Source organism: Hyperoodon ampullatus, assembly GCF_949752795.1.
Source record: "Hyperoodon ampullatus genome assembly, chromosome: 15".
NCBI classification, from domain to species: Eukaryota; Metazoa; Chordata; class Mammalia; order Artiodactyla; family Ziphiidae; genus Hyperoodon; species Hyperoodon ampullatus.
The window spans coordinates 14,686,669-14,746,597 of NC_136928.1; the positions used below are offsets into that span (position 1 = coordinate 14,686,669).

The 59,929-nt window shown below is 46.5% G+C and overlaps 1 protein-coding gene across 1 annotated transcript; it reads left to right on the forward strand.

The window, feature by feature from the left end:
• The first annotated feature begins 4,221 nt into the window (after positions 1-4,221).
• On the forward strand, positions 4,222-32,900 carry NCAPH (non-SMC condensin I complex subunit H). The gene is made up of 15 exons (XM_079720421.1): positions 4,222-4,284; positions 4,597-4,732; positions 5,211-5,335; positions 15,499-15,688; positions 16,786-16,877; positions 17,625-17,848; positions 21,402-21,550; positions 22,168-22,274; positions 22,628-22,750; positions 25,194-25,304; positions 26,516-26,683; positions 27,644-27,757; positions 29,223-29,311; positions 29,961-30,036; positions 32,492-32,900. Exons 1-15 carry the CDS (start codon positions 4,237-4,239, stop codon positions 32,549-32,551), a joined length of 1,812 nt encoding a protein of 603 aa, XP_079576547.1. The 5' UTR covers positions 4,222-4,236; the 3' UTR covers positions 32,552-32,900.
• Positions 32,901-59,929: the final 27,029 nt, after the last annotated feature.

Consider the following 59,929-nt stretch of genomic DNA (forward strand, 5'->3'; position numbering starts at 1 on the left):
TGTAGGTGGCCTCTAGAACCTGAAAAAGGCAAAGAAACAGATTCTTCCGTAAAGCCTCTAGAGAGAGTGCAGTCCTGCTGACACCTTGATTTTAGACTTCTGACTCATGAACTGCAAGAGAATACATTTATGTTCTATGCACCGTTAAGTTCGTGGTAATTTGTTATAGCAGCAGTAGGAGGCTAATACAGTCTGTTTGCTTCATTTTTTTCTACCAAGCTGGGTTTTTTTTTTTCATTTTAAAATTAGTTTCTTGACCTCACCTCCCTTTCAACTGCCTTCCTCCCATTTCTCTTCTTCCTTTACAGCATGAGTCCTTGAAAACCATGTCTCCATTTTCTCTCTCCAATTTCTCTTCTCCCATCTTCTCTCTTTTTTTGTCCCTCCTATCTTCTCTTGAATCTGTTCCTGTTTGACTTTCTCTTTGTCACCCTGCACTCAAGGAAAACTGCTCTTGTCAATAGCCTCTAGGTTGCTAAATCTAATGATCAGTTCTCCGTCCTCATCTCATTTGACCTGTCAGCTGCATTTGACATAGTTCATTACTCCTTCCTCCCCTGAAATATTTTCTTCACCTACTTGTGGACTGCCACACTCTCCTTCACTAGTTACACATTCCCCATCTCTTCACTGATTCCTCGTTTCCTTCTCTTTAAACTTTTGACGTATTCTAGGACTCAGCCTTCTGCTTTTTTCTATCTGTCCTCATTTTTTGGTCTTCTCATCTAGTCTTACGGCTTTGAATACCCTCCCTATGCTTACAACATCCACGTTTATATATCCAGCCCAGAACTTTCCCCTCAACTCTAGACTTAAATATCTGGCTCTCTACCCCAGTTGGATGACTAGTAAGTCTCTCAAATCCAGCAGGCCCCAAACTGAGCCCTGACCTTGCCTCCTTTCCCCACAAATATGCGTCTCCTGTAGTCTTCCTCTCTCAGGTCCTGGCGACTCCATTTCCTCAGTTGTTCAGGGTAGTGCAGTAGTTACCCTTCATTCTTCTGTTTTTTCTCATGCCCCATATTTAATCCATCAGGAAATCACGTTGGCTCTACCTTGAGACTATATCCGGTGTCTGACCACTGCTTACCACCTCCACTGCCCCCTCTCTGGTGTGAGCCACCAGCATCTCTTATCCTGGTTGTTGGTAGTTGCCTTCTAATTGGTCTTCCTGCTTGTCCTTTCAGTTTTCAACATAACAGCCATAGGGGTCTTCGTGAAGCATAAGTTAGATCACTTTATTCCTCTTCTCACCACCTTCCAATCACTTCCCTTCTCACTGCTCATGAAAGCCCAAGTCTTTACAGTGGCCCATAACTAAGGCTCATACACCCCTACCGGTTGTCCCTCCCTTATTCTGACTGATTGGTGCTCCTGCCCTACCAGGCCCCGCAAGTCTGACACCCTGTGACCTCTCTCACTTCCGTGCTTCCCTCTCACTGCTTCCGCCACACTGGCCCCTCAGACGTGCCAGGCATGTTCCTGCCTCTGTACTTGCTGTTTCCCCTGCTTCCATGTAGCTTCCTGCAAATATCTGCACGGTCTTGATTCTGATGTTACCTTCTTGCTGAAACGTTTCCTTGACCACTATATTAAAAATGACCTCCCACCTCCATTCCCCAGTCCTCTTTATTCCCCTTCCATGCTTTACTTTTCCCCATGGCTTTTACCTCCATCTAACATGCCATCCATTTTCTAACTTCTTATTATGAAAGTGTTCAAACATACAGGGACATTGAAAGACTTAGACAGTAAATAGCCTCACACTCACAACTTAAACCCAATTGTTAACATTTTGCCATATTTTTCCTCTCTATCACACACACACACACACACACACACACACACACAATGTTTTGACTGATTCATGTGAAAGTTGCACACACCATGTCATATCACCCCTAAGTTGTTTCCTATGCATCTTCCAAAAGTAAGGATATTCTTCTACATACCATTATATCATTATCACACCTAAGAAAATAAAAATCAATTCCCTAATGTTCCCTGATATCCAGACTATATTCCAGATTTCGCTGTTTATCCCCAAAATGTTGTTTATAGTTAATTTTTTTGTTTGACCAAGGATTGGCTGAAAGTTCAGACATTGTTTTTGGTTTGTATGACTCTTTGGTTTCTTTTGCTCAAGAAGAATCCCCTACATTTTTTTTCTTTTTTTCTGACATTGACTTTTTTAAGAGCTAACTGTCCCATATTCTGGATTTGTCTAAATATTTTCTTTTGATATCATTTAACTTGTTCCTCTAGCCCTTATATTTCTTATAAACTGGAAGTTAGATTTAAAGTCTTGGTTAAGTTTAGGTTAAGCATATCTGGCAAAAGTATTTTACAGATGATGCTCTGAATTTCATATTTTGTCCCGTAAGGAGATGAGTAAGCTTCAAGTTGTCTCATTTTTAGAGAGGCTACGTCTGATTGTTTGGTTAACGTGGTGACTGCTAGATCTTTCGTTGTAAAAGACATTTTTCCCTTTGCAGTTAGCGAGTAATCTGTGGGCAGTTCTTTGGAATATTCTATTTAGTTTACATATTTGTGTTGCTTATTCTGTCTCCCTGCTGGGATTAGAACCTAGTCTGTCTGACATGATAGCCCATCCCTCACCCTTATGTCAGCATCTTATCTTTTCTCTCTTGCCTGTCATCATGGTTATATATATCTGTTGTTCTGCTGGTTTGTGAGCTTATCAGAGGAAGCGACTTTTTCTTACCCAGTGTTATATCCCATACAGTGCTTTAGGTTTACAGTAGCTGCATAGTGGATATTTGTCCAGATTGGCAGGAAGCATCAGAAACCCATCACCTCCCAAGAAACCCGAACTACAGAGGTTCTAGCCATAGAATATTAGAGTTGGAAAAGATCTTGGTGGGAAATGTGCTGTGAACTTCCACCCTGGGACAGGACCCAGCCCCTGTTTAGACGTAGGAAATGTCCTGCTGAAGGTTTACTGAGCAAGTGTTTTGTTCCACTGCTGTCAGCCACAATGAAGAACTCTCCTTCAGGGACTCGTGGATGCCACCACAGCACCTCCTCACCCTCAGAGCAGGTGTTCTCCATGGCCCTGCCCAGGAAGGCCCCTCTCAATACTCCTGGCACCCCAGTCCTTGAAGACTTTCCTCAGAATGACGACGAGAAGGAGCGGCTGCAGCGGAGGCGCTCCAGGGTCTTTGACCTGCAGTTCAGCACAGACTCGCCTCATTTGCTGGCCTCCCCCTCCAGTAGGTGAGTGGGCGCTGGGCTGCCTTGTTGTGGTGGCCACCTTGACGTGGGTTACGTGAGTTTGCATCACCACAATACCTTGTGGATTCTGGGTCTGGATTTTGAAAAGATCCAGTGTCGTTGATCCTTGCCAGAGTTGTTTTTTGTTTTTGTTTTTCTTTCCTTTAGGAATGTTGATGTTTCAGCTACGATTCCTAAGTTTACAAACACACAGATTACTGAGCATTACTCCACCTGTATCAAGCTGTCTGCTGAAAATGTGAGTATCTGCCAGTTTAATCAGTGAAGATTTTGCAGCTTGATCAGAGAAGAAATCTAGTCTTCTTGATTCTGTAGAGAATGCATGATGAGTGATTGTGCACTTTTATTCTCTAGTGGCTCTTCTCCATGCTGGTGTTTTCATTGTGGTTTTACTGTTTCTTATAGACCTTTGGTGCCCCTCTGACAAGTTGCCTGCCCCCTGCGGTGTGTCACGAGGCAGCACACTAGGGGTTAATAGTGTAGTTCTGGAGCTAGATAGTGATAGGTAGTAGGGTTGTGGGCTAACTGTGAGCCCTAGATCTAGCCTGAGTTGGAATCCTGTCACTTACAAAGCTGTGTGGCCTTGGCAAGTCACTCAGCCACTGTGCTGCAGGGTGGTCCTCCTCTGTAAATGGGAATGAGAATAGTCCCTGCCTGAGAGTTGTTCTGAGGGTCACTGAGCCCCTCTGTGTCAGTGCTTAGAACAGGACCTGCACACAGGAACACTCAGGAATTGTGTGCTGTCACTCCAGACCTTGAGAATGAGGAAGTACACACATGGATTTAGCTGTATCACCAGATGTTTGTGGGAATGGATATCTGTGCTGAGATGTGGGATATTCCTGTTTAAAAGCTTAGCTTCCCATGACAGGGTAGCATTATTTATGTGAGCATAGGCTATAAATAACAAACCTTTCTAAAACTTTCTGTTTTCAGAAAATCACCACCAAGAATGCTTTTGGCTTGCACTTGATCGATTTTATGTCAGAGATTCTTAAACAGAAAGATGCCGAACCGACCAACTTTAAAGTAAGAAGGATGTTCACCTTCTCTTGCATCTGAATTAATGCTAGTGATTGCTAACCCTTAGCATAGCACAATAATTGAATTCTACAGATACATGAGAGCCTTCCTTGTTTAAGACATTTTATTAGCTACTTTACTTTCTTTCCTTAACTGATGAAATGTAGAGAAAATATCTTTCTGTTATGTTTTTTTTTATTCCCTGTGTCATTTTTTTCTTAAGGGCATGTACGTGTTTTATGCAGATTGCTTTGTTTTGCCTGTTCCGCTGCTCCTCTTTTATGATCACCATGAGTACAGCTCTGCTTGTTTGACTAGGTGGCTGCCGGCACTCTGGATGCCAGCACCAAGATCTATGCTGTGCGCGTAGATGCCGTCCATATTGATGTATACAAAGTCCTTGGTGGGCTGGGCAAGGATGCACCATCTCTGGAAGAAGAGGGCCATGGTGCAGGTACATGGGTTGGGATCTGGAGGTAAGGGGCTTTTTTAAAGGGTGTAGCAGGTAGTTATTTGAGTAACATACTGAAATGAAGTCACAAGAAATCACTTCTCTCATTCTGTTGTAGACATGGATGTTTTCAGAATTATATTTGAGAAGATACTCAAACACTAGATTTGTTTTTCTTTGGAAAAGAGAAGGACCTTATAAAAGCTTTTAGATTTTATTTAGACAAGATTGAGTAAACATCACCAACTAGGGAGCTTCTGATTTGGGGGGGTCTTTGGAAATTGACTTGTATCAGAAACCAAATACTTAATCTAGTAGTTTGGTTTCTCCCTAAGCTGCAGATTAGACGTGCCTGCTGCTTTGAGGGGATGGCATGTGTTTTAATTACGATCACTCTCTAGAGTTTTGAAGAACTTGAATTGATAAGTTCAGTTACATGCTCCAAAGCAGCCCCTGCAGTGCACCGTCTTACTCCTTGTAGACGGAAGTGCAACCGAAACAGGAACAACCAAGAAGGCTCCAAAGCCAAGGAAGAAGCACTTGTACAAAACCATCGAGCCGAATATAAACAACCTCAACGTCTCCGAAGCAGATCGAAAGTGTGAGGTGAGAAACTGTGTGCCCAGTGTAGTCTCTGACTAATTCAGAGGCTCAGTGGCAGAAACTTGATGCTGTGTGCTTGTTCAGGCCTCCAGGGAGTAAAATATTCAACTGGTGTCTCTGCATTTTCATCCTTTAGCTTTACAGCGAAGACTGGCAGGGGTGGGTCCCTGCTTTTCCCTCAGTATTTCAGAATGATTGAGTAGAACGAGATGGCAAATTACTGAGAAAACCAGTTGATGAAAATATTAATGTTCTTCTGTAGTACACGCAGCAGTGGTGATGACAGCTGACATTTATTGTGTGTCTACCAGGCACACCGTGCTGCCCAGGGCCTGTGCCCTGTGTTAACCCATTCTGTCCCTACAACATCCTTGCTGCATTTTATGAAGAGGTAATTGAGGTTCAGGGCTGTGGAGTAACTTGTCCAAGATGACGTAATTAGTAAGTAAACTGGGATTTGAAACTAAGTGGTCTGGCTCCAGAGTCCATGCTCCAAACAACCTTACATGATTTAGCAAATCCTGAGGAATCTGCTTAAAGGAATGGTACCGGAGGCCTCTTTGTAAATTAGCAGTTAATTTAAAGCAAACAGATATTGCTACAATTAAAAAAAAAATTTGCTATTAAAAACAATTTCAGTGAACATTCTTATACCTGTTTGCATTCTTCTGGGAGTATATTTGTAAGAAAATTCTGAGACATGAAATTTCCATTGCCCTCACAAAAAGGTTATACCAACTTACTCTCCCACCAGCCATGGACTAGATTATTTCTTTCTCTTACCTTTCTCTTTCTTTCTCTTACCTTAGTAATTAAGGTCACAAGACTGGAATTGATCACCAAGGGAATAAGTGTATGTGGAAAAAGGACTGGGCCCGGATACCCCTGTCTTAACAGTTCAGAGAGCTGAATAAGAAACGTCCAGTAGGTGGGGGGAGACCAGGAGAGTGTGGTATTGAAATGAGTGTTTTAGGGAGGATGGAGTGGTCAACCGTGTCAAATACGGCAGCCTGAGGCCATGGTGAGCTTGGCGAAGGGGCCCTGGGGAGCTGCAGCTCAGACCTCCAAGGAAGGGGTGCTGCTTGGCTGATACTGGTGTCCCTGAGTTTGGAGGAGGGACTTGGGGGCCCAGGACCCAGACGTCTGAGGAGGGAATGCCCACTGGTGCTGGTGTCTCTTATTGGCACCCAGCGAGGTTGGTTCTGGGAGTATAAGGAAAAAGTACAAGTTAAATTCAGCTACTGCCCAGGTAGGACCTGCTGCTGCTGGGGTGGTGAATCACTGCTGGGTGACACTCCCAGGAACAGGAATCCTGCAGAAAGAAGTGGGTCCCTTCTCCTTCCTCCAGCCCTGCCATCTCCCTCTAGTGCCCCCTTTTGGTGGAGCCCAATAGGGAGCTGCTGGCACAGCTGAAGTGTGGTCTCCAACCCAGCATCACAGAGCAAAGTATAACAGGTAGGTTTGGAGCTGAGTGGCAATAGCTTAATAACTGCCAGAGAGACAAAGTCTTGTAATATCTACTTCCAAGAAGGTTGGAAGTTACTATGTATAAAATAAATGAGCTACAAGAATATATTGTACAGCACAGGGAATAGAGCCATGTTACCTGTTACATGTTACCTGTTCCCAACAGGTAACATTTTTCATATTTGCTTTACAAATATGGGAGTACAGGGAGAAAGCAAATATGAAAAATGTACAGGGAGAAAGGGTACAGGGAGAAAGCAAATATGAAAAATGTTACCTGTTGGGAAATCTAGGTAAAAGTTACACAGAGATTCATATTACTATTTCAACATTCTTGTAGGTTTGAAATTTTTCAAAATGAATTGGGCAGGGGGAAATACATGGGAAGGGAGGCCGTTTTTTAGAAGAGTTCTGCTATCAATTGGGGCAGGGTAATGGAATGGCAAATGGAGGGGAAAGTAAGGTCCTGAGTTTTTGTGTTTTTTTGTTTTTGTTTTTTTAAAAAATGATGTAGTATTTATTGACATGGGAATATTTGCACAGTATATTCTTTTTTAATTTTTAAAAATTATTTTTGACGTATAATTTAGTTACAATGTTATATTAGTTTCAGGTGTACAACATAGTGATTCAAAATTTTTATAGATTATACTTCATTTAAAGTTATAAAATATTGGCTCTATTCCCTGTGCTGTACAATATATTCTTGTAGCTTATTTATTTTATACATAGTAATTTGTACCTCTTAATCCCCTACCCCTATCTTGCCCCTTCCCTTTCCCTCTCCCCATTGGTAAACACTAGTTTGTTCTCTGTATCTTTGAGTCTGTTTCTATTTTGTTATATACATTCCTTTGTTTTATTTTTTAGATTTCACATATAAGTGATAACATACGGTATTTGTCTTTCTCTGTCTGGCTTATTTCACTAAGCATAATAACCTCCAGCCATGTCGAGGTCTAGCCATGCTGTTGCAAACAGCAAAACATCATTTTTTTTATGGCTAAGTAGTATTCCATTGTGTGTGTGTGTGTGTATGTACACACACACATATACACAGCATCTTCTTTATCCATTCATCTGTTGACGGATACTTAAGTTGCTTCCATATCTCAGCTCTTGTAAATAATGCCTCTCTGAACATTGGGGTGCATGTATCTTTTCAAATCAGTATTTTCATTTTCTTCAGATATATACCCAGGAGTGGAATTGCTGGATCAAATGGTAGTTTTGTTTTTAGTGTTTTGGAAACCCTCCATAGTGGCTGCACTAATTTACATTCTCACCAACTATATACAAGGGTTTCCTTTTCTCCACATCCTTATCAGCATTTGTTATTTGTGGTCCTTTTTTTTTAATTTATTTATTTTATTTTTGGCTGCATTGGGTCTTTCTTGCTGCGCACAGGCTTTCTCTAGTTGCAGTGAGTGGGGGCTACTCTTCATTGCAGTGCACGGGCCTCTCATTATAGTGGCTTCTCTTGTTGCGGAGCATGAGCTCTAGGTATGCGGGCTTCAGTAGTTGTGGCGCACGGACTTAGTTGCGCCGCGGCATGTGGGATATTCCCAGACCAGGGCTTGAACCCGTGTCCCCTTCATTGGCAGGCAGATTCTTAACCACTGCGCCACCAGGGAAGTCCCTGTTTATCGTCCTTTTTTTTTTTTTTTTTTTTGCGGTACGCGGGCCTCTCACTGTTGTGGCCTCTCCTGTTGCGGAGCACAGGCTCCGGACGTGCAGGCTCAGCGGCCATGGCTCACGGGCCCAGCCGCTCTGCGGCATGTGGGATCTTCCCAGACCGGGGCACGAACCCGTGTCCCCTGCATCAGCAGGCGGACTCTCAACCACTGCGCCACCAGGGAAGCCCTATCGTCTTTTTTAATGATAGCCATTCTGACAGGTGTGAGGTGATATCTCATTTTAGTTTTGATTTGCATTTCTCTGATGATTAGCAATGTTGAACATCTTTTCATGTGTCTGTTTGCTATCTGTGTGTCTTCTTCGGAAAAATGTCTTTACATCTTCTGCCCTTTTTTTTTTTGCGGTACGCGGGCCTCTCCCTGTTGTGGCCTGTCCCGTTACGGAGCACAGGCTCCAGACGCGCAGGCCCAGGGGCCATGGCTCACAGGCCCAGCTGCTCTGCGGCACGTGGGATCTTCCCGGACCGGGGCACGAACCCGTGTCCCCTGCATCGTCAGGCGAACTCTCAACCACTGTGCCACCAGGGAAGCCCATTCTGCCCATTTTTTGATTGGGTTGTTTGTTTTTTTTGATATTGAGTTGTATGGGCTGTTTATATATTTTGGATATTAACCCCTTATCGGTCATATCATTTGCAATTATTTCCTCCCAGTCAAGTAGGTTGTCTTTTCATTTTGTCGATGGTTTCCTTTGCTGTGCAAAAGCGTTTGAGTTTAATTAGGTCTCATTTGTTTATTTTTGCTTTTGTTTCCTTTGCCTTAGGAGACAGATCCAAAAAAATAACTGCTACAATTTATGTCAAAGAGTGTTCTGGCTGTGTATTCTTCTAGGAGTTTCATGGTTTCCAGTCTTACATTTAGGTCTTTAATCCATTTTGTGTTTATTTTTGTGTATGGTGTTAGAGAGCATTCTAACTTCATTCTTTTGTATGTAGCTGTCCAGTTTTCCCACCACCACTTATTGAAGAGGTCATTTTTTTCCCTATTGTTTATTCTTGCCTCCTTTGTCATAGATTAATTGACCATAAGTGTGTGGGTTTATTTCCGGGCTTTCTATCCTGTTCCACTGATCTATGTGTCTGTTTTTTGTGCCAGTACCATACTGTGTAGATTACTGTAGCTTTGTAGTATAGTCTGAAGTCTGGGAGTGTGAATCCTCCAGCTCTGTTCTTCTTTCTCAGGATTGTTTTGGCTATTTGGGGTCTTTTGTGTTTCCATACAAATTTTATAATTATTTGTTCTAGTTCTATGAAAAATGCCTTTTTGTTGTTTTTTTTTTTTTAATGGGAGAATTAACAGCATGTTTACTTGTTGATGGCAACACTCTAGTGGAGAAGGAATTATTGATGACGCAGAAAAGGAAGGGGAAATGCTAGGGTGGTGTTTGAGCAGGTGAGAAGGGCAAGGATTGGACGGCTTGGATGGGGCTTGTCTAAGGAACACGGTGGCTGATGAGAGGTGGGGCTTGAGTGTGTGCACATGGGAGCATTCTGGATATTCTCTTCTGGTTGTGCTTCCCCTTCCACCCCCCACCCCCACCCCCACCCCATCAGTGAAATAAGCCAGATCTTCAACTGACAGTGAGTATAGAGGAGAAAAGTGTTGGAGGTTTGAAGAGAGGATAAGGTAGTAGGGAGTCATCTAGGAGGATGGGAGAGTGGAGGGACTAGGGAAATGTAGTTTGATGGCTAGACAACACTTAGGGTTTCCCTGAGGGCACTGGAGGATGGATGTACAGTGAGGTCAGTCAGCATGACTTTGTGTCTTTTTTTTTTTTTTTTTTTTTTTGTGGCTCTGTTGGGTTTTTGTTGCGGTACATGGGACCTTTGTTGCAGCATGCGGGTCTTTCGTTGAGGTGCGCAGGCTCTTCGTTTTGATGCGTGGGCTTCTCTCTAGTTGTGGCGCACAGGCTCCAAAACACATGGGCTCAGTAATTGTGGCACGCAGGCTTAGTTGCCCCGCAGCATGTGGGATCTTAGTTCCCTGACCAGGGATGGAACCTGCGTCCCCTGTATTGGAAGGTGGATTCTTAACCACTGGACCACCAGGGAAGTCCCATGACTTTGTGTCTTTCTCTAGCCATGACTGGCTGTGTGGGTGCAAGCATGGAGTAGGCAGAAAGTTAGATTTAACAAAGGATTGTGTTTAGCTGAGTGAATGTGACACAGCTGAAAGGGGCGCTGGAGCTGAGAGTGTGTGCAAGGGGGTGGTTGTGATCATTGCTTGTGGAATTTTAGCTGGGAATAAAGGTGTGTGAAGGACAGTGTAAAGCCATGTGACCAGTAGACTGTAGGGCCTGATGGGACCAAAGGCTTCTTGGCATTGGAGACGAGAAGGTGTAGTCTGGAAAGACAAGAGGTGGTTGTCAGAGAGGGGCACTTGGAATTGAGCATACAGAGAGGTTGCAGTCCTGGTTAATGATTCAATTCAGAAAACAGGCCAGGGAGCAAAAGGCAGAGGAGGCAGGGGGTCATGCTAGGATCCCATGAGTCCTGGGGTTCTTAGGATGAAGCACAAGACCACTGAAGGAGAGGATATCAAGGAACTGAGAGGCCAGAATATTGGATGGGTCTACAGGGATAGTGAAATTACCGGAAACCACGACAGCAGTAAAGTTGGAGAACAGGAGTGAGTCAGAGCTAATATTAAAATCTTCTAGGAAGAGGGTAGGGTTGTGACCTGGGGACTAGAAGGTGATTGCAACAGGGTGGTAGAGTCTGATGTTACATTCAAAGGTGAGGGTTGTAGGAATTGGGAAGGAGAATAGTCTGGAAGCTGCGATCTGACGTCTAGGCCAGCGGTGTGAGCTGCGGGAGAGGAAGCAGCCGTGCTGGGGAGACGGTGTCCTCGGGCAATACCGTGTTTCCTTAGAGCAGTGCTTCCCAGGCTTTCGTCATGACACCCCCCCACACACACACACACCACTGAGCCTTTTTAGTTTTGTTCCTATCCCTCTTCCTTGAAATTAATTCCAAAGGAATACAATTTTGCCAGGTAAGGTCAAGGTTGGAGAGGCACAAATTATTATAATTTCTAAGATATTTCTCACCTTCGCCCAGGAACCAGTTTCCACCCCCTTGAGAGGATGTCGTCTCAGGCAGATGGTAGTGGTGAGGCTGAGCGTGTGGTGGCTGGGAGTGAGGGGCCTGGCTGCGTTCACTCTGGCTGATGGGGTCCGGGCAGGACGGTTCTCCAGCCCGTGCTGGGGTGAGGACTGTGTGCCGATGGGGATGGCTGGGGCAGGGCCCCGAGGCCGAGGCCCAAGAGCCTGGGTAGAGGTGAGGGGGCCAGGCTTTTTAGGCGGGGAGTTGTATCTTTTTTTCTATCTGTGGGTCAGCATTGGAGGCAGACCATGTAAAGTTCAGATCCTGGTTTTACTGTCTTAGTTGTGTGGCCTGGGAAAAGTCTCCGAATCTCACTTTGTCAAACTAAAAACAGATATCCCTGAGTTTTGTGTTAGTGGGTCAGTATTTGTCAGAGTGCTTTATCCATGGTAATATGTTGTACACATCTGAAGGCGAGCCATAAAATCCTCTCCCACCTAACCTTCCCTTCCCCAATTCTCCTTGTTTTTTCACCTTCCCAGGTAATCTGAATATTTACTTCACCATCATTCTCGCTTGTGCTTTTGGTTCTACACTGAAATGTTCAATTCAGCAGCATGGTTGGAAATTCTCTTCTCCTACCATCTTGTGTCTTCCCAGGTAGACCCAATTCTAGGGAGCCTGAGGAGGCTTGCACTGGCCTCTCCCATTGTTCTAAAGAGAGGACGAAAGAGCAGCAGTGCTGCTCCCTTCAGGCCTGCGGCTGTCGGGCTTTGGTCTGTTTATGCAAGTGAAGACAACAGAATCTTAAAGAAGCACCGAGAACCCCGATCCTGGGAAGCTTTGTTTGCTCTGTAATCTGTGGTAAACGTAGAATAACTGAAAGTTTGGAAGCTAAAAAAGAAGGGGGGGTGGTGGGCACAAACTTAAAATCTGAAGTTTCCGCTCTTCATTGAACCTGCGTTCTCTTGGCAATGGCGGGAGATTAGACAGCAGGTGTTCTGTGGGTGTGTCTGGACCAGCTGAGAACGCTTGTTTGTATATGAGCTGATCTGTTTTGGACACAGCTCTCTGCGGTGTGCAGAATTCTTGCTGTCACAGGGATTCCAGCCTGATCATGCTCCAGTCCTTCAGACCAGAAGGGCACAAATAGACACAGTGTAAGGAAAGTCAAGGCACATACTCAGGAGACCAGAGTGGGTGGAGGTCAGAGTTTCCGGAAGAGGTGAGATTTGAACTGGGCTATGAAGGGAGGGTAGGTGTTTGTCAGGTGGTGACAAGAAGGTGATTCTAGGCAGAGGCGTAAGCAAAGGTCACGAAGCAGGAAAAGTTCTGGTTCCTTAGGAAGCTGGACAGTGTGCAAGTTGGGCTAGAGCTGTGGATTTTCTCATACGGCTGAAACAGCCCTAGACTTTGTCATGTAGTCTGCTGTCTACCAAGGCCTTCTCTTACTGTTTCTCTTCCTTGCTGGGATCCTTGTTTCAAAAAGTTCATTTATCCAGACTGTACAGTCAGCAATAATTCATTTTCCCACAAATCACTGAAAGATGTAAGTCCAATCTAATTTACGTGAAAGAACCATTGTTCTCACACTGACATGATCTAATTCTAGGCAAAAGTGAGGAAAGTTATCTTAGCGTTTCAGCTTTAATGTGGGTCAGTGTACAGTTTCCGTGTTGACTCTTTGAAAGGCTGAGTTTCATTCACTACATGAGACCTCTAGGGGTGTTGGGGTCCAGGTGGGAAGCCATTGCTGTGGTGAGCATCTGAGGAAGGGAATGGGAAGAGCACCGCTGGTATTTTTAGGGAAAGAAGTAGGAGAGACCAGAGACGGGTTAACTCAGGCGAGGGTTGTATTGGTGGCCTTGGGGATGGGAAGAAGTGGTAGGTGGTAGAGACACGCTGGGAGGAAAACCCACCAGGCCCTGTAACCGGCCGGGTGAGGGGTAAGGAGACGGGGAGAACGTGGAGGTGCCGTGTGTGCTGCTCTGGGACCAGCTCATCGGGAGGCGAGAGAAGACTCCCAGTTCTGGTGAGGTTGGGCTCAGGGTTAAGGGGGCCGGAGAAGAGCCAGAGAGCCACACCTGTCCTCAGAAGTAAGGGGCCCTCTCTCCATAGTAGCCACATCCTGAGACACGAGGAAGGCCTGTGAACCTGGTACCTGACCATTTTCCCTGTCACCGGGCCTCCTGTAGAGTCCCAGGTGGCTTCTGCCCTCTTGCCACACATGCATGTGCCTTGCCCTGTTCTCCTTTGGGGCTTGGTGACACATGGTTATGCCACTCCTGCTCCTTGACCCCAGCCTTGGGGGTCTTCTGACAACCTCTCCCATGTTTAACCCGGACATCTAACCCTGCTGACTCTGCCTGTCCTTTGCCCGGATCTCTTACTCGTGTTCTTCCAAATCTTTGAAAATATTTCTGTTCAGAGGAGTGATGGGATTCTGTGAACAGATCCATCACACAGGCTTTTTAAGTCAGCGGAATTTGTTGTGGTAGCATTCTACTAGAGATAGACGTTTAAAAACGGTGACTGTGGAAAGAGACCAGCAGAAGGATACTGTCCAGGTATATTGTAAATAACCAGATTTTTTTAAAATTAATTTTTATTGGAGTATAGTTGCTTTACAATGTTGTGTTAGCTTCTGCTGTACAGCAAAGTGAATCAGCTATACGTATACATATATCCCCTCTTTTTTGGATTTCCTCCCCATTTAGGTCACCACAGAGCATTGAGTAGAGTTCCCTGTGCTGTATAGTATGTTCTCATTAGTTTTTTTTTTTTTTTTTTTGCGGTACGCGGGCCTCTCACTGTTGTGGCCTCTCCCGTTGCGGAGCACAGGCTCCGGATGCGCAGGTTCAGTGGCCGTGGCTCACGGGCCTAGCCACTCCACAGCATGTGGGATCTTCCCAGACCAGGGCACAAACCCGTGTCCCCTGCATCGGCAGGTGGACTCTCAACCACTGCGCCACCAGGGAAGCCCTAGTTATCTATTTTATACATAGTATCAATAGTGTATATATGTCAATCCCAATCTCCCAATTCATCCCACACCCACTTCCCCCCCAGTATCCATACTTCTGTTCTCTACGTTTGTGTCTCTATTTCTGCTTTGCAAATAAGTTCATCTATATCATTTTTCTAGATTCCACATATAAGTGCTAGTATACAATATTTTTCTCTTTCTGACTTCATTCTGTATGACAATCTGTAGGTCGATCCACGTCTCTGCAGATTGCACAGTTTTCTTCCTTTTTATGACTCAGTAATATTCCATTGTATATATGTACCACATTTTCTTTATCCATTCTTCTGTTGATGGACGTTTAGGTTGCTTCCATGTCCTGGCTATTGTAACTAGTGCTGCAATGAACATTGGGGTGTATGTATCTTTTTGAATTATGGTTTTCTCCGGGTTGCTGGGTCAAGTGGTAGTTCTATTTTTAGTTTTTTAAGGAACCTCCATTCTGTTCTCCATAGTGGCTGTATCAATTTACATTCCCACCAACAGTGCAAGAGGGTTCCCTTTTCTCCACACCCTCTCCAGCATTTGTTGTTTGTAGATTTTCTGATGATGCCCACTCTAACTGGTGTGAGGTGATACTTCACTGTAGTTTTGATTTGCATTTCTCTAATAATTAGATGTTGAGCATCTTTTCATGTGCTTGTTGGGCATCTATATGTCTTCTTTGGAGAAATGTCTATTTAAGTCTTCTGCCCGAACAGATTGACACAGTATAAGCTTGTCACCATTTACTGTGTACATTTATCCATCTGACCACGTACAGCCCTCCTTTTGAACTGGGATGGGATTTTACCTGATCAGTTAGAAAGGCATGTGCAGAGACATTTCAATCCAGTATATGCAGCTGCGAATGAGCAGGGTCCAGTGAATGAGATTTTCTCTTTCCTTGGCCTACATCCCATAATTCTGGGTTTCCTCTGTTTTTGTGCTCAGATTGATCCCATGTTCCAGAAGACGGCAGCTTCGTTTGACGAGTGCAGTACAGCAGGGGTGTTTCTCTCCGCCCTCCACTGCCACGACTATAGAAGTGAGCTGCTCTTCCCCTCCGACGTCCAGACTCTCTCCACTGGAGAACCTCTCGACTTGCCAGATTTAGGTTGGGTGGAAATGACCGATTTAAAAGGTAGGTCCACGTGATGCCTTTTAGCAGAGCAGTTCAGTCATCAGAGAAGCTTCTATATAACCACGGGTGTAGTAAGCCCATCATGCTCTTCTGTTGCTTATCTGCCCAGAAGCTTCCTCTGGAATGACAAAGTGGGCATTTTTTGGGGAGAAGCTAAGTTTTCGGCCTGTCTGCAGCATGGAGTCTTCAACAGTAGTAGCCAGTGCTCGTGGTCTGTATGTGCCACGTCCTTCAGGTGCCCTGCTAGCAGTCAGTTCTCACAGTCACCCTGGAGTGTCAGAGTTTTGGACTTGGGAGAGGGGCTTTAAGAGACTTGTTGAGCCAGAGGCCTGTTACTAACCCAGGGGATCCTGAGGAGAAGAGGGCCTTGTGAACTGTTTTCAGAATCCTCCGTGGTGGTCTGAGAACAGATCTGTCCTGTTGTCAGTCCCTCATACTGGCTTGGCAGTGATTTACCCGCCTCCCACGCCCCGCTCTGGGAGATCCTCTGAGGACAGGCCCAGGGTGGTGGGAGGGCCAGGCGCTGTCCTCCTGTGGAATGATTTTCGTGTGTTACATGCAATTGTTCCTCCCCTCTGCAGGGCTATGCAGATGTTATGGGGCCCATTCTCCTCCTGTTTATTCTTGTCTAAAATTTGCTGAGTATAACTATTTTGTACTAACAGTTGTCCAGGTGCATGCACTCAACTGAGGTAGGTAATCTGTAGCTAGTCTAATTTGGGACTAGAATAAGTGGCATTGCACAATTGGCTGTGCACTTACTATGCTTTAAGGATGGGTTTTTGATTTCCCAACTCTAGCATAGGGCACAGAGTCTATTTCAGAGTCAAAGTCTGTGCTTCGGGTTTCTGCTCTAGTGTTTTCCTAATTCCTGGGATGCCAGTGTGGAGCCTGCCTCTAGTGTGGGCATGTGCCTGAGTGCACGCCCTCTCCCAGGAGAGTGGTCTGCGAACAGATCGGCTGCCGGCCAGCCTCTTCCCGAGAAACAGGAGGTGGCTGTGCCCCTCCCTCCATGGTGCTGCTCTGGTCATCTTGAGGGGGTGAGGCGTGTCTCCATCCTGCTCTGAACCCTCTTTGTGATCTTCCTGTCCTCCCAGCGCCCCTGCAGCAGTGTGTGGAAGATCGTCAGATCTGCCCTTCCCTGGCGGGGTTCCAGTTCACTAAATGGGACAGTGAAACACATAATGAGGTGTGGTCAATTTCTGGACTTCTGAGGGCTCTGGGCATTTCTCCAACAGCTCGTGGTTTCAGTGAGAGGGCCTAAGATTAGTTCTGCCCAATGGGAACCAAAACTGTGGCATCGTTTTTATTTAGCCAGCAGTACAGAAAATATTTCCTTTGGCTCCTCCGTAGGGACTGAGCCCTGGGGCAGGGGTGGGAGTGGTGTTGTGTGCTGCAGCAGGCCCACTAGCCAGCTGGGATTAGAGTACCGGGATCAACTTCGTGTCTGCTTCCCCAGGGTAAGGCAGTCCTTCCGTTCCTGGGTACACGATTTTTATCAGATTTACTCTCAGACATGGTTGTCCCAGTGGCCTCTGGTCTCTTAGGCTGCTGTCAAGCTCGAGGAATTTCCTCCTCTTCAGGGTTGAGTCCCTTGGCACAGAGTTTCCTGAGAAATTATCATGTGTAAAGCTTTCCTCTGTGTATTTTTAGCCTGGCCCCCTTTAGCCTACTTACTACAACCTCCAAAATAAATGGTTTCCATGGAAAACTGTCTTCTCTAAACATGTAGTTAAAGGATGCAGATTCCTGTTCCATGTTTTACAAAATGTGCCTAATGACAATACAGCTTCATCCTGTGCCACACAATATAAACTTCCTCAGCACTTTGCTGTCGTGAGAACACTGGCTCTGGGGAGGGGGCGGCGGTCCTCCAGCAGTGGCGGGGGTGGTGATGGGAATGCAGAGAACTGGGGGCTCTCTTTGTCCCTTTCAGTCGGTGTCGGCCCTGATGGACAAGTTTAAGAAGAACGATCAGGTGTTTGACATCAATGCCGAGGTGGAGGAGAGCGACTGCGGGGACTTCCCTGTTGGGGCCTTGGAGGACGACTTTGGTGCCAATGATGAACCGGACTACGCCGCAGCTGGGGACCACACGGCAGCTGGGGACCACACCAAGTTAGGGAGCTGGAAGGAGCCCTGCCACGTTCAGAGCTGCCAGTAAGGCGCACAGGGCCACGGGAAATGTTCCCGTAGGAGTTTTCCCAGATTTCCTGCTGGGACAGGCTAATTTTGTCTCTGTGATTGGCTGGGCTTCTGTGCTGTGTTGTCACACAGGCTGAGCCATTCTGACTCACCGTGGAATCAATCTGCCTTTGAATGTCAGCTCAGCCACTTATTGGTCATAAACCTGACACTGCAGGAGTCCATAAGCATAGAACTAAAATACATAAAGTGCTGGGTTATAGTAGCTACTCCATTGGTGGCTGTCCTCACCACCTCCATTTTGGTAGCATGGAGGGTGCTCCCTTTTGACACCCTGCACATGGTCTGGCTTTTGGCTGAATCACTCCATATCAGTTATAGACAGAAAACGGGCTTATGTGTTGATTACCAGAAAAAAGTGGCCCCTGCCTAAAGGGCAAAGATGGGTCTGGGCAGTGTTGGTCATTAGATAGGTAGACCGGGGATGAGCAAAGCAAGGAAAACTAAAAAAGCAGGTAAAAATGAGCATATGGGGTGTGGGAGATGGTAGAATTGGTCTCTAGTAATTTAGATTTTTGATTAGTCTAATAAGCGCCCTAAGACAATCTGAACTTTGTTGGCCTTTATTATATGTACTTAATAGATTAGTATTATTTTAATTTTGAATATGATCTGGAAGCAGGATCCCACAATCCTGCAGTGCCGAGGGCCTCTAAAGGTCTTGAATGGGCCTGGGTGTAGCAGATTCCACGAGACTAGAACAAACAGACCCTCTGATAACCCTGTGCCTGTAGCAGCAGCTTGGCAAACCTGGGAGTGGGGACAGGCAAGCTGGTTCAGTGTGTGCGAAACTTTAGAAGTTGTCCAGTGTAATTTCCCACCGAGGCAAAGATCCCTTCAAGAGCGTTGCTTGAGTGTCTCCAGGATGAGATTGCTTTCTTGAGCTCACTCTGTCTGCCCGTGGGGGGAATGATTAGATTGATAATGCCTCTCCAGATCTGAGTAGAAGTCAAGGGGCTGAAAGTTTGGACCTCAAGGAAAAATTACCCCCCTAGGCCCTTTTAGAACCCTCCTCTCCTGATTTTTACTATTACCAGACCTGTGATTTTGTCCCTTTTCCCATCCTATCTTCTAAGAAGTGGGAAATGGTAGGCAGGTTGGAGGGATGAGCTCTTTTAATACCATTTTCAAATGTCAGAGAAGAGCTATCACTTCTGCTAAACAATGAGGTGACATCTGAGGAACTGGTGTAGTGAAGGACTTTAGTCACTTCCATTTTGTTATTTTGTTATAACCATATAACCATAGATGGTTATTTTGAACAAATTTTGAACAAATGTCTCCATTTCTCTCCCCAGTTCCAGACAGAACAAAATCTTAGACTCCATCCTACTGAGCGAGCACATTAGGGGCAGGGGGCTTAGGTTCTAGTCTAGGGTTTTGTCCATCTTGAAATCCTTACCGTGGCATAAGGATAGGGAGCTTCCCGGGAGCTCAGCAGGTGTTTGCACTGAGTGAAGCCTGACCCTGCCATGGATGGCTGTGAGATGTGGGACAAGTGGCATCATCTTTGGGGTCTTTGTTTTCTCACCCATAACGTGAACGGTTGGGACTAGATGATAATAGTAGTGCCTGCCGTTTACTGAGCTCCTTATTATCCTGACTTCGTGCCAGACACTCTGCCAGGTGCCTGACCTGAGTTAGTTCACATAATTTATATAATATATAAAGTACAATCACTTAATCCTTACAACAACCCTATAATTAGGTCCTGTTATCCCCATTTTACAGGTGAGGAAACAGGCTCAGAGAGGGTAGGAAATGGGGTGGAGCTGGGAGTTGCCCAGCACCCTTGGCCAATCCTGGCTGCATGTAATGAGCTGTGGATGGAAGGGTCCACCCCAGAGCGCTTAACTGGGGAGACCTTTAAACTGCAGGTAGTAGTGCAGCATGACTGAGCTGGTGTTACGTTGAAGGAGGGGACTTGTGGTTGTGGGGGTGGGTAGAAGAAACAAAGACTCCCTCCAGAGGGCAGAGAGAAGCCTGGTGGAGGGGTGGGCTGTGGATTAAGTTAGCTGGTGAGTGGGGGAGTTGGGACCAGCAGGGTGCCTGCCACATAGCATTGTGTATTGAAAGAATTATCAAAAGGCTAGAGTTCAAGCCCCGAGGGCCTCAGTCTGGTTCTGGCCCACAGACTCTCAGAAGATGGGAGCCAAGCTCTTTAGAGCTTTGCCTGTAAGTTCCCAATAAATTGCCCTCCCAATCGCCAGCGCTTTAATAGGAGAGTATCTGAGAATTGAGTGGGGATGCTCCTGAAGCTGTCTTCTTTCTCCCTCTGGGGGAAATGCAGTACAACGCAGTACAGTTATTACTTAACAACACAGGCTAGGTAGTTACAGACTAGAAGTGGGGATTTTTAAGTATATTTTAATTTAATTTTTAAATTAATAATTTGGCTGCTCTGGGTCGTAGTTGCGGCACGTGGGCTCTTAATTCGGGCATGCGGGATCTCGTTCCCTGACCAGGGATCGAACCCGGGCCCCCTGCATTGGGAGCGAGGAGTCTTAACCACTGTGCCACCAGGGAAGTCCCTAGTATAGTTTAATTTTAAAAATTAAGTTTTCATCACGCAGTAAATATACAAATACAGTTTACTGGTTTTTTAAAAAAGATTCTGTAGATAAAGGCAAATTCCTTCTTTTAAAGCTTTTTTAGCTTATTCCATAGGCTTGATGTAAAGGAGATTTTTATATATGGCTCAATACAGGTGAAAAGGTCCTCGCTGTGTGAGGTTTCCTCACTGCCATTACCTTTAGAGGGCATTACAGCAGCACTAATAGGCTTTCTGACCTGGCAGGGGCCTTTAGGTGAAAGCTACCGCACACATTCTAGTACCTTGCAGAGGGGGTGACAAACCAACCCAAAATCGCCATGCTGGACAGGCCAGTTAGGCACGTCACACGCAGCAAAGAATAAAGCCAGATGGTGCAACAGATAGATTATAAGGGGGGCCCCCAATCATGTGGGGAACATAAATTAGAATAACATGTTTTCCACTTTCAGTAGGAACTACAGCAGTGTTGGTGGAGCCCTCATTTATGGAAGCATGGTGAAGAAGGAACGCGGTTACCATGTCATGTGGCAGGAAGCCTTGCGTGTGGAAAGACCCTGAGGCTGGGATTCAGGGGATGGTGTCCAGCTCCCAGTTCTGGCTTTTACTAGCTGTGCAGTCTTATATAAAAACTCAATTTCTTTCTGTTTTCTTGTCTCTCAAATGGGTAAACTTCATTTTATGAAGCACTTTGAAACATCTAAAGTACTTATATAGATATGATCGTATTATAAAATGAAGAGAAGCAAAAGCACTGATTAAGTAAAAACGAATGGCTTATTAATGATGAAGTATTTATGCTGGACTTACTCTTAGAAATGTTGCCCATTTGTGGAAAGGTAGGTAGAGTCTGCAGCTGCGTCATATGCTGCTTTACGTGTAAATACACAGTTGTCTTGTATATATCAACACGTGCATGACTGTACATGTTAAAACATGATTTCACATGTGTTGCAGAGAAGAAATTACTCCCCTCGGGGATGGAGACATTTGGAGCTTGTGTCCCCTTCTATCCATGAAACCTGGAGAGTATTCCTACTTTAGCCCCCGAACCATGTCGATGTGGGCTGGCCCGGATCACTGGCGCTTTAGACTCCGGCACAAACGTATGTACTTCTAGACGGAACTCTAAGAAGAGATAGTGCAGATGGCCAGCCAGTCAGCAGTTCAGCCTAGGAAGGGAAATACCAGTCACTGTCTTGTACCTCCAGACAAGCTGTAGAAATACACAGATAAGCAGCCTCCTGGTTGGACAGTCAGTTGGCCTGGCCTGGGATGAGGGATCAGTTAAGACCGAAGCCTGTGAGTGGGAAGAGGGAGTGTGTCCAGAGTCAGGAGAGCTGGCTGGTGACTTTGTCCTCCCCCAGCACCCGTGTGACTTCAGACAGTGGCTAGAGGTGGGAACGCGCCCCCAGGCTCCAGAGGGCCACGCGCGTACTGCACAGGCAGCACTCCACAGCCCTCTGAAGTGCTGTGCCAGGGTTAAAGGTTTGCATTCTCTTTGAAAAGTGATTAATTAGCATATCTTTTTAGTATTGTTTTCTTGTCAAAAACACAAATTATAGCGATAAATATTAGGTGTATGATTTGCCTTTCCTAGTGCTGTTATGATGCTCAGACACAAATGCTGTCTTGTGGTTGGTAAGGCTGTCAAGTGATCTTGCAAGATGAGTAACTAGGCCACAGAAGTGAGCAGCGTTGACATCTGTGTTCATTTCTGCAGAAGATACTACCTCGCAGTCAGAGAACAGAAAGAAGAGCACAAAGAAGGATTTTGAAATCGACTTTGACGATGATATTGACTTTGATGTATATTTTCGAAAAACAAAGGTTTGTGCTGGATTTATTATCATTTGTGCTTTCTTAAATTACTCTTTGCACTCCTCTTTCCCTTTTAGATGTGGTTTTTAAAAATTCATTATAAATTTAACTCTTAGAGTAAATGGATGGCTTCATTCTCCCTCAATCCCTGGAGGAATTAAGAAATAGTCCCAAACTCAGTGGCAGAGAGAATCAATATGAATAAGGTCTAACAGAATCACTGCTTTACACAGAAGTAGGAAGATTAGTGCTGCTCAAACCCTTCCCAAGCTCCTTCTAAAAAAAAAAAAAAAAAAAAAGTATATATACGCTTTTTATTAAAGATGCCTAAAAACTACCTTTTTTTTTTTTTTAATTAATAGGCTGCTACTATTCTGGCCAAGTCCACTTTGGAGAACCAGAGTTGGAGAGCCACAACTCTTCCTACAGATTTCCACTATGAGACTGAAAATCTTGTCCAGCTGCATCTCAAACCAGGCACCAGGGTAAGGCTGTTCTTAGGTTCCTTGAGGTCATGTTGTTGTTGAACCTGTTCTTAGCATCAGAGGTATCAAGTGGCGGGTAGTGTGACTGTCAGTGCCCTTCAGGAGAAGGAGAACGCGTGAGGAGGAATTCATGTTAGCCCAGGGGAGTCACTGGGAGATCGCATGGGTAAGGCAGAGCCGGAGGGAAAAACTCACAGGACAGATGCACACCCAAGACTTGGAAATACCTCAGCTGGTTGGACTGCTGGACACTCTGGCCTACTTGCCGAAATGCAAGGGGGATAAACAACCTTTTGTCAAGGCTTTCACAAGCTGTTAGTTATTTCTTGATTCTTTCACCTTCTCGTGGTAGTTGTGGATTTACTAGCCAGGTGCTTTCCCCAGCCCACATTGCCTCCCCATGATCAAGGTGTAGACGTGAGCCCACTGTGACATGCAGGGCGACGTAGGTGCCAGTCCTCGGGGGGTCCCTAGCACTGCACAGCCTGCCTGCTCTCCTGTGACTGCTCAGGTGAGCTCTCTAGACCAGCCAGTGTGCACCCCAGTTGCTATTCACTTCATTTGCCTGTGGCCTCTCTGGTGATGCTAAGCAGGAAGAGGGTGTTCCCGTTGCCAGGGTAACCAGGCAGTGGGTCAGGCTAAGTTCTGTTTTATCTGGACCCTCTATTCATTTGCATTCCTGGTTGTTTTAATCTTGTGGTGTCAAGTATACAAACAGTCTACAGTCTCCTCTTCCTTATTTTGCCTGTTTCTCCACAAGGCTTAATGATGTGTATACAGTTCCCTGAATTCACTGATATCTCACATTCTGTTTTTATAATCCAACACTCATAATTTTCTTTATAATCAATACTGTTCACTTAGCAAAACTACTCTTAAAAATGCAGAAAGAACTAATTGACTGTTACATGTCGATTATACCTCAATTTTAAAAAAGAAAAAAATTGCAGAAAGTTACAGGGTTGCAGCAGTAGTAGTAACTGTGGTCGTGGCTCAGTATCGGTTAGATGCCAGCAGCTGCTGTAATCAGAAAATAGAGCCCTGGGGCGGAGGAGCAGAACCAGGCTGCTGAGGAGCTGAAGGGGGAGGGAGGACGCTTCCTCCAAGCCCGGCCCAACTCCAGCTGCCTTCCATGGCCACAAGCCACCTTCTCCTTCCTCAGGCCCTTACTATGAACATTGGAGAATGTGGCTTAGTGGTAATTTGCATATTCAGATGTGAAGGTTGTAGAACAAAGTCATTTGATCCTTGCACTCCAGGAGTTTTCTGTGGTTTTTTTCCCATAATTGTTTCTTATAGAGGAAAGAACTCCTGCTTCTGATTATCCACAGGGACAAATTTCCCTGCATGTGTAGTAGGGCAGCCAGGCAGCAGGATCCCGAGATTCCTCACCTTGTCCTTCCAGTAGAGCTACACTAGGACAAAGGCTATTAAACACTGGAAAGTAAACACTGGACTATTAAACACTCAGTCTGGCTAGAGACTATACAGGTCAACCACCCATCCAGTTTTAATATCTTAAAGGGTGATTCTAATAGCAACTAGCCAGTACATGAGGGGGTCACATACCCTTCCTGAAATATTTCTTGTAGACTATGGACAATTTAGAGTGTGTCCAGAGGACAGTATTATTCTAAATGGAGAGGGATCTAGAAATTGTGTCATATGAAGGAAAGTGGAAGAAAGTGGGCATTTCTTAATAAATATCTATTGTTTATTTTTGGATTTGTAATACAAAACCACTGAGGGGTTTGGGGGGGCTACTTTTGGAGTATATATTTATATTAAAATATTCAATGTACTTCTGTAAACTGTACACACGTTTAATTCCATTTCCTTCACCCCAAAGACACACACCCCAGATGAGGATCAGTGGCCTAAGGGCCTGAAAATCTGAAGGGCTCTGGTCGACAGGCACTTCCAAAAGAGGAGGCAGACTTGTTCCGTGAGGCCCTCAAAGGCGGAACAAGAGCCGCAGATGTGGTGGCAGGGAGCACAGCTCGGGTTTCTCCCTGTAGCTATGTGGGGAACAGTGATGGCCCAGGAATGGGACCAGCTGCCTGCGAATTCAAGTAGTGATTGAGTTTTCTGTCAGAATTCTTCAAGCAGCAACAAGTGGACTTCTTTTCAGATAGTTGTAGGTGGCTTTGTTTTTAGTGAAGGAACACTTTTTCAAATAAAGTTGTGTGCAGACCTAATTGCAAACCTGCTGCTCTGGTGTATTTGGGATGGAAGGTGGCTCGGAGCCCTGCTGCACTGGGCTTGCTCTAGAGTGGAGTTGTGTGGTTAGTTGGAAGTTGGCTGGATTAGATGACCTCTCCGGGCCCTTATAACCCTAATGTTCTGGGACATGATCGTAGGAACTAAGGTTATCTCCCTAACCTAGTTTACTGGCTGCTTTTCTAGAAATTGCTTTCTGCAGTTGTTTTTTCCTTCATTCTAGTTACTTAAGATGGCCCAAGGCCAGAGGGCAGGGACCGAGCACTGTGAAGAAATTGAAGACTATGATTACAACAACCCTAATGACACCTCCAACTTTTGCCCTGGATTACAGGTAAAGGGGGCAAGAGCTCTGTCCTCTCTTCTAAGCAGCAGGGTGTTTCCCTCCTGCTTTCCCTTCTTGTCCTTTCCTGTATGGCAGATGACTATAGGAAATTCTGAATCAGGTGGGGGTTTGTGGATGCTTGCCCTGCCCCAGGCATCAGAGAACTGAGCAGAGCTGAGGCAACAGCCAGAACCTTGGCCTGCCTTACTCTAAGCTCTGTACACAGGAAAAAAGGGGACATACTCCATCCAGTAAACCGTCAACATGCGGATGGAGTCTTGAGCCTGTACAAAGCACTTATCTTGGCTCTTTTGGGATTTCAAAGGAAAAGAAACACTCTTCTTACTCTTAACGAGCTAATATTTTTTGGCTGGGGAGACATAACACATAGACATGTGAAGACGGTGTGTTCTAATGGGGAAAAAGAAAGTATAGAGGGTGGATCTCAGGGGACCAGGTTTGTAGCTCTGAGTTTGGTTCTCACATTGTGAACTTGTACAAACTACTCCCCATCTTTAGATCTTAGTTAGACTAAATAATCTCAAAATCCCTTCTATGACTCTATGAATGAGATAGCAGATGGAAATATAACAGAAAGGGGGGGAATATTAGGCTCCATCTGTGTCCCTGCAAGTGAGGAGAAGGGAAAGAGTTGGAAGAATAGCTTATTCACCTTATTTTCTTGCTTGGAAGAGAATTAGGCTGTTACATTTTAGTAAAAATCCAGACTGGCCTCTCGCCCAGTGCTCCTCAAGCTCAGTAGGCCTAGGAGTCACCCAGAGAGCCTGTTACCCAGTTCCTGGGCCCCACCCCAGAGACCTGGCCTGTTCCTGCTGGGCTCAGTCCAAGAATGCCTTTCTCACTGGCTCCCAGCAGGACCCCTGCTTGTGGCCAGCCGACAGGTCACGTCTCTGGTGTTTCAGGAGTGCTTTCTGTAAAAGGAAACCCTAAATCCATTAGGAGCAGAGGGACACTGGCTGTTGTGAGGACTGAATTCCTTTTAGCTCTCGCTCCAGAGGGCTTAGTTCACAGATGCCTCTCTAGTAGGGTGTATGTGCAACAGGAAGATGACTAGAGGACCTAGAAGTCCAGTCTAGGTTTGACTCAATGCCACGAACTCTCAGGTGCGCTGCTCTTGCTGTGTACGGAATCTGTTTCAAGGATCTTTCTAAGCCCCTCAAACAGCTCTGCCGAACTTGAAGAGCTATTTCCTTGCTCAGGCTGCTGACAGTGACTATGAAGATGACTTATTTGTGGGACCAGTTGGGACCTTTGACCATTCTGGCCATCCACCTACGACAACACAAGACAACGATGACGCGCCTGAAGTCCAGGGATTAGATATCACCACTTACGGGGAGTCAAATCTGGTAGTTGAGCCCCAGAAGGTAAAGAGGAAGCCAAGAATTGTATCTGATATTGTTTGCCTGAGATCTGTTTGATTTGTATCTTTCATGAGAGTCACATTGGTCTGAGCTTGATTTTTTTCCTTCTCGATTTTAACCCATTGCTCTCTAAGTGGCTGATTCATTCATTCATTCATTCATGTATTTATTTATGGCTGCATTGGGTCTTTGTTGCTGCGCGCGGGCTTTCTCTAGTTGCGGCGAGCGGGGGCTACTCTTCGTTGCGGTGCACGGGCTTCTCATTGCGGTGGCTTCTCTTGTTGTGGAGCACGGGCTCTAGGTGCGTGGGCTTCAGTAGTTGTGGCTCACGGGCTCTAGAGTGCAGGCTCAGTAGTTATGGTGCACGAGCTTAGTTGCTCTGCGGCATGTGGGATCTTGCTGGACCTGGGATCAAACGCGTGTCCCCTGCATTGTCAGGCGGATTCTTAACCACTGCGCCACTGGACTAATTATGCTAATTGTGTTTGTGTGGAACTAGCCATCTCTCCAAAGATTGTGATAAGCCATATGACTAGGGGTGAGCCAGTCACACAAGCAAACTATGTGAATGAAGGGTGCAGGCAGAGAAACTGGGTTTCTATGCTGGTTGGGTAAGGCTAGCTATTTGGCTCTGGAAAATCTAGGCCAGATTCAACTCATATTAAATTATCATACATCAGGCATCTATTCCCTACCAAGTGACAGGCTTGGTGCTTTCATATATATTTGATTCACTTATCTCTTACACTGGAATTCCAGGATATCCTTAACGAAGACTGTACTTGATCAAAAATAAATTAGATTGAAATGAGGGACTCTGTGTATATCCAAAGAAAGTTCTGTAACTTTGTGGTATAAACTAGATTTTTTCATTATTTGAACTCCAGACTTTCTTTTTACAAAGAGCTGGTGGTAAATGCTTCTTTCTTACGCTTATTTTTACTCATCACATGCCTATTTCAGGTAAATAAAATTGAAATTCAGTATGCTAAGGCTGCCAAAAAGATGGACATGAAGAAGTTGAAGCAGAGCATGTGGAGTTTGCTGACGGAGACCCCCAAGCAGGCGGATGCAGAGGTAACGGGTTCCACTCATTCTGTAGGTGCCCAGCATGGAGGAGGGTGCGGCTTGTGTCTGAGCTCCTAGATCAGTAGCGCTAACATGGAAAGCATTCATTCAGAAATACAAGAAAGACATCGCACCTCTGAAATGAACCAAGTATATGAACAGGCAGGTCACACAAAAGGTGATGCAGATGGTAAACTAGTGTATGGGACATTTCTCAACCTTGCCCGTAATCAAAAAATACAAATGACGGCATCTTTATGCTGCTTTAAAATAACAGCTTTAGCAGTTAAACAACATTTTTCAGTATGGAGTTAGAGGAAGAACTGGAGTACTTATTCGCTGCTGGTGCAAATTAAGTTGATAAATAACCCTTTTGGGGGGCTTCCCTGGTGGCGCAGTCATTGAAAGTCTGCCTGCCGATGCAGGGGACATGGGTTCGTGCCCTGGTCCGGGAGGATCCCACATGCCGCAGAGCGGCTGGGCCCGTGAGCCATGGCCGCTGGGCCTGTGCGTCCGGAGCCTGTGCGCCGCAACGAGAGAGGCCACAACAGTGAGAGGCCCATGTACCACAAAAAAAAAAAAAAAAAAAAAAAAAAAATAACCCTTTCGGAAGGCAGCTTCTAACATCTCAGGTACCCTAAAATGTTTAAGCTCTTTGATCTAACAATTCTGATTTGGGAAAGTAGGAAAGTAGTTATATATATTATGTATACATATATATGTGTATATATGATGCTGTCACATTGGCTCTCCTTTAGAGCAAAGTGAAACCCTGATTAACTTGTTCCAACTAAATGGAACTCTCTGGTTAACTAGAATCCTTCCATCTCCTCTTCTAGACTTCTGCTCAGAGAATGTTCTGAGCTTTCCAAACTCAACACATTCTATTATATCTTCCCCTGCTGGTTGAGAAGTGAAAATGCATGATTTGATTAAGGACCCTGAGCTGTAGTCTTGGATGTCAGATAAAGCTTCAGTCATATTCATAAGGTTTTATCAATTAAAGTGGGATGGGATGCAAATATAAGAGAAATGTACTTTTTAAAAAGTAGGAAGAGGGTTCTGTTTAACCTTTGAATTTAAGTGACTCATAATATGCTGTCCTCAAGGGATTCTGGTTAATATAGGTTTATTTAAACAAACAACTCTTTATTATGACAATATTCAAAAGTAGAGAGAACATAGTATAGTCAATGACCACTTCAGTGCCCATTATCAATGTTTCGTCTATATTATCACCCAGTCCTGTCTGCCCGCCCACCCCTCATCCCCGTCGATGTCAGTGTTAGGGTCTAGGGCTGAGGTACTGGGTCCCTCTATGGATCCTTCTTCTTCAAAATGTACCGAAGAAATTGTTTTGGTTTCATTCTGATGTAGGCTTTGCTTTTTAGAGATACAGCTTTATAAGCTTATGTTGCTCTCTCAAAAGTGAACTGGGCCTAGTCTGATCTCTAAGTGTCCTTTCTTCTGTCAGGCAAACCACAGAGAAAATGGAGAAGCAGGGGACCCAGTACAGGTGGCTGACAAGAAGCTCAGTGAGCTCACAAAGGACCTGCAGAAGAGGTGCCTGCCAACAGACCCCTCCCCTCCCCCTCCCCTCCCCTCCCCCTCCCCTTCCCTCTCCCCCTCCCCTTCCCTCTCCCCCTCCCCTCCCCTCTCCCCCTCCCCTCCCCTCTCCCCCTCCCCTCCCCCTCCCCTCCCCTCCCCCTCCCCTCTCCCCCTCCCCTCCCCCTCCCCTCCCCTCCCCTCCCCCTTCCCTCTCCCCTTCCCTCTCCCCCTTCCCTCCCTCTCCCCCTCCCCTCCCCTCCCCCACTTCCTCCTCCCCCTCCCCCTCTTCCCCCAAGCCCCCTCCTCCTCCGAGCCCCAGCTGAGGGAGCGCCAGCCCAGGCTGTTGGTATGACAGACCCCTCTGCACACAACCTGCCATTTTCACACTTCTCACAGTTTTTCTGTTTCTTCTCTGCATTGATAAATGAGTTAATGTAGCCCACCTTTAAAAAGGCATTTTTCTGCACCAGTGGCTGGAATGGAACAGGAAATATTTTATTTCCAAGTAAGAAACCGGAAAAACCTGCTTCTAAAAGGCATCTGGAATGTTTCTTTATTTCTCATTAGCTTATTCACTGACCATGTGTATTCATACTTGGTGAAAGAGCCTTTGTTCCTGGAATTGCAGTGAAGCTAAATACTTACTAGCCTCTTTGTTTTACAGCCTGCCGCCCCTCATGGCTCAGAACCTCTCCATACCTCTGGCCTTTGCATGTCTCCTACATTTAGCCAATGAAAAGGTGGGTAAATCTGGTACGCGTAGACGTGTTCTCTGTGTCAGCCTCCTGGAGCTTTTTATTATTCATGGGCGGCCTCATAGGACATCTAAAATACAGCAACTTATGTAGTACCTTCAACCCAGAGGATTAACCAGACACCTAAAAATAACTTAGAAAAAGGCCAACAGGTATGATTAGAAATGAAAATTATGAGGAAGACCCAAATGGGAAAATTTTAGATGCTGAAATTGTGATCTTTCAGTTCCCAACTTGAAACATAAGGTGCTTTTGCATCACTGGGTGTCAAAGGCTTTAACGGCCAAATCCTGCCAGTGCCAACATCAGGACACGCGGGAAACGTGGCAGAGAAAAGAGGGGAGAGATGAGGCTGGATGGAAACAGACTCAGGGAGAGAGCAGAGACGTAGAGGCAGCACCAGCAGTGCTGAGCCGCCATGGGCTGTGAAGGCGTCTCGGGACTAGAGATGTCTTTCGCAGGAGGGAGGCAGCAGGAGTGCTGACTGACAGTGTGCCGGGCCAGCCGATGGCTGAGCGGCTGTGGGGCAGTCACTGAGGAGCAGGCTAGACCCATCTTCTCAGGGGCTGGTGGACGCTTCCCGGGAGGCACCCCAGCAAGGCAGCCAGCAAGCCTGTGCGTTTGGTGCTGCTTGAGGCTTGGTGTCCTTTAGTGTCCCCAGGACTGTGGGCTGGGCGGTAGCACATGCCGGAGCATCACCAGTGCTGGGGCTAGACACGTTCAAAGTAATGCTGCTAAGCTTTTTGTTGTTGCTGTTATAAATTTATTTATTTTTTATTTTTATTTTTGGCTGCATTGGGCCTTCGTTGCTGCACGCGGGCTTTCTCTAGTTGCGCAAGTGGGGGCTACTCTTCATTGCGGTGCATGGGCTACTCATTGTGGTTTCTTCTCTTGTTGCAGAGCATGGGCTCTAGGCGTGAGGGTTTCAGTAGTTGTGGCGCACGGGCTCAGTAGTTGTGGCTCGCAGGCTCAGTAGTTTCGACACACAGGCTTAGTTGCTCCGTGGCATGTGGGATCTTCCCAGACCAGGGCTTGAACTCGTGTCCCCTGCCTTGGCAGGCAGATTCTTAACTACTGTGCCACCAGGGTAGTCCCTGCTAAACTTTTCTGAGTGAGGATGGAATCTCACAGCATCCTAGTGGGCGTAGGTGCTGGTGGACTCTGCCACTGGGTGTGTTTCCCTAGCCCGCACAGTCCCCTAAAATGTCGGGTGCCACCAAAGCTCAGAAACTTACCCTGAGTCCAAATTCTAAGTGTTAGTGACTTCACTCAGCCGCAGCAGCTGGAGGATCAGTGCTGCCCTGGGCCGCGTGTCTCTGCTGTGAGAGAGCAGCTTTAGCGCCTCTGCTCGGTTCCCAGTAGACTGGGGCCAAGCAGACACGCGGCTGGAAAGCGTGAGTGACTCCAGGCTTCACTGAGGCCCGTGTGCTCTGGCTCTGGCACCACCCCGCCTCCCCCAGTGGCAGAGTCAGCTTCTCTTGCTTTGCTGCGACCAAATCTCTCTAAGGGGCCCCAGGCTCAGCATTTGAAGAATCAGGAGATGGCCCAAGACCATGACCTGTTGGGCTGAGCTTTGGGCTATTTGAGAAGATCTGACTGGTAACGCTGGCCAACAGTTACCAGATAATCTGCAGGGATCTGGGGTAACTCAGAGCTTAGAGCCACCAAGAGAAATCTTACAACACCTTGTGCCGGAATGTGACCCCTTTTAGGCCTGCCTGCTCCCGGTTTTTCACTCCCATCTGGACTCTTCATCTACCGCTCTGGTAACGAGCTCCCCCTCAGCTGTCACCTGGGAGGTGAGGTTTGTGCTGTCCATCTTTAGCAGGAGAGGAGGTGTGCCACCACACCATGCCCGCCTCCAGTGCCAGGCGAGGGAGCGATGGTCCTGGTGCAGTCAGGCTTCCGCGTGAGGAAGGGCTTCTGACGGCTGTTTAGCCCTGAGGGGACGGTTGCCTGGGGCTGGTGGAGGATCCAGGGGATGGGAGGATCGGGGAGGCAGTGGGAGCAGGGAAAAGGCCTGTGCAGAGACGGGAGGGAGAGCGTGGCCGTCATGGCCATCGCCAAGGGTTGAGGTTCCCGAGCAGTGAGGGAAGGGCCTGGAGAAGGGCGTGCATGGCAGGGCTGATACACGTGTGCCATGGCCCCTGGTGGCCTCCCCATCACTTCCCACAGCTCCTTCCAGGGCCGAGAGCTTAGCTCTTAGACCGTTGACGGAGATTGTTGCAGAAATCAGAGCAGGCTTGCTTTTTTCCCCCTGCAGTTGGCAAGGCTTTGGAACCAGCTTTTTCATGCAGATTATATTTGCTGTGACAGTTTTACTTATAGTCATGAGACAAACCTCGTTCTTTGTAGTCACCACCTTGTTACCCCAGGGTTTGTTTTCTGATTCGTGTATCCTGTGGATACCAAAGTTCACGTGTGTTTGATCTTCCTTCAGAATCTAAAGCTGGAAGGAACTGAGGATCTTTCAGACGTTCTGGTGCGGCAGGGGGATTGAGTCCGCGGGGAGAGAAGCCCTTGCTTCCTCAGTGACCAGGATGCCTGCACTTGGTGCTTCAGTGCCGTGGGCTGCTGGCGAGGCTGCAGCTGACCGCGCTGTGTGTCTACTGCTCTTCTCTTCTCTCCTTCACTGTCTGGGAACCAGCTGCCTGACGCTCTGTCCTTGATTAAAGTTTTCTGTTCTGTGGTGACCACCTAGGAGGGAGGAGAGGGTCCTTACTATCCTTGATGAGGCAACTGTGTCCATTCTTTGTATCCATGTATAGTTTGTCTCCTAAATTGCTTTATTCTTGTAGAAAGGAATTTCCCAGTAGGCACTTGTCTTTTAACAGCTACCAAATCCATGTGTATAAAATACATCATAAGTGTGCTTATAAATGTATATATAATGCTTAAAAATAAAATCATTTGGAATAATTTGCTTGGTAAACTATTTGAGTGCCCACAACATGAGTATCAGACCTAGTCCTTATGCTCAAGGGGGAGGCAGACTCGTTAGCTGGACAAGAGACCCATGTGTCAGTATAAGGCAGGAAGTGCTTAAGGGCTGAGGTGATTTGTCTTGTAGCAGAGTGGGGATTTCAAGATTGGGTCCATTGGGCCTGTCAATTCTGCTAAAGGGTGATTACAGTAAAAATTGCTAACATTAAGTGGCTACTTGAGTACCTTCTGTGGATGACTTTTTTCAGCCTCCTTAGCATCCCTGTGAGGAACGTAACTGTTACGGCTCCCATTTTACAGAGGAGAAACAGGTGCACAGAGGTAAAGTAATTCACATAAGAGCAGACAGCTGTCAAGAGGCTGGCCTTGAACCAGGACATCTGCTTCTAGATCTTTATTAGCTGCCACACTATACGCGCTCACATCACAGGCTCAGTACTTGTAGATGTTGATCCAGGTAACTCTGTCCTTGTAAGGCCCTGGGTCTCTGCCACAGCATCCTGTCACCATTCACTGGGCAAACAGAGAGCTTGAATGATAGGTCAGCGCAGTGACGGGTATAATTGGAAATTACTCCTGATAATAAAGAACTTGCTCCTAGGCCAGAAACGACACAAAACAAAAACCAAGCCCTTCCCCTTAGGAATGTGCTTTCCAAGTCGTGGCCAAAATGTTAGCCACTCTGCTGTATTGAGAGGATTAGACTTGTGGACATGCTTTAGTAGGAAAAGCAGTGATGCCGAGTGAGAATCCATACCCTGTCCTGGACTTCCCTGGTGGCGCAGTGGTTAAGAAACCACCCGCCAATGCAGAGGACACGGGTTCGAGCCCTGGTCCAGGAAGATCCCCCATGCCACGGAGCAACGAAGCCCGTGCACCACAACTACTGAGCCTGCGTTCTAGAGCCTGTGAGCCACAACTACTGAGCCCGCGTGCCACAACTACTGAAGCCCACGTGCCTAGAGCCTGTGCTCCGCAACAAGAGAAGGCACCACAATGAGAAGCCTGCGCACTGCAATGAAGAGTAGCCCGTGCTCACTGCAACTAGAGAAAGCCCGCGCACAACAATGAAGACCCGACGCAGCTAAATAAATAAATTCATACCCTGTCCTGCTGGGGCTGAAGCCTCCAGCATCTTTTCCCAGGCCGGGGGAGCGCTGGTCCTCTTGCTTTGCTCTTATTCCCAGGATTAGAACTAGCCAAGCCCGCTCCTTCTCTCAGTCCAGCATACTTCTCTGTAGTGGGGTCTAGGCAGGGGCCGAGCTGCCGATAAAACTGGCAAGAGTGGTAACAGCTTCTTCAATGAACTCCCCTCCCCTTCACCCTGCTTCTCGCAAGCTTCTCCCTCACTTATATGGTTGCTGTGTCAATTCATTTGGCTGCATATAATAAAAAACCCAAATAAGTGGGTATGTGAGATAGTTTATTTCATGTAAAGTACATTAGGAGGTGGGTAGTCCAGAGCTAGTGTGGCGGTTCCATGAACTCATAAAGAGACCAAGGATCATTCCAGCATTCCAGCTTCCTCTCTGCCATCCCTAATGTGTAACCCTCATCCTTGTGTGTCAATGTGGCTGCTGGAATCTAGCCATCACATTATATTCTAGGCAGCAAGATAAGGGGTTGTGAGGGGAAGGCAACCATTAACCTACTTTCTGTCTACAGATTTGCCTCTTCAGGACACTTCATATAAATAAAATCATAACACAATATGTGGTCTTTTTTTTTTTTTTTTGGCTGCCTCGGGTCTTTGTTGCAGCACATGGGCTTTTCTCTAGTTGCGGCGAGCGGGGGCTACTCTTTGCTGCGGTTCGCGGGCTTCTCATTGGGTGGCTTCTCTTGGTGCAGAGCATGGGCTCTAGGCACACGGGCTTCAGTAGTTATGGCACTCGGGCTCAGTAGTTGCGGCTCACAGGCCCTAGAGCGCAGGCTCAGTAGTTGTGATGCACAGGCTTAGCTGCTCCGCAGCACGTGGGATCTTCCCAGACCAGGGCTCGAACCCGTGTCCCCTGCACTGGCAGGCAGAGTCTTAACCACTGCGCCACCAGGGAAGTCCCAATATGTGGTCTTTTGTGACTCGCTTCTTTCACTTCAAGGTTCATCTATGTTGTAGCACTTCATTCCTTTTTATGGACGAATAATATTCCACTGTATGTCTATACTGCATTTTGTTCATCCATCAGTTGCTGGACATTTAGGTTGTTTCTACTTTTTGGCTACTGGGAATAATGCTGCTATAAACATTCAAGCACGTTTCTGTATGGACATATTTTTAACTCTTGTGGATATATACATAAAGGTGGAATTGCAGGGTCATGGTAACTCAGTTTAACCCTTTGAGGAACTGCCAGGCTCTTTTCCAAACTGGCTGCACCACTTTTACATTCCCACCAGCAGTGTCCAGATAAGTGGTCCAGTTTCTCCACATCTTTATCAATAGTTGTTATCAAGTCCTTTTTATTATTAGCCATCCTAGTGGGTGTGAAGTGATATCTCACTATGGTTTTTGGGTTTTTTTTTTTTTTTGTTTTTTTTTTTTTGCAGTACGCGGGCCTCTCACTGTTGTGGCCTTTCCCGTTGCGGAGCACAGGCTCCGGACGCACAGGCTCAGCGGCCATAGCTCCCGGGCCCAGCCGCTCCGCGGCATGTGGGATCTTCCCGGACCGGGGCACGAACCCATGTCCCCTGCATCCGCAGGTGGACTCCCAACCACTGCACCACCAGGGAAGCCCCCACTGTTGCTTTTAGGGCCTGATTCCATAGGTCTTCCCTCTGCCTGCAAAATTTGGAGATTGACCAAGGATCTGGGCAGAGATGGGATCATCCTCTCCGTGACCTCCTTGTTAGGATAGAGATTCCCCCATCTTCGAGCTCCTCCACCCCCTCTGGGCTCTGTCCTTCCAGTCCATCAAGCTTCAGATTTTTCTCCAGGTGAGATGCAAGTAGTTGGGGAATGCACCAGGGGGAGGAGCATCCAACTCACAGCTCTTGCCCCACATAGCTCTCGCCCAAGAGCAAGCTTCTCTTCACCAGGTGTCCCGCCATAGACACCTAGCCGAACTGTCAGCTGGGGAAGGCAGCTGATGCTCAAGAGTTTCTGTCTTTTTTCTTCTCACACTGCCAGGATTTCTCCCTTTCAAATTCCCAGCTGCTTTCCCTAAACCAGAACTCTGAGTTCTGGCCCCTTTAGCCAATAACACACCATCTTGCGCAGCCGTAGCTGTGCAATCGGGCAGCTCCCTTGGGCCAGTAAACCACAAATTTGCAACACGTACATTTTCCAGTTGCAGTTGGGGTTTTTTTTGTTTTGTGTTTAATTAAAAATCTCTTCTGATTAATATTGTTAAAATGGCCATGCTACCCAAAACAATCTACAGATTTAAAGCGATCCCTATCAAATTACCCATGACATTTTTCACAGAACTAGAATAAATAATTCTAAAATGTATATGGAACCATAAAAGACCCAGAATTGCCAAAGCAATCCTGAGGAAAAAGAACAAGGCAGGAGGCATAACCCTCCCAGACTTCAGACAATACTACAAAGTTACAGTAGGCAAAACAGCATGGTATTGGCACAAAAACAGACATATGGATCAATGGAACAGAATAGAGAGCCCAGAAATAAACCCACACACCTACAGTCAACCTTTGTCAAAGGAGGCAAGAAAATACAATGGAGAGAAGACAGTCTCTTCAGCAAGTGGTGTTGGGAAAGCTAGGCAGCCAATGTAAATAAATGAAATTAGAGCACACCCTCACACCACACACAAAAATAAACTCAAAATGGATTAAAGACAAATATAAGACATGACACCATAAAACTCTTGGGACATAGGCAAAACATTCTCTGATGTAAAGTGAACCAATGTTTTCTTAGGATAGTCTCCCATGGCAATAGAAATAAAAGCAAAAATAAACAAATGGGACCTAATCAAACGTACAAGCTTTTGCACAGCCAAAGGAAACCAAAAACAAAATGAAAAGACAACCTACAAACTGGGCGAAAATATTTGCAAACAATGCTACTGACGAGGGCTTAATTTCCAAAATATACAAACAGTTCATACAACTCAATAATAACAACAAAACACCCAACCCAATCAAAAAATGAGCAGGGGCTCCCCTGGTGGTACAGTGGTTGAGAGTCCGCCTGCCGATGCAGGGGACACCGGTTCGTGCCCTGGTCTGGGAAGATCCCATATGCCGCGGAGTGGCTGGGGCCGTGAGCCATGGCCGCTGAGCCTGCGCGTCTGGAGCCTGTGCTCCGCAATGGGAGAGGCCACAACAGTGAGAGGCCCGCATACTGCGCAAAAAAAAAAAAAAAAAAAAAAAAAAAAAATGGGCAGAAGACCTAATTAGACATTTCTCCAATGAAGACATACAGATGGCCAACAGGCACATGAAAAGATGCTCACCATCACTAATTATTAGAGAAATGCAAATTAAAACTACAATGAGGTACCACCTCATGTTGGTCAGAATGGCCATCATCATTAAAAAGTCTACAAATAACAAATGCTGCAGAGGGTGTGGAGAAAAGGGAACCCTCCTACACTGTTGGTGGGAATGTAAATTGGTGCAGCCACTATGGAGAACAGTATGGAGGTTCCCTAAAAAACTAAAATAGCGTTACCATATGATCCAGCAATTTCACTCCTGTGCATATATCCAGAGAAAACTATAATACGAAAAGATACATGTACCCTGGTGTTCATTGAAGCACTATTTATAATAGCCAAGACATGGAAGCAACCTAAATGTCCATCAACAGATGAATGAATAAAGAAGATGTGGTATATATATATACAATAGAATATTACTTAGCCATAAAAAGAATAAAATGATGCCATTGCAGCAACATGGATGGACCTAGAGATTATCATCCTAAGTGAATTAAGTCAGATAAAGACAACTATATATCACATGAGGAATTTAAAAAAATGATACAGGGATTTTCCTGTGGTCCAGTGCTTGGGGGCTCAGGTGTTTCCAATGCAGGGGGCCCAGGTTCGATCCCTGGTCAGGGAACTAGATCCCACATGCATGCTGCAACTAAGAGTTTGCATGCCGAAACTAAAAAAGATCCCACATGCTGCAACTGAAGGATGCTGCATGCTGCAACTAAGAGTTTGCATGCCGAAACTAAAAAAGATCCCACATGCTGCAACTGAAGGATGCTGCATGCTGCAACAAAGATCCTGCACATGGCAACGAAGATCCCACGTGCTGCAACTAAGACCCGGTGCAGCCAAATAAATATTTTTTAAAATTAAAAAATGATACAAATGAACTTATTGACAAAACAGAAATAGACTCACAGACATTAAAAAGAAACATATGGTTACCAAAGGGGCAAGTGGGGAGGGATAAATTAGGAGTCTGGAATTAACAGATACACACTACTATATATAAAATAAACAAGGACCTACTGTATAGCACTGGAAACTATTCAATACCTTGTAATAACCTATAATGGAAAAGAATCTGAAAAAGAACATGTGTATATGTATATATATATATATATATATATATAATATATATATATATCTCCAAGTCATTTTGCTGTACACCTGAAACTAACACAACATTGTAAATCAACTATTCTTCAATTAAAAAAGAAAAAAGAGAGGGCTTCCCTGGAGGCGCAGTGGTTGAGAGTCCGCCTGCCGATGCAGGGGACGCAGGTTCGTGCCCCGGTCCGGGAAGATCCCACATGCCGCGGAGCGGCTGAGCCCGTGAGCCATGGCCGCTGAGCCTGCGTGTCCGGAGCCTGTGCTCCACAACGGGAGAGGCCACAGCAGTGAGAGGCCCGCGTACCACAAAAAAAAAGAAAGAAAAAAGAGAAACGTACATAGTAGTACTCAATAAATGTGTGTTGAGGGCTTCCCTGGTGGCACAGTGGCTAAGAATCTGCCTGCCAATGCAGGAGACACGGGTTCGAGCCCTGGTCTGGGAGGATCCCACATGCCGTGGAGCAACTAAGCCCGTGTGCCACAACTACTGAAGCCCGCGTGCCTAGAGCCCATGCTCCGCAACAAGAGAAGCCACCGCAATGAGAGGCCCACACACTGCAACGAAGAGTAGCCCCTGCTCTCTGCAACTAGAGAAAGCCTGCGTAGCAATGAAGACCCAACGCAGCCAAAAATAAATAAACAAACAAATAAACAAATGTGTTGAATGAATAAGTGATCCCTTTGTAAAACCGAAAAAACAAGATGTGACAATCAGTGAACAACCATAGAACACAAGATGTGTGTGTGTGTGTAATCATAGCTCTAAAAGGACCCAGCAATGGGAAGCTGGGCCAGACCCCAGCCTCTCTGTGCCTCAGTTTCCTCAACTGTCAAATCAGCATAATCATCCCTTCTTTGCCTAATTCATAGGCCTAGTATGTAGAGAGGTGGTCTGGGGAAAGTTGAAGTTGTACAAGCATAATATGATACCTATTAGAGGACCTTCTCCAATAATTTTACAGACGTAATACTCTTTTTTTTTTTTTTTTTTGTAATACTCTTTCTTAATCCCCTGCTGAGGCAAATAGGAAGTTCACTGCTTCCTACTAGAATTTGCTACACATTTGCTATTCTGTAAGACTAGGACTCCAGGCTCTGAGTTTCCAGGCCAGAGTCCTGTTTCCTAGTGATGATTCAAAGCAAAGAGGAAGTCTCCGTTTACTCATCAGCACCTCAGATGTGCTGGGTGCACCGTTGACATCTGACTAAAGAAGCAACCCGCCTTCCTCTGGACTGCACCATCAACACACTGTTCGCCTTGGATTCTTGCGACAGCCCTGACTTCATCACATTTTATTTTTTTCATTAAAAATGATTTACGAGGGATTTCCCTGGTGGCGCAGTAGTTAAGAATCCGCCTGCCAATGCAGGGGATGTGGGTTCGATCCCTGGTCTGGGAAGATCCCACATGCTGCAGAGCAACTAAGCCCCTGCGCCACAACTACTGAGCCTGTGCACCGCAACTACTGAGCCTGCGTGCCACAACTACTGAAGCCCACACGCTCTAGGGCCCAAGTGCCACAACTACTGAAGCCCATGTGCCTAGAGCCTGTGCTCCACAACAAAAGAAGCCACTGCAATGAGGAGCCCGCGCACCGCAACCAAGAGTAGTCCCCGCTCGCTGCAACTAGAGAAAGCCCGCGCGCAGCAACGCAGACCCAATGCAGCCAAAAAAAAAAAAAAAAGATTTATGAAATAAAAGGTTGGTATTGCATTTGTGTCCCTTTGTAAGATTTTCACATGAATAAATCCTCAAATCAGGGAGGGAAAAACTCTGTCAGATTAAATGGGACAATATCACATTTGTATCTCTCTGTAGCAGAGCTCTCACAGGCCATGCAGGGTTTCTCTCTCAGTGGGCTGATATCTCAACCCTGTTCATTCTGGATTAAATGTCTCTTCTTGTTTATGATATCCCTGCCCCATCTCAGCAATGACACTTCAGACTTTGTGTGGAGCTGCAGTGGGCAGTTGGGGTCACATTTCCAATGCAGATAAACTTCCTTTGTTTTTGGGGGATGGTTGGCTGGAAAGTTTCCTTCTGGAGCTCTGCTACACAAGCTTATTTTATTTCCCCAGGAAGGAAACAGAACAGTCTTCCAAATTTCCCTGCTTGCCAGGAGGCTCTGGGGCAAATTGTTCAGATCTTCTGAGTCCAAGCCCAGAGTTATTTTTCCTAACAGAAATCTTTTTCCTAGAGATACTTTTCCCTGGATGAGAATGAATGGAATTCGTATACAACTGGGTTTGCCCAAGTGGGATCTGGTGCCAGTTCCTCAGGAATTAAAAATATTTCAGAACCAGAGAACAGGGGGACCCTGCCCTGGAGGGCAAGGTGGAGGGATCAGAGCTGCCCTCCCTCTTGCCGAAGGAGCCACTGGGGCAGGAACACAGGTCATGGGGAGAGAGTGGGCACCTGTAGACGTGAAGGTGGAAAGTCCCCGTGTGCCAGTAGGAGAGGCGGCCAGTGTGGAAAGAAAGGAGGACACTGAGACGGACATGCTGAGCTACACGGTGGGCATCCTTGCTACACTTTGTCAATATGGAAGCCCAGCAGGAGAAGGGATAAATTGGGAGACTGGGATGGACATATACACACTACTATATATAAAATAGATAACTAATAAGGACCTACTGTATAGCACAGGGAACTCTACTCAATACTCTGTAATGACCTATATGGGAACAGAATCTAAAAAAGAGGGGATATATGTATAACTGATTCACTTTGCTGTACAGCAGAAACTAACACAACATTGTAAATCAACTATATGCCAATAAAAATTAATTTTAAAAAAAAGGAAGCCCAGTTGGGAAACCATCTCTCTGTTCTTACAGATGAATAAGAGCACTGAATTCATGGTCCTGCCTCTGGATCTCAGTCACCTCCTATGTGAAAATCGAGATGGGCGTTGTTTCAGCAAGTGTCTAGTCAGGAGACAGAAACCTGATACATGTACAGGGAACTTACTTGTAACAAGAACTGCTTAGTGGGTATACAGAGTTGTTGATATTGAAAGGGTAAAAAGAGAACTCACTCTAAGGTATGGGGTAAGTAGCAACTCCCAGAAGCAACCACCCCAAGGGCTGGGAAAGCCAGGGAGGGAAACAAAGAGAAAAACTCAGAGACTTCGAAGAGGGGCTCCACAGAGTGGAAACTCTGACCCCCCCGAGGGGGTGCTGCTCGGCTGATGCTCGTGTCTTCCACAGGACACGGTGAAGCTGGGTCTGAGGGTTAGAAAATCTGCAAACTGCAGCCTCAGGAAGGAACAGCCGCTGCTGGAGGTGGGTAAGAAGGGTGACTGGGGACCCTCACAGGGTGGGGAGGTGGGTCAGGGGGCAGGTCCCTTTCCCTCCAGCCCTGCAGTCTCCCTCACATGCCTCTCCTAGGCATCAACTGACAGGGAGTGGCTGGCAAGGCAGAAACGTGATTTGCGGAGCACCCGACACAGCATCACCCGGCAGAGAATAGGCGGTGGGTTTGGAGCTGAGAGATGGTTACTTAATATCTGACACAGGGTCGGTCTCATCTCTAAGGATTTCTAAAACCCTTCCTTCCTTCTATTGCCAAAAAATTAATCAACAGTCGATCTAAATAGAGAATCTTACTGGAGCCAACCTGGGGATTGTAACCTGGGAGACAGTCTTTGAGAAAACTCTTGACGGTTCCGCCTGTTAGAAGTCGAAGGCACAGTCGTGTACTTTTTCAAGACAAGGGATCGTACATCAAGTAGCACACTGACATTTTACATAATGTTCACTAAAGACCAGATCTGCCTGTACAAGGTAAAGTAGGTGACCATGACCCCTTACAGGATTAGGAAGGAAAAATGTATCTTGTAAGGAGTTAAACTGCTGGCATGAGAAGAAGGATAATAAAACACTGATCTTTTCGGTGGAGCAGGCATTCCCACCTTTGAGGAGGTCTGATTAATGCACAATGCAGATGAGCGAGGGCCCAGTACGGACAGGGAATATGTTATGCTTAAATTTTCTTGTCCTGCGGCAAAATATAAATTTTATTCCATCACTTCCTACTTTTGTTTGAAATAGTACTTATTTGTATTTGTTTACCTACTCTTGACCACGGAGAATAGGTGAATATAAGTATACATGTTGGGTTGGCCAAAAAGGTATGGAAAAACCCAAATGAACTTTTTGGCCAACACAATATAAATAAAGAGAAATGCCCATCTGCCTTTGCAGGGCAGAGACTGGCCAAGGGTGTTCCAGGCTGACAGCAGGCGCAGAGGCACTGGGGGAGGGGTGCGGCCCTGGCTGGGGCACCGCAGCCCTTTGCCATCCCCGCCCCCAGGCACAGCCTCCTTCCCTCTTCCAGCTGCCCCACCCTCTTCCCTCATCTTTTCAAGCCTAGAACATCTCTCCTTTTAATCTCCACTACGGCGCCAGCAGAAAGCTCCACCTGCCCGGCCCCTCTCCCCCGGCTCCCCTCCGCTCCCTCCTACACTCTTGTGCTTCGGAGAAGCCTGTCTCGAGGCCCAGACAGGAGCCCTTGTGGGCCCTGTGCCCCCTTGAGCCACCCACCCCTCCCCCACCTCAGAGGCTCTCCTGGTGAAGGCGCCCCCGGGGACCTCAGACACCTCCACCGTCTGCCTTGGTTCCCCAGCCTCCCTCCGAAGGACTGCTGCCATGCACCCCAACTCCAGGGAGAGCCTCAGGCCCCCGACGGTCCCGCTGGGCCCCACCCACATTCCCTCCCAGCCTCTGCTCTAGCCTAACCTCGCCTTCACTGCTGAGGCTGGGGGCCTGGGACCACGTTATCTGTTCTCAGCAGTCACGCCCCTTGACTCCGGGTGCAGAGTGTCCCGGGGGCTGCTCTCCTGCCCCCTCCATCCTCCTCCCCGCTGGCCTAATCGCTGGGGTGCTGGGGCCCCCGCAAGCATTGCTGCTGTCGGAGGGGACCCTGCTCTTGAGACAGGAAGGAGGTGCTGTCGGAAGTGGAAGCAAGAGCCCCTTCCTTGTCACCCGCCGTTACCGCCAGGCCCTGATCCAACATGCCTACAACTCTTTCCAGTTTCCTCATTCTTTGAGAAGGGGACAGGATCCTGGGGCAATGACTGCTGTCACTTACCCATTACCCAGCCCCTCTTCCTGGCACTGTACCCAGCTGGAAAACTACATTTCCCAGACTCCCTGCACCTAAGTGGGTCATGTGACTCAGTTCTGGCCAGTGTCTTGTCAGTGGGACCAACAGAAAAGTTCTTTAAAAGAGACTGTCCTCTGTTTCCTCCTAACCACAGTTTAGACTGTGGGTGTGAGGTGATCCTGAGGCAACCTTGAGCGTGGAAGCCACATACTAAGGATGCAGAAGACACAGAAAGACAGAAGGAATCCAGGTCCTAGTGACCCTGGAGCTGCCAAGCCAGACCCCCAAGGCCTATGATAGGATCCTTTTGATGTGAAAACAAAACACATATGGGTTTAAACCACCGTGACCTTGTCCTTTCTGTTAAATGCAGCAGAGTCTCATCCTCAGTGACACAGATGCAAACAGGGAGTTCACCCCAGAGGATGTACCAAGAGCAGGTGAGAAGATGCAGGCCAGCATGGGAAGACAAATCAAGGCAGCAAAGGGATCAAACCACAGGGAATGAAAGATAATACCATCAAGGGTTCGCAAGATTGTGGCAAAACTGGTGGAAGTGTAAGCTGGTGCAGCCACTTTGGAGGACAACTGGGCAGTAGATATTTCATAATAGAAACACACACACCCTCCAACTCAACAATGACATTTCTAGATCTTTTTTTAGAGACATACTCAGATGCACAGAGAGGCTTGTAAAGAATGTTCTTTACAGCATTGCTTGAAATATCCAAGTAGCTAAATGTCTATCTACCATGGGTGAAGTTGTTAAATCAACATCCATATCATGTACTAACATGCAGCAGCTTAAATGAACATCCTGAGGTGGAAAGAGCTCCAAGACATACTGTTACGTGAAAAAAAAAAATTGTAAAAAAGTATACTGTTGGGCTTCCCTGGTGGCACAGTGGTTGAGAGTCCGCCTGCCGATGCAGGGGACACAGGTTCGTGTCCCGGTCCGGGAAGATCCCACATGCCACGGAGCGGCTGGGCCCGTGAGCCGTGGCCACTGAGCCTGCGCGTCCGGAGCCTGTGCTCCACAACGGGAGAGGCCACAGCAGTGAGAGGCCTGCGTACTGCAAAAAAAAAAAAAAAAAAAAAAAGTATACTATTTATGTAAGAAAATAAACAATATATTTTTGTATATATGAATATATGTGTTATGGGTTGAATTGTGTTCCTAAAAGAGATGTTGAAGTCCCCCAGTATCTGTTACTGTGACCTGCTTTGGAAAGAGGGTCTTTGCATCTTAACCATCAAGTTAAGGTGAAGCCGTTAAGATGGGCCCTAACCCGATGGGACTGGTGTCCTTACAGAAAGAGGACCACCTCACATCCATTAGGGTCTCTGCTATCCAAAAAAAAAAAAAAAAACAGAAGATAAGTTCTGGCGAGGAGGTGGAGAAACTGGAACCCTATGCACTGCTGGTGGGAATGTAAATCGGTGCAGCCGCTGTGGAAAACAGTATGGTGGTTCCTCAAAAAGTTAAAAATAGAACTACCGTATGATCCAGCCATCCCACTTCTGGGTATGTACCCCAAAGAATTAAAAGCAAGGTCTTGAAGAGATATTTGCACATCCATGTTCACTGCAGCATTATTCACAATAGCCCAAAGGTGGAAGCAACCCAAATGTCCATCTGGGATGGCCACACTGAAAGTTATCTTGATGCAGAATGGAGGGAGTTTCCTGGGCCTGGGGGCTGAGATCCACAGGCAGGCCCTGGCTCTGCCACCAGCTCGTTCTGTGACCTGGGCAAGTCACTTCCTGTCGCTCTGACCCTCGGCTCTTCATCTGTAAACACGGGGGTTGAATGGACCTCTTCCAACTGGCCTGATTTTCATCTATTGAAAACAATGGCCCCAGTGTACCAGCCAGGCAAAAGCATGCCTTTCGTGCCTCAGACTCATTCAGCCTCAGGAACTGCGGGGCCCAGGGTGGCCCAGGGACACTGATGTCAGACCAGTGACGTCAGCGTCCACAACTGGCTGAAAGGACCCGTGCCCTCCAGGCTCAAGTTATAACTAAAAGGTTATCTGAAAGGACACGTGAGGCTGGAATGAGGGTCTCTCCTCTGCTTTCCTGCATACAATGCAGTCAGCCTTGTGCCCAGCGCCCTCCAGGCACATCCTGCCCTCAGGGGTCCTGCCCCTGTGCCACTCTGCTCAGTTGATCCAGGCTGGCCCCTCCCACAGGGCACTGAGAATTGGTGGGGCTCCTAGCTAGGCTGGCAATGGCCTCAACTTGGCCTCCTACAGTCCAGCCTCCTTCTGCTTTGTCCTGTCCTCTTGTTCTCAAGAATGACTCCATATGTCTGAATCCTGCTGTCCCTGGTTTCCAACTGGCCACTTTGCCCTGGAGTGCATGCAGACCTCTGGAGCCCAGAGCCTGTGCTCAGGGCCTGCGTGAGCCAGTGGATGGGGTCAGAGGGCCAAGGAGGGGCTCCTCCCAAGAACTCGGGGGCAGCCTTGGAGGAGGCGGTGTTGGGAAAATATAATAAAAAGTGAAATCTTCTCCCAACCCGTAACACTCCACAAAGGTAGTAGAAAAAGAAAAACAGTTTTATTATAGAATAAGCATTAAGCCAGTGAAGGAAATCAGAACGTCACTCCAAAATAAGCCTTTTGACATAAAAATAATTTGGAGCTGAAGGCAATGAAGAGGCATCAAATGCGGAAAAGCTGTCTCTATCCTCCCTTTTACCTAAAGGCAGGTTATAAATTCTCCTTTTACTGGAGACAGACTCTTACCAGCCCAGAGGTGGTACCAGAGGAATCTGCAAGCAAACCTCACTCCATTATTTCCTCCCACATGTTTACCTTCCCACAGTTTGGAAGGCTTTCCTTTGTCCTGTCATTTCTCCACAAGTTGATTGTTCTTTGTTGAAGATGCTCTATAACCCAGAGTTCTATGCCACCACTTTGAGTTACTCTTCACGTGGTTTTCTCCCCCTGTGCAGGCTAATACACTGTTTGTTTTTCTTTGTTAATCTGTCATTTTTTTAAAATAAACATTTATTTCAGTTATTTATTTTTGGCTGTGTTGGGTCTTCATTGCTTTGCACGGGCTTTCTCTAGTTGTGGCGGGTAGGGGCTACTCTTCATTGTGGTGTGCAGGCTTCTCGTTGCGTTGGCTTCTCTTGCTGTGGAGCAAGGGCTCTAGGTGTGTGGGCTTCAGTAGTTGTGGCTCATGGGCTCTAGAGCGCAGGCTCAGTAGTTGTGGCACACAGGCTTTGTTGCTCCGTGGCATGTGGGATCTTCCTGGACCAGGGCTTGAACCCATGTCCCCTGCATTGGCAGGCGGATTCTCAACCACTGCGCCACCAAGGAAGCCCTAATCTGTCTTTTTGTTAAAAAGTCCCAGCTGAAAAGTGGTGTTGGGAAAGCTGGACGGCTGCATGTAAATCAATGAAGTTAGAACACTCCCTCACACCATACACAAAAATAAGCTCAAAATGGCTTAAGGACTTAAATGTTAAGACATGACACCATAAAACTCCTAGAAGAGAACATAGGCAAAACATTCTGTGACATAAATCACACCAGTGTTTTCTTAGGTCAGTCTCCCAAGGCAAAAGAAGTAAAAGCAAAAGTAAACAAATGGGACCTAATCAAACTTACAAGCTTTTGCACAGCAAAGGAAATCATAAACAAAATGAAAAGACAACCTATGGAATGGGGGAAAATATTTGCAAATGATGTGACCAACAAGGGATTAATTTCCAAAATAAACAGCTCATACAACTCAATAACAAAAAAACAAACAACCCAATCAAAAAATGGGCAGAAGGGACTTTCCTGGTGGTCCAGTGGTTAAGAATCTGCCTTCCAATGCAGGGAATGTGGGTTTGATCCCTGATCGGGGAACTAAGATCCCACAGGCTGTGGGGCAACTAAGCCCGCACACTGCAACTACTGAGCCCACATGCTCTAGAGCCTGTGTGCCACAACTAGAAAGACCGTGCGCCACAACTAGAGAAGCCCATGTGCTGCAACTAAGACCCAACACAGCCAAACAAATAAATAAAATAAATATTTTTAAAAAATTGGGCAGCAGACCTAAAGAGATATTTCTCCAAAGATGACATAAAGATGGCCAACAGGCACATGAAAAGATGCTCACCATCACTAATTATTAGAGAAATGCCAATCAAAATTACAATGAGGGGGCTTCCCTGGTGGCTCAGTGGTTAAGAATCCACCTGCCAATGCAGGGGACACAGGTTCGAGCCCTGGCCTGGGAAGATCCCACATGCCGGGGAGCAGCTAAGCCTGTGTGCCACAACTACTGAGCCTGCATGCCACAACTACTGAAGCCCATGCGCCTAGAGCCCATGCTCCGCAGCAAGAGAAACCACTGCAGTGAGAAGCCTGCACACCGCAACGAAGAGTAGCCCCCACTCACTACAACTAGAGAAAAAAAAGTGAGCCTTAATTTAAAGACAAATATAAGACATGACACCATAAAACTCCTAGAAGAGAACATAGGCAAAACATTCTCTGACATAAATCGTACCAGTGTTTTCTCAGGTGAGTCTCCCAAACAATCGAAATAAAAGCAAAAACAAACAAATGGGACCTAAGCAAATTTACAAGCTTTTGCACAGCAAAGGAAACCATAAACGAAATGAAAAGACAACCTACAGGCTGGGAGAAAATATTTGCAAATGATGCGACCGACAAGAGCTTAATTTCCAAAATATAAAAACAGCTCCTACAATTCCATAACAGAAAAACAAACAACCCAGTTGAAAAATATGCAGAAGACATAAATAGACATTTCTCCAAAGAAGACATACAGATAGCCAATAGGCACATGAAAAGATGCTCACCATCGCTAATTATTAGAGAAATGCAAATCAAAACTACAATGAGGTTATCACCTCACACCAGTCAGAATGGCCATCATTAAAAAGTCTACAAATAATAAATGCTGGAGAGGGTGTAGAAAAAAGGGAACCCTCTTACAGTGTTGGAAGGAATGTAAATTGGTGCAGCCACTATCGAAAACAGTACAGAGGTTCCTCAAAAACCTAAAAATAGAGTTGCCATATGATCCAGCAATCCCACTCCTGGGCAAATATGCAGACAAAACTATAATCTGAAAAGATACATGCACCCCAATGTTCACAGCAGCACTATTCACAATAGCCAAGACATGGAAACAACCTAAATGTCCATCGACGGAGGAATGGATAAAGAAGATGTGGTATATACATATACAATGGAATACTGCTCAGCCATTAAAAAGAATGAAATAATGCTATTTGCAGCAACATGGATGCAACTAGAGATTGTCATACTAAGTGAAGTAAGTCAGAAAGAGAAAGACAAATACTATATGATATCACATATATGTGGAATCTAAAATACAACACAAACGAACATATCTATGAAACAGAAACAGACTCACAAATATAGAGAATAGACTTGTAGTTGCCAAGGGGGAGGAGAACTGGGGGAGGGAAGGATTCAGAGTGTGGGATTAGCAGATGCAAACTATTATAAATAGGAGGGATAAACAACAACAAGGTCCTACTGTAGAGCACAGGGAACTAGATTCAATATTCTGTGATAAACTATAATGGGGAAAATATGGAAAATAATATATGTGTATAACTGAATCACTTTGCTGTACAGCAGAAATTAAACACAACATGGTAAATCGACTATACTTCACTAAAAGTTTTTTAAAAATGAGCCTTAATATCAAAAGTACGTGGGTGCAAAACTAGAATTTAGTCTTCTCTGTCAGAATGACAACGTTTTCTTGGATTATTGGTCTGCTCTTAATGAGAGATTGTAAAAGATCTTTTCTTTACCTTTCGAGTAATGTGCCTACGACACCAAGATCTTATGTCTTTTCAGAATAACTTCCCATGCTTTATGCTAATCTTTTTCATGCACTCAATTATTAAAGAGACCCAAGACTTCTCACTTTTAAAAGAGCTAAGGGTTTTTACATTTTTGACAATTTTGTCTTCCCAAATAAAATTCGAAATGAAGTTTTTTGGCCTTGAACTAACTTTGGGATTTCGCAGAGGGCTCCTGGAAAATCTCAAAGGCTTTGTCCTTTCACCTTGTTAAAAGAGAGCTGTTAAACTAATTAGGTTTGTTTGACACGTTAAATTGCATGAAAAGGCATTATTAAATAAGAAGAGATGCTTTAAGCTTTCCTAGGTTATATCTGTACGTGCAAACATTATTACTATAACTATTTCAGAAATTGTATAAAGTTCACAGAAATTTGTTAGTACCCTGCCATCCACATGATATGTCCTGGTATAATGCTATCATTCATACTTCTGGTTATTAATTTTATTGTGTGTCACAGAAACAACCAAACTTTCTTGTCAAATAGACTCTTTATCAGATATTTAGAAGCCGATGGGATCAAGAAACTGCTAAGCCAGAATCAAGTAGAACAAGAGCTGATTACATGGGACTGAATAAGCTGATCAAGGATGTTTAGGGTTATTGTTTTGGAACATTGCTGGTTCTTTAAAGTTCTATTTTTCAGACATAAGGAATCCCTCTCGCTTAGGCTATCTATAACTTAGTTTAGTAGCTTATACTTTTTTTTTTTTTTGGTTGCATCAGGCAGACTCCTTGGTTGCAGCACATGAGCTCCTTAGTTGAAGCAGGGGGGCTCCTTAGTTGTGCCATGTGGACTTAGTTGTGGCATACATGTGGGATCTAGTTCCCGGACCAGGGATCAAACCCGGGCCCCCTGCATTAGGAGCTCAGAGTCTTAACCACTGTGCCACCAGGGAAGTCCTAGCTTATACTTTTGTTAACAGAAATAAAACACTTATCCTTTCTCCCTACCTGATCCCTCCAGAACTTAGAAACTCTTACTGAACATTCTTATTTCCATGGCAATATAATTATTTGCATAAGTTCAATAAGAATCTGTTCTCTTTTTATGTATATAGTCATCTTTATTATAATTCATGAATATATTAGAAACTGACATGGATCTAGATTCTCATGGGCATTTGCTTTCCACTCATTAGAAAAATCCACTGCTGGGGACCTTCCCTGGCGGTCCAATGGTTAAGACTTTGCCTTCCAGTGCAGATGGTGCGGGTTTTATCCCTGGTTGGGGAGCTAAGATCCCACATGCCTCGTGGCCAAAAAAACCAAAAACATAAAACAGAAGCAATATTGTAACAAATTCAATAAAGACTTTAAAAGAAATGGCCCACATGAAAAAAATCTTTAAAAAAAAATCCATCGTTTACTTGAGAATGGTTTAAAAAAAAAAAAAAGCCAATATCTTAGTGTCATTATGACAAGTCTTCACCTCATAGGAAATGTGAAAGGGTCCCTGGGCACCCCAGTCATGAGACTATACTGTCTTAGCAGACCTGCCCACCCTCAAGTGTCTTCTGGAACTTCTTATAAATTTCAACGGGCACCTGGGCAACAGAACATTCTATTACTCTGCTGGTTTTTAGGGTGCAGTTCCAGGGTTAAATACTGTGCCCATACTTAACATTTTCAAGCTGTCCAGGCTTATCTTCCAAAAAGAGTGTATTACTATTACCAACTCTCCCTGCCAAATAGAGGACCCGAAAGCATTAAATGTTAACTGCAAAGAAGTTAGGTGAGGACCCTCTTCTCTCCCCAAATCAAGTTATTTAGAATCCCAAGCGAATGCAAGCACTGCAAACGCAGGGCAATAGTCTTTCCTGAAAAGCTGTTCTCCTTTTAACGGGGCATAATTGGAAACACTGGTTAAAGCACCAAGGTTTTGAGTGGAGAGTCATATTTCAGAATGGTGCATAGAATCAGATATGACCAGACAGTTCTAAGGAACCAAGGTTGACTGTGGAGTCAAGGCTTACAAAGCCCTCTTAGAAAAATTGGCTTGATGCCTTGTTTACAGGTGAGTAAGGAAGGTCCCTTCCTGAGGGGCCCAGGAACCTCAGGATACCTTGGGGACTTGAGAAGAGAGGATTACATCCAAATCTATAGGTACTGCAAGGGAAATCTGCTGGAGAGTTCCTAGACTGGCTTCCTAGCCACCAGAGGGTTTTAAAAGTCTAATCTGAGATTCCTCATGAAAAGTTCCAGCAAAGCAAACTCAAAACTGCTTATGTGGCCAATTATCATTCTTGCTGCACGTATGTAAACAATCAAACCAAATCTAACGAGACCAGGCTCATTGGGTAAAGAAGGATCAAAAGTGGGTAACTGTAGAGGAATTTTTATGTTTTAATGCAGGGGTCACCAACCCCCGGGCCACGGACCAGTAGTGGTCTGTGGCCTGTTAGGAACCGGACCACACAGAAGGAGGTGAGTGGCAGCGGGCGGGCCGGCAAAGCTTCATCTGTACTTACAGCTGCTCCCCATCGCGCACATTATGGCCTGAGCTCTGCCTCCTGTCAGATCAGCGGCCGCATTAGATTCTCATAGGAGCGCGAACCCTACCGTGAACTGTGCATGCGAGGGTTCTAGGTTGCGCGCTCCTTATGAGAATCTAATGCCTGGTGACCTGAGGTGGAGCTGAGGCGGTGATGCTAGCGCTGGGGAGCGGCTGCAGATACAGATTATCGTTAGCAGAGAGGTTTGACTGCACAGAGACCATAATAAATCAATTGCTTGCAGACACGTATCAAAACCCTATCAGTGGGGGCTTCCCTGGTGGCGCAGTGGTTAAGAATCCTCCTGCCAATGCAGGGGACATGGGTTCGAGCCCTGGTCCGGGAAGATCCCACATGCCGCGGAGCAACTAAGCCCACGCGCCACAACTACTAAGCCTGTGCTCTAGAGCCCGCGAGCCACAACTACTGAGCCCACACGCCTAGAGCCCGAGCTCTGCAACAAAGAGAAGCCACCGCAATGAGAAGCCCGTGCACCACAACGAAGAGTAGCCCCCGCTCGCCACTACTAGAGAAAGTCTGCGCGCAGCAATGAAGACCCAATGCAGTCAAAAATAAAATAAATAAATTTGAAAAAAAAGAAAATTGTAAAAAAAAAAAAAAAAACCCTAGCAGTGAGTGGCAAGTGAAAACAAGCTCAGGGCCCCACTGATTCTGCATTAGGGTGAGCTGTATAATTATTTCATTATATATTACAATGTAATAATAATAGAGATAAAGTGCACAATAAATGTAATGCGAGTGAATCATCCAGAAACCATCTGCCCACCGTGGTCCGTGGGAAAATTGTCTTCCATGAAACCTGTCCCTGGTGCCAAAAAGGTTGGGGACCGTTGTTTTAATGGAAAACTAGAGCGCACCCTTGTGGATTCCACCTTGCACATTTTTTCCAGTTCTAACCAAGTTCTTAATTTTTCTACTTTCCCCCAATATCTGGCTACAACTCTCCGAACTAACGTTTCCAATTTTTCTCCCACCCTCCTGACCTGGCATCACTGAGAACTAAAACTGCCCTTTTCCCGAAGCCCTGCAAGCCAGGCTGGATGACTTGATAGAAACTTCAAAGAAACCACCTTCACGCCTGCTGCTGTGTGGGCCACTCAGAAACCTCACCGCATCACCACTGCCATCACCAAGGTCAATCACATTGAAGACCAAGAAATTCGTTGGACTGCCACTCCCATCCTGGAGCCCAGCCTCTGGAAATCTCAACTGGCAACGGCCCATCCTTGACGGGTGATAAGCAGAGATGGGAGAGGCTCACCTCACACCGTGCAGACCCTGATCCATTGGGCTCTCCCTGACGGGAGATTTCTGAGAGTGATAGAGCTTCAACCTTCAAATCTTGTAGTGGCTGCAACCCTGATCATCATCGCACTCTCACCTTTATTTCCCTGCCGCCAAGAGAAGTCCTGTTAAAAAACTGGCTGAAGCAGCAGATTTCTATATAAACCCGTGAGTTCAAGTCCCACAGACTTATATACTCGTGGGTGAGGGTGCCACCTGTGGGCTGCAGTCTCACAGACGACGTACAACTGGCTGGTTGCCAGGCTTGATCACCCCGGTGGGCAGTGGACAGGGGCAGAGGGTGCTCCCTCATTCACTGGATCTTTCTGGAAGCGCACAGACTGGTGCTGGAATAGACACCCACGGGGGGCAGGTTGAACCAGCAATCTCTTTCTTTCTTTCTGTCTTTTCTGTTCCTCCTCCCTTTACTTCTCTCCTGGCCCTCATACCTACACTCCCATCCCTTTCATCCTGGAGACTCCTTGTTTGTGTCACGAACTCTGGGGAGGGAATTCTGTGACCCCCTTTGTCTTTATGCTAGGCTTCAACCCATCCACACCTCCCCACCCCGTTTTCTAGTTGTTAGCCCCCAGATTTATTTGTTAACATGGAAAACACTCAGGGAATCCCCAGAGATTCTCCTCTGTGTGGCATTCCTAACAAATGGGGACAATTTAAATTAGACGGTTCAAAAAGGAATAGCTGATTTTCTTTTGCAACACAGCCTGACCCCAATATGCCTTGGGTGACCAGGAGAAGTGGCCAGAGAATGAATCCCTTAACTTTAATTAATTAATTAATTTATTTAGGGCTGTGCTTATGGCTTGCAGGATCTTAGTTCCCCGACCAGGGATGGAACCCAGGCCCCCTGCTCAGAGTGGAAGCTTGGAGTCCTAACTACTGGACCGCCAGCGAAGTCCCCCGGATCCCTTCACTTTAACATCATTTTACAACTGGACCTATTTTATAAGCAGTCCCCAAAATGGGGAGAGGTGCCGTATGTGCAGGCCTTTATGAAACTTTATTGAGACCCCAATCCTAGGGATTTCTGTCGTGTCTGTGTAGCCTCTATTCCTGTGTTACCCCCAAAAGAGTCAGAGCCAGACCTTCTCACGGACCCCCCTCTTTCAACTGCCAACTACCCCCTGGCACACTGAGCCTCCTTCTCAGGCCCGTTTCCTCCCCACCACCATCATCTTCGGCCCCCGGGACCCCCAGCTTACCCTGTCAAATCAGAAACCCCAAAGTTGGAGCCCCCAGTGCTTTCCCCAGTGGGGCTCCAATCAGGTTCAAAGTGAGCGCCCACTTCTGCCCCACAAGGCCTTTACCCGCTCCGGAAGGTAACTGATGAGAACAGAGAGATGACTGGAGTACATGTCCCCTTTTTGGTGGGGGACCTAGGAACCTGTAAGGAGGGGTTTGGCAGGGTCTCAGAGAACCCTGACAAGTTTAGGGACGAATGTATCAGGCTGGGGTTGATGTTCTCCCTGACCTGGCAGGACATCATGGTTATTCTGGCCCACTGTTGCACCCTGGATGAAAAGGAGCGTGTACGGAAAAAGGCCGAGGAACACACAGATAGCCTACTGGCTACCCACCCGCACCACCAAATCTATCAAGCAGGTGGCGACACGTTCCCAGATCATGACTCACACTGGGGCTAGGAAGGTCTCGTAGGCCAGGCCAGGACGAGACATTACATTACTTGTCTATTGGAAGGAATGAAAAGGCATATGGTGAAGCCTGTAAATTATGAGAAGGTCCAAGAAGTGACATAGGAAGAAAGATGAAAACTTGATGGTCTTCCTGAGCTGGGTGACAGAGGCATTTAGGAAGGACACCAGTACAGACCCTGAGTCTGCAGAAGGGAGGTGGCTCTCGGCTGTGCATCTATCACCTAGTCCGCTGCAGATACCAGGGGAAAATTACAAAAGCTTGAGGCTGGGCCCCAAACCCCACTGTCAACCTCGGCAGAGGAGGCCTTCAAGGTCCATAATCACCGAGACTTAACAGGAGGCCAAGAAGGATAAGAGGCTAATAAAGAAAAGCAGAGCCTTGGGTCACCCTCCATGTGTCAGACAGGAGAAGTGAATTTCTTGTAGACACCGGAGCTGCCTGCTCTGCTCTGACTTGGCCGGCCAGCCCCCTTTCCAACCAAGACTGTGCTGTGGCTAGAGTCAATGGACAGCCAAACGGAAGCCGATTTACATGCCCCCTTGCCTGCGGAGTCGGGTCCATTATTATTATTCACTCCTCTTTGTAAAGGCCAGAATGCCCTGTCACCCTCCTTGGAAGAGATCTGCTAAATAAATTAGGAGCTAGTATAGTCTTAGGACAGGGTGAAGTCCAAGAAGTTAGAGAATTCAAACAGAGAATGCATCTATTAGTAGCCCCAGATGACCCACCTGCTGATCATCAAAATATTCCCCAAGACATCTCCCAAGAAATTACAGAACAAGTAGATCCTGCAATTTGGGATAATTCAGTGCCAGGAAGGTCAAAACGTGTTCCCCCGATAGAAATAAGATTAAGGCCTGGGGAAAGGTATGCCTGAAAATGACAATATCCTTTAAAGCCTGAGGCTCTGAGGGGGATCCAACGCTACTCAGCAAATTCCTAGAACACAGACTCATTAGGCCCTGCCAATCCCCTTGCAACAGACCGATTTTCCCCGTTCACAAGCCTAACAGGGAATATCAGTTGAAGCAAGACTTACAAGCAGCAAATGAGGCCGTCAGCCCTATTCACCCATTGGTACCAAACCCATATACCCTCCTCGCCCAAATGCCAGACAGCACTCAGTAGTTCTGTTGGACCTCAGAGATGCATTTTTCTGTATTTCCCCACATCTAGACTCTCAATACCTTTAAATAGAGGGACCCTGGCACCCTGGAGGCTACCCAATATACTGGGACAGTGCTGCCACAGGGTTTTAGGGACAGGCCCCATCTTTTTGGAAACGTGTTAGCAAGGGAGCTGAGGGAAGTGAGCCTTGAAAAGGGAACTCTGCTATAATATGTTGATGATTTATTAAGTAGTGAGACAAAGAAAGATTCATATCAGAATACTGTTAAGGTCCTCAATTTTCTGACAGAAAGGGGATATAAAATCTCTCCAACCAAGGCTCAGATCTCACAGCAACGGGTTCAGTGTTTAGGAAGTATTTTGACCCCAGGGGCACGAGCCCTGGCCATAGACTGAAGAACAGCAATGGGTGCATTACCATCTCTAACCACAAGGAGGCAGCTCTGAGGCTTTTTCAGGATGGCTCGGTTCTGACATATCTGGATTCCAAATTATGGCCTTAGAGTCAGACCCCTATATGAGGCTCTAAATGAAAAAGAAACGGAGCCCCTTCAATGGAATAAGGACCACCAGAGGGCCTTTGAGACTCTGAAGACTGAGTTGAGCACAGCACCAGCAAGGGGGCTTCCACATTTGGACAAGCCCTTCACCCTGTATGTTCACGAGAGGTCAGGGACATCACTAGGAGTCCTGACCCGAAAGCTGGGACTGGATCAGAGACCAGTGGTTTACCTTTCATCACAGCTGAATTCGATAGCCCTGGGATGGCCAAGCTGCCTGCGGGCAGTAGAAGCCACAGCCCTGTTGGTTAATGAGTCACCAAGCTCACCCTGGGACAACACCTAGATGTGTTGACCCCTCATCAGGTACAATCTGTGCTGGAGGTCAAAGAACATCATTGGTTGACAGGGGGAAGGTTAACAAGATATCAGGCCCTCCTGATGGACACCCTGACTTTACCTTAAAGGTGCACCAAACCCTGAACCCAGCAACTCTGCTTCCAGGTGTCAGGAGTGCAGACTTACTGCATCAGTGTGTAGAGACCAGAGAACAAACTTACTCCTGATCTTCTAGATGAGCCTCTTGACATCCCTGAGGTCGGATGGTTTACTGATGGGAGTTTTATAGAAATGGAAACCCAAAAGGTGGGGTATGCCTGAGTCTAGATGAAGTCATAGAAGCTGAGGACCTGCCACCACAGACATCGGCCCAGAGGGCCGAACTAATTGCAGAGATGACAGCTTTACAATTAGGGAAGGATAAGAAATCAGGTATTTTTACTGCCTCTAAATATGGGCTCCACATGCTCATGCTGCCATTTGGAAAGAAAGAGGAACGTTAACTGCTAAAAATTCTCCCATAAAACAAAGATTGAATTCTTGACTTTTAAAAGCAGGGCAGGGCTTCCCTGGTGGTTCAGTGGTTGAGAGTCCGCCTGCCAATGCAGGGGACGCAGGTTCGTACCCCGGTCCGGGAGGATCCCACGTGCCGCGGAGAGGCTGGGCCCGTGAGCCATGGCCGCTGAGCCTGTGCGTCCGGAGCCTGTGCTCCGCAACGGGAGAGGCCACAACAGTGAGAGGCCCGCGTACCGCAAAAAAAAAAAAAAAGCAGGGCAGCTCCCGACCCAGCTGGCAGTAATACACTCTAGGGACTATCAGAGGGATGGATCTTTTGTGAGCCACGGGAAGAGAAAAGGTGTTTGAACTGCAAAACAGCAGCTTGACTGCAGAAGCCTGAGCAAGTTATGGCCCTAGTGATTGGCCACCCTGAACTCCCTCGCCTCCCCCAGTATTCCCCATAGAACAAGAAAATGCTGAGAAATAGGGCTATGAGAAGGAAGCACAGGCTGGTATTAAAAGGATAACACGGTTCTAACCACTGAGGTCCAACAATGGAAACTTGTTAAGAGCTTATGTGATGCCACCCACTATGGGAGGGGTGCACCATGGGACTTAATGTAAAAGGAAAGGGGCTCAGGGAAGGGGCTCAAAAGGACAGTAAAAGAAGTAACGCTTGCCTGTGATTTGCGTGCCGGTAATAACCCACAGGCCCATCCAATCCTCCCTTCGCTACTCAGGCCAGTTCAACGTCGAGGGACATACCTGGGGGAAGACTGGCACTTCCTTCACAAATAAACCCTGGGGACCAAGTTCTTCTTAAAACCTGGAAAAAAGGGGTCTCCTGAAGACCAACTATTGCCAAAGGAGAAGGGCCCCTATAAAGCAATTTTAGCCCCTCTCAGGGAGCGAGCAAGGGCTCCCGTTACTTGTCTTCACTCCCTCGTGCTGCAGCATGAATCCCAATAAAGCCTTGGCTCAGCTCCTAGTCCAGCCTCATCAATTTCTATTGATTAACGAACCCAAGTGGGTAACATTTTGATAGATACATGGATGTCTTGCTCTCCCGGCCCTGGGCTCCCCCTCTGGGTCTTACAAGAGTGAGCACAGCTTCCTGCCTCACGGCTTGGCTCCTGGGAAGAAAATCCAAGGCGTTTGCACGGAGGTTGCAAACTGGCAACCCACAGGCTGATTCTGGCCCATGGACATGTTTTGATAGGTCTGCACTAGCGCAAGCAGTGAATAAATTTGCCATTAAAAAATTGGAAGGTTTTCCATATAAACCTGGACTTCTAGCTTTTCTTTAAAAAAAAAACAAAAAGATTTGGCAACACTGGGCCCTGATTCTGGCAACAAGTGTGTGGAGCTGAGCAGTGGCTGCCCTCAGTGTCCCCACAGTACCCCCATCACCCCTGGCTCCCTACCTGACATCCCCACTCAGCTGCACTGCCCACCTGGCCCTTGTGGCACCTGAGTTTGCTGCTATAGCTGGGGCCCCGGTTAGGACAGCAGCACCCATGATCCTTGAGGAGATGTTCCCCTGGGCAGAGGTTTCTAAGCCCTGTGGCCTCCCTGTCAGGCCACCCTGCCTGCCCAGCACTGAAGCCTGGCCCTGGCCAGAGGGTGGCAGTGCAGTATATGGAATGGCATTCTGGGCTGAGGCCCATGGCCAAGGGTTCTCCACCTCTGTCCCTGGCTGGGAGTGGCCCAGGGCAGGCTCATTCTCACCCAGGCTGCAGCTTCCCCTCAGGTGAGGGATACTCACTGTTGGATTTTCAGAAACAGCTTTGAGGTATAATTGACATACAGTTCACTGCATATATTTATATCGTGCAGTTTGACAAATTTTGCCATACATATACGCCTGTAAAACTATTACCACCGGGCTTCCCTGGTGGCGCAGTGGTTGAGAGTCCGCCTGCCGATGCAGGCGACACGGGTTCGTGCCCCAGTCCGGGAAGATCCCACATGCTGTGGAGCGGCTGGGCCCGTGAGCCATGGCCGCTGAGCCTGCACGTCCGGAGCCTGTGCTCCACAACGGGAGAGGCCACAACAGTGAGAGGCCCGCGTACCGCAAAAAAAAAACTATTACCACCATCAAGATCATGAACATAGCAATTACTCCCCAAAGTTCCCTTCTGCCTCTATCCTCACCCCTCACAGGTTTGTTTCCATTTTTTAGAAATTTTTGTCTGTTTTCTTTCACTTGCCATTATTAGAGATTCATCCCTGTGGTTGCTTTTATAATAGTTTTTTTTTTTTTTTTGCCCAGTATCATTCCCATGTGTGGATATTCCTTAATGTGTCTACCTGTTCACCTGTAGATGGACCTGTGAGTTATTTCCAATTGGGGCAATTACAAATGAAGCTGCTATGAGTATTCGTGCACAAGTCTCTGTGTGGGCATCTGCTTTCCTTCTCTGGAGTAAACAGTGAGGAGTGGAATGGCTGGACCTGATGCGTATGTCTAACTTTTAAACAAAACGCCAAACTGGTTCTG

Excerpts from the sequence above, each read along its gene's own strand:
- NCAPH (XM_079720421.1), top strand. The coding sequence starts at position 4,237 with ATGTCAGAGATTCTTAAACAGAAAGATGCCGAACCGACCAACTTTAAA. Across the intron at positions 4,285-4,596 it reads CCGAACCGACCAACTTTAAA|GTGGCTGCCGGCACTCTGGA; the intron begins GTAAGAAGGATG and ends TTGTTTGACTAG. Across the intron at positions 30,037-32,491 it reads TACATTTAGCCAATGAAAAG|AATCTAAAGCTGGAAGGAAC; the intron begins GTGGGTAAATCT and ends ATCTTCCTTCAG.